The sequence below is a fragment of the Petromyzon marinus genome, unplaced genomic scaffold, assembly GCF_048934315.1.
Source record: "Petromyzon marinus isolate PM22_M1 ecotype Great Lakes invasive population unplaced genomic scaffold, UKy_Petmar_22M1.pri1.0 PM_G_Scaffold_101, whole genome shotgun sequence".
Taxonomy (NCBI): domain Eukaryota; kingdom Metazoa; phylum Chordata; class Hyperoartia; order Petromyzontiformes; family Petromyzontidae; genus Petromyzon; species Petromyzon marinus.
The window spans coordinates 354,405-426,493 of record NW_027422653.1 but is presented as its reverse complement, the minus strand read 5'-3'; the positions used below and the strand labels follow the sequence as shown (position 1 = coordinate 426,493).

The 72,089-nt window shown below is 52.0% G+C and overlaps 2 protein-coding genes across 3 annotated transcripts in view; both read left to right on the top strand.

The window, feature by feature from the left end:
• The window catches only part of LOC142908810 (cyclin-J-like), a 6,790-nt gene extending 1,989 nt beyond the window's left edge, over window positions 1-4,801 (top strand). Inside the window, exons 3-7 of one of the 2 annotated variants that reach the window (XM_076059426.1) lie at window positions 354-564; window positions 679-791; window positions 1,803-1,974; window positions 2,531-2,690; window positions 4,331-4,801. In XM_076059426.1, coding sequence (XP_075915541.1) covers window positions 354-564; window positions 679-791; window positions 1,803-1,974; window positions 2,531-2,690; window positions 4,331-4,571 — 897 coding nt within the window. In that variant the 3' untranslated portion in view covers window positions 4,572-4,801. Of the gene's footprint in view, window positions 1-353; window positions 565-678; window positions 792-1,802; window positions 2,030-2,530; window positions 2,691-4,330 lie in introns of both variants that reach the window. The other variant, XM_076059427.1, reaches the window with a different exon arrangement.
• Window positions 4,802-37,338: 32,537 nt separating this feature from the next.
• LOC142908809 (uncharacterized) lies at window positions 37,339-71,572 on the top strand. The gene is made up of 8 exons (XM_076059425.1): window positions 37,339-37,496; window positions 39,466-39,551; window positions 46,315-46,522; window positions 50,783-52,139; window positions 54,425-54,552; window positions 65,302-65,498; window positions 67,339-67,887; window positions 70,734-71,572. The coding sequence occupies exons 2-8, from the start codon at window positions 39,474-39,476 to the stop codon at window positions 70,806-70,808; spliced, it is 2,592 nt and encodes an 863-aa protein (XP_075915540.1). The 5' UTR covers window positions 37,339-37,496; window positions 39,466-39,473; the 3' UTR covers window positions 70,809-71,572.
• The last annotated feature ends 517 nt before the right edge of the window (window positions 71,573-72,089 follow it).

Here is a 72,089-nt window from a genome sequence, read left to right as displayed (position 1 = left end):
AACACGAGCGATATGGTACCTTGTGGAAGAATAAAAGTGGCTGTGCTTTGGAGGTACGGATCTCCACACCTTATGGTTTTTTTTCATCATAGGCTGAGGACTACCGAATGAGTTCTTCGCCATCTTTCACTCGCTTGAACAGGGAGACAATTTGGCCCGTGGCTTTTGTCACTCTTGGTTTGCGTGACGGCGAAAATTAACTGCTGTGGCCCACCGTAACCGGGCACGTCGCCTCCTTAGACCCCCAGAATAATCTATTATCGTTTAAAAACACCTCTTGACCTCTTGACCCAACTCTACAGCGTCCCAACTGCTCTCCCAACCCCGTGTCCTCTGTTTTTTCCCCCTCACAGGAGCTGTCGCTGCCTCGGTTTTGCGCACGCTCGCCCCAGCTGCACCTCCGTCGCCACTTCGTCGACCTCCTGGCAACTCTGAGCGAGCAGCTGCAGCTGGGTGTGGCCACGCACCACCTGGCCATCCCGATGTTAGACGTGTTCATGGACCGCCACAACATCACCGTCCGCTGCCTCTACACCTGCTCAATCTGCTACCTCATTATAGCAGGTCGGTCAATCGCTCACGTGACCCACCCACCCACCCGATCACTCGCTCATCTCTCGCTCGCACGCTTGGTCGCTTGTTCACCGTCGGCATGCGTGTCCCTGACACCCTGTGCAGCCAAGTTCGAGGAGATGGGTGAGCAGGTGCCGCGACTGGACTGGGTGAACCGGCTGGAGGTGATGACCAAGCAAGGGCTGAGTCTGTCCAAGGAGGAATTGCAGCAGACGGAGGTAGCTGCATGCCCATATTAATTTGGCATGCAATGTTTCACCCCAGAACCGTTCTGTGCATTGTCATGATTCAAGGTCGCGATTTGATTCAAGAAACCAATTGTTTTGTCTTGTTACTTTACAATCTTACTCTTTGGGTCTGTCGGTAAAGTCACGTAGATAGAAAAATAATTTTAAAAATCTCGACGTTTCGATGGCAACACAAGCAGTCGTCCTCATGTGATTGCTTTTGTTGCGATCGAAACGTCAAAGACCCAAAGAATATGAACACATCATCTCTGTTTCATGCCAACTAATTATTCTGTAGACAATTTGAATGTACAGCCCGAATTTGAATATAGAAGCGTGTCTTCTTACTAGATAACAGGAAGGCAAAAGCTGCAGAATAACATTACCACAGCAGACCTGACGAATGAACGTGGAGTGGTGCTCATTTATTTGTATGGCACTGGAACAAGTGCAGGAAATTCTCCCATCCTATGGTGGGGCTCAGTCTCTCCATAAAACAATCACCCCGTGACGATTTGCTTGCGATGCGATGGAAACGTCGTGATATTTTTTATTAATTTTTCAAATCTACGTGGCTTTACCGACAGACCCAAAAGAATATGATGGTCTTCTTTGGTTCTTTCGGTAAAGTCACGTAGAATGAGAATAAAATAATAACTTGATAAAATAAAATAACACAATAATGAGAATATTATTGTGTTATTTTATCAATTTATTATTTTATTCTCATTCTACGTGACTTTACCAAAAGAACCAAAGAAGATGAATCCTTGCAAGTCACGAAAGCTTCAAATCGAAATTTAATATGATGGTCATTGCATTTACCCGTGCAGACGAAGGGCCGAGTTGACTCCTTGACCAGACATTTGAACTGTTTTGCGAGCCATGCACCAAATAAACCCTCCAGGCAACACGCAGCAGCGTGGCGGACTGAATGCTTCACGGAGTGGTGGCAGCTGTGCCGTGCCAGCCCACTCTCCCGTCTGCCTCCCCCCTGCACAGTTCCTGCTGCTGCGTACAATCGACTGGAACCTGTGCACGCCCACAGCGGCGCACTTCGTGGACCACTTCCTGTGGCTGTCGCGGCGTGAGGACGCCCCGGCTGGAGGCTCGTCCTACCGGCACGCGTACACCATCAAGTACACGGCCCACTTCCTTCAGCTCGCCCTGCAAGGTGCTCGCAGAGCTGTAGAGGAGCGCTTCGTAGGCACCGGCCTTGCAGCGCTAAGGTGACCGGCGACAGAAGGGGCAGTGCCTGAAACGTCACCGAATATATATATTTTTGTCCAACGTCGGAATGTTTGTTCAAATGTTCAGGGTGCCGTTGGCCCAACGTTCCTCATTCACTGGGTGCTTGTGCGTTTAAGCGTCTGTGTGCCTGCCTGTCATTCCTGTGTGCAGGGTAGAGGTGGCGTAGCGGTTAGCGCTACGCTGCAGCTACGACCCTGGACACCCTGGTCCAACGCCCGCTCACGGCTATCACCGGTGACGATTATCTGAACCGGTCCTGGGCCTCCCCTAGGTCGACTCGGCCTCAAATGAGTAACTCAATGCGGTGTGTAAACATCGCCAGCACTGGGGAGACAAAGGCGGCCGGGCGTGGTGCTGACCGCCCACCCCCTCGTGTGTCGTGCCGACCTTCATAGGTGCTGCTACTCGCTAGCAGCACTTGCCCCAACAGTCTGTTAAGGCTAAACGGAGGGTTATTGTCTTTGTTTGTGTGTATGCAGACCACGTATTCCTGAGTTTCCGTCCATCCGTGGTGGCGGCTGCAAGCATAGCATTGGCCCGTATAGAAGTGAAGCTGCCCTCTGCGTGGACTCTGTACATGCAACACTTCACTGGCCTTGCCTGGGAGATGATCCTGCCATGCGCGGAGCAGCTGATTTGGTGATTTGCACGACAAACAACACAAAGCTCTCCTAAGTGACCGTTTAAGAGACCTATTAAGGCTGAGTTGTGGCTCACGAGGCAGCAACGTGCTCTTTTCTCTCCACAATTTATGTTTACAAACCATACCGGTTACCCGTTAAAGCCGAATTTATCCAAGGGAAATTGAATACAGGTTATGCATCGCTGCCCAAACCATCACTGCTGCCCAAACCGTCACTGCTTTAAGATTAACTGTTAGTCACAGGAAGGTGAAAGTGTCTCCCAGATCAACTGAGCAATGTCGGTGGGACCAAGGTAGTCATGTCGATTCAACATTCACACGGTGGAGGCCAGTATCTCCAGAGGACAAATACTGTTGTCAAGTTGGCATGACGAGAGACTACTAAAAAAACCAACGAGTATGCCATTGTGCAACAGATGGCAAATATTTTAAACAATATCCATGACGACTAAATGAAGCTGATATGTGGATTCCTGTGCGTGCGAATTTCACGTCCTAGTCCATCACGGATGCCCTGAGACTCGGTGAGGGGCCCCAGCATTACCCATGGTGCCTTGTGACTCATTGGTAGATGGGCCCTTATGGTTGAGGTTTCTCATCACCTTGCTGAATTAAATAAGCAGATGAACGCTAAACGAGTAGACATTCTTACGGTGCTGTTGCTGGCTTCTTAGCATTTTGGGCCTGTGCTTAGCGACCGTTATTTAAACTTAACAACATTAAGTTGCACACTCTTAATTTTTAGAGATTGGGAAGTATGCTTTTCAGATTTTGCCCCGGGGTTTTTTCCACTTATGCTATATTGAGGACAAACTACTACAAACGACAGTACTATGCAGTGGTGTTAATTACTGCAGTACATCCCATGTGTTTTTATTGATGTCAAATTATTATATTGCTGTCAAGGGCACGGTGTGATATTGGGTTCAAGGATTACAAGATGGCTTGAACCTAACATGATTAGACACACAGGCATGGACCTGTGTGTGTCAAGATGGGCTTGAACCTAATATGATTAGACACACAGGCATGGACCTGTGTGTGTCAAGATGGGCTTGAACCTAACATGATTAGACCCACAGGCATGGACCTGTGTGCGTCAAGATGGGCTTGAACCTAACATGATTAGACACACAGGCATGGACCTGTGTGTGTCAAGATGGGCTTGAACCTAACATGATTAGACACACAGGCATGGACCTGTGTGTGTCAAGATGGGCTTGAACCTAAAATGATTAGACCCACAGGCATGGACCTGTGTGTGTCAAGATGGGCTTGAACCTAACATGATTAGACACACAGGCATGGACCTGTGTGTGTCAAGATGGGCTTGAACCTAACATGATTAGACCCACAGGCATGGACCTGTGTGTGTCAAGATGGGCTTGAACCTAACATGATTAGACCCACAGGCATGGACCTGTGTGTGTCAAGATGGGCTTGAACCTAACATGATTAAACACACAGGCATGGACCTGTGTGTGTCAAGATGGGCTTGAACCTAACATGATTAGACACACAGGCATGGACCTGTGTGTGTCAAGATGGGCTTGAACCTAACATGATGAGACCCACAGGCATGGACCTGTGTGTCTGTTCTAACTCTACGTCCTCCCCCTGTGTTCGAACTCTTCAGTAAATACAACTTCAACAGGAAGCAGGTCATGGAGCTTCAGGAAAATCCTGCTGTCCACTCTGAGCAGCCCTCCCACTCAGCCTCAGCCATACCACGTGTGCCTCGTCACCAGTCAACTCAACAGCAGCAGCAGCAGCAGCCACAGCCACTACAGCAGCCACAGCAACAGCAGCAACAGCAGCAGCAACAGCAGCAGCCACAGCAGCAGCAACAGCAGCAACAGCAGCAGCAGCAACAGTAGCAACAACAGCAACAACAGCAACAGCAACACCAGCAACAGCAACAACAGCAACAGCAGCAGCAGCTACAGCAGCAGCAGCAGTCACAGCAGCAGCAACAGCAGCAACAAATGATGCAGCAGCATCAGCAGCAGCCACAGCAGCAGCAGGAGGAGCAGAAGCACTGAGTGCCCACGCCGTGCCCCCCACGCCGTGCCCCCCACGCCGTGCCCCCCACGCCGTGCCCCCCACGCCGTGCCCCCCCCCCCCCCACGCTGCCTCGTGCCGGCCAAGCATCTGGTGCCCAAGTCGGTGCAGACGCCACCTGTGGAGGTGGGTCAGGAGATGGAGTCGTCGTCGCCGCCGCTGCCGCCGCCGTTCAGCAAAGAGACCCTTGGCAACATTTGGGATGACCACGATTTGGCCGCGCAAGCCGCGTGTCAGCAGGAACCTGGCCATCGAGCCGCACAACAGATATATCGGCGGGCTGTGCGGCGCTTGATGTTGCGTTTTCGGCAGGGCACTGATTTCAGGAATGCAGAACGCGGAGCGAGTTGTCGGTCAAAGCTCAGCTCGTCAGAGCTTTGGTCGGCAAGCTGGGGGGGTGGGGGGTGTTCAAGGGGGCTGTAGATTACCGGCAACGAAAGCGTCGCAGAATCTTCGTGACGGTTGCAAATTTCAATTAATGAGGTGTCGTGCCGCACGCAATCCCGCGAATATCGCAAACCGACTTCCGCTGGTCAAGAGGCCAGCCGAACGCCGACAAATAGTGGGTCGGCCTGCAGTTAAAAGCCACGCTGTTGGGGCCCGGCTCCGCTCTGGCCATTTTATGTTTGGCCATGAATTCAAATGGCCAAAGAGACATAGTAAGAATTGTCTTCAAGCCTAAGTGAGCATTGGTTGATGCTTATTTTCACGGGAGTTTCTCAGCCAATGAAGGTATTTTTTAAGGACATGTCTGTGAAGCGATCGTTGCCGTTCCACAAAGCGGTACTTACTGCGTCAATCCCGGAGGAATAATTGGTCGCGAAAGCCTACGTGTTAAACTGGAATAATTGTAGAATCCACCTCTGTGTGCGAATTGAACTGGCGACTATCTGGTTATAGGTTGGACACTTTTATCACTGCGCTACACTGAACAACATTACCAAATACACTGAACATAATGTGCCATCTGTTTAGCCGTTAAAAGAATTGAGGAGAAAAAAATAACCATGCGTGGAATTTGTACCAATCTCATGTCTCTGTTGCGGGGCATAGTGTTAGCCCAAAGCCACCCAGACACTTCCATTAAACAGTGCGAACTCTCTGCTACTTGTTTTTATATATTGCGACCTTGTCACTTATGCATCTCTCAGAAAGAATGTGTATTAATGAAATTACGTGAAATTGTAGGGATGGCAAAGTCAGGTTCGCAGTTTTCTGCATCGACATGTGAAAGATGCTGCTACGGACAGGTGTAATGCTGTAATTTCATTGTGGATAATTATGTACACTTTAAATGGGCACATTTAATCCTGTGTGTGACTGGGTGACAGCATTTAGATTCAGAATTATCTCTTGCATGTGAGACAAGGGAATCATTCATTGTTTTAGACTATTAATCTAGAGAAAATTGTGTTACTGATAAAACTGTCTTCCTGCTCAAACGATCATGGCATGATATTCGTATTTGTGGTCCTGATCCAGTGTTGGTAATTCCTTTAATATCACCATCAAAGACTAGTTAAACCTGCAATTGACGAAAAAATCCGATCATAACAGCACAGGTTGTAAAATCATGTTTTACTTGCGAATAAACACCAACGGTTTCTTCTTAAGCAGTGCATTGTGGTTCTCTTACCTTTGGTCACTGTCAAAATAAATCTGAGCAAATCTGACCGACTGTCAGGTAGCACAATACAGAGATGGGTAACTCTAGGCCCATTTAGTCATTGATCAGACTCATCAGTGTGGTATCATCACCAATACAGAGATGGGTAACTCTAGGCCCATTTAGTCATTGATCAGACTCATCAGTGTGGTATCATCACCAATACAGAGATGGGTAACTCTAGGCCCATTTAGTCATTGATCAGACTCATCAGTGTGGTATCATCACCAATACAGAGATGGGTAACTCTAGGCCCATGTAGTCATTGATCAGACTCATCAGTGTGGTATTATCACCAATACAGAGATGGGTAACTCTAAGCCCATTTAGTGATTGATCAGACTCATCAGTGTGGTATCATCACCAATACAGAGATGGGTAACTAGGCCCATGTAGTCATTGATCAGACTCATCAGTGTGGTATCATCACCAATACAGAGATGGGTAACTCTAGGCCCATGTAGTCATTGATCAGACTCATCAGTGTGGTATCATCACCAATACAGAGATGGGTAACTCTAGGCCCATTTAGTCATTGATCAGACTCATCAGTGTGGTATCATCACCAATACAGAGATGGGTAACTCTAGGCCCATGTAGTCATTGATCAGACTCATCAGTGTGGTATTATCACCAATACAGAGATGGTTAACTCTAAGCCCATTTAGTGATTGATCAGACTCATCAGTGTGGTATCATCACCAATACAGAGATGGGTAACTAGGCCCATGTAGTCATTGATCAGACTCATCAGTGTGGTATCATCACCAATACAGAGATGGGTAACTCTAGGCCCATGTAGTCATTGATCAGACTCATCAGTATGGTATCATCACCAATACAGAGATGGGTAACTCTAAGCCCATTTAGTGATTGATCAGATTCATCAGTGTGGTATCATCACCAATACAGAGATGGGTAACTCTAGGCCCATGTAGTCATTGATCAGACTCATCAGTGTGGTATTATCACCAATACAGAGATGGGTAACTCTAAGCCCATTTAGTGATTGATCAGACTCATCAGTGTGGTATCATCACCAATACAGAGATGGGTAACTAGGCCCATTTAGTCATTGATCAGACTCATCAGTGTGGTATCATCACCAATACAGAGATGGGTAACTCTAGGTCCATGTAGTCATTGATCAGACTCATCAGTGTGGTATCATCACCAATACAGAGATGGGTAACTCTAGGTCCATTTAGTCATTGATCAGACTCATCAGTGTGGTATCATCACCAATACAGAGATGGGTAACTCTAGGCCCATTTAGTCATTGATCAGACTCATCAGTGTGGTATTATCACCAATACAGAGATGGGTAACTCTAAGCCCATTTAGTGATTGATCAGACTCATCAGTGTGGTATCATCACCAATACAGAGATGGGTAACTAGGCCCATGTAGTCATTGATCAGACTCATCAGTGTGGTATCATCACCAATACAGAGATGGGTAACTCTAGGCCCATGTAGTTATTGATCAGACTCATCAGTGTGGTATCATCACCAATACAGAGATGGGTAACTCTAGGCCCATTTAGTCATTGATCAGACTCATCAGTGTGGTATCATCACCAATACAGAGATGGGTAACTCTAGGCCCATGTAGTCATTGATCAGACTCATCAGTGTGGTATTATCACCAATACAGAGATGGTTAACTCTAAGCCCATTTAGTGATTGATCAGACTCATCAGTGTGGTATCATCACCAATACAGAGATGGGTAACTAGGCCCATGTAGTCATTGATCAGACTCATCAGTGTGGTATCATCACCAATACAGAGATGGGTAACTCTAGGCCCATTTAGTCATTGATCAGACTCATCAGTGTGGTATCATCACCAATGCTCACTGCAGTGAAGACTGCCTCTGGCAAGCCACACATGTAGAGTTACCACTTTCACACCGCGGGGTCAATTAGCTGGGCTAAATCAAAGCTGCTTGAGAAAAATACAATACAAACTCAGCGTCTGATGTCACGCTACTGCTAAGGCAAGATGAGCCTATCATAATAGTAACACTGTGTGTCTGTGTACACCTATGTTAATCACACTGTGTGTGTACACCTATGTTAATCACACTGTGTGTATACACTATGTTAATCACACTGTGTGTGTACACCTATGTTAATCACACTGTGTGTGTACACCTATGTTAATCACACTGTGTGTACACCATGTTAATCACACTGTGTGTGTACACCTATGTTAATCACACTGTGTGTGTACACCATGTTAATCACACTGTGTGTGTACACCATGTTAATCACACTGTTTGTGTACACCACGTAGAAGGGAAACAATAAAATAATAAAAATATAAAACAATAAAATTCTCACGACGTTTCGACTGCAACACAAGAAGCAATCATCATCAGGTGTGGACCAATCAGTTTGAAGGACAATGCCACGTACATATTATCATAGTGTTTGTGTTTTGTTTACATTTTGACTGCAGGTATTGTGGTTAATGTAGCGACATGAATCCTTGTAAAAAGGTTTCAGTTTTGTTGCCAGAAAAAAAGGGGAACCCCCCCACCCCTATTATTGTTATTATTATTGTTATTATTATTGTTGTAATTATGATGATGATGCAGTGATCACCTTTGTGTTGGGTGGTTTTGACTGTAGCCGCGGCGAGGATGACCCAGAGTCTGCGTGAGGGGTTTATGGTCCTCCTGCATAGACCCAGATGTTGATGAGGCCTGTCAACCCCCTTGCCAGCACCACCATCACCACCATCACCACCATCATCATCACCATCATCATCACCACCATCACCACCATCACCATCATCATCACCACCACCATCATCACCACCACCAACCATCACCCTCACCACCATCATCATCACCATCACCACCATCACCACCACCCTCACCACCATCATCATCACCATCACCACCACCCTCACCACCACCACCATCACCACCATCCTCACCACCCTCACCACCATCACCACCACCACCCTCACCACCACCATCATCACCACCATCACCACCACCACCATCACCACCACCATCACTACTACCACCCTCACCACCACCATCACCACCACCACCATCACCACCACTATCACCACCACCCTCACCACAACCATCACCCTCACCACCACCATCACCACCACCCTCACCACCATCACCACCATCACTACCACCACCCTCACCACCACCACCATCACCACCACCATCACCACCACCATCACCACCATCACCACCACCCTCACCACCATCACCACCACCCTCACCAGCACCACCATCACCATCACCCTCACCACCATCACCACCATCACCACCACCACCACCCTCACCACCACCACCCTCACCACCACCACCCTCACCACCACCATCACCACCACCCTCACCATCACCCTCACCACCATCACCACCATCACCACCACCACCACCCTCACCACCACCACCCTCACCACCATCACCACCACCCTCACCACCATCACCACCACCCTCACCACCACCACCACCCTCACCACCATCATCATCACCACCACCATCATCACCTACACCACCATCACCACCACCACCCTCACCACCCTCACCACCACCACCCTCACCACCATCACCACCACCAAGTCTTTGACAGGCTATGATGTACACATTCAGACTGTTACACAACGCTGTTGCACAAACTCCTTCCTGTGTGCCCAGCCCTGGCATCATTAGCAGGCGCTAAATATCAACGTGCGTTATTAAAGTTACACAGCTGTATTTGTGTTGAGTGGACTATTTGATGTTTCTCTCAACAAGCTGGGAAATTCTGTTAATGAAGGAAGCTTCCAATGAAGATGACACTATGAACACGGTGAAAATTCGCACGGTTTCATTCTAAATCCCAGCCTTGAGGAACAACGCACACACACAAGACACACAATCTTTAAGAATTGTACTCAATACGTGTTGTGGCACAGCCTTGTTGAGTGGGGGGCACTGACGTCACACCCCACCCGCTCGCGGGGAGGGGGAGATCAGCCCCCCCCCCACACGTAGTGGGGAGGGGGAGATCAGCCCCCCCCTCCTCGTAGTGGGGAGGGGGGAGATCAGCCCCCCCCCCCCACACGTAGTGGGGAGGGGGAGATCAGCCCCCCCTCAAGTAATGGGGAGGGGAGAGGGGGAGATCAGCCCCCCCCACGTAGTGGGGAGGGGGGCATTAGCCCCCCACAGATGCCTCTTTGCCAGAGGCTGCATACAAATGTGAATCTCTTAATGCTCATCAAAACTCTGGTTAGCTGAAAGATAACGCTTTATCATGTTACTTGTACAAAATTGTAAAAAATAATTACACTACAATTAACTACCAACTCTGCCTTGCACTAACGACATTGCCACTCTACAAGAGTGAAATGTGTAACAGCCATAATAAATACAATCACCCAGCTCTGTCGTTAGTGCTGCTAACGCGGCACGGATTGGTTGAAGTGCGTCACGTGACCGGAACGAAGCAGCCAACCAGAGGTACGTTTTCACCAAAATTGTACGTTGCACGGATTGGTTAAAGTGTGCCACGTGACCGGGACAGCCAACCCAGAGGGTGCGCCCCTCACCAAACGTGTACGTTGCACGGATTGGTTAAAGCGCGTCACGTGACCGGGACAGCCAACCAGAGGTGCGCCCCTCACAAATGTAGGTTGCACGGATTGGTTAAAAGTGTGTCACGTGACCGGGACAGCCAACCAGAGGTGCGCCCCTTCCCCAACACGCGCAGTCGTTGAGCGCGCGAGCCGAGTTCGACTCCCGCTCACGGCCACCAGCAGCAGCAGCACTCCTGGGCCCTTCCCTAGGTCGACTCAGCCTCAAGCGGGTAAGTTGGTGCTGTGACGTCAAATTTGTCACGTGGTCCTTGCACGTGGAAGCGTAACTCATTGCAGTGTAGCGGTTTGCGTTGTCTGTGTGTGTGTCTGTGTGTGTGTCTGTGAGTGTGTGTCTGTGTGTGTGTCTGTGTGCCGGGAAAGGTCCTGGCAAGGATTATTCAGCATCGCCTTGCCAGGCACGCTGAGGAGAGGCTTGCGGAGCCCCAATGCGGTTTCAGGATAGGGCGGTCCTGCACAGATGCCATATTTTCTGTCCGTCTGCTACAGCAGAGGTGTAGAGAATTCCAACAAGACCTACATCTCTGCTTTATTGACCTGGTCAAGGCCTATGATACCATCAGTAGGCCTGGGCTCTGGGTTGTGCTTCGTGCTTTTGGAGTACCTGACCCTCTGCTCACGATCATTAAGGACCTTCATGATGGTGAGCGGGCCCGGGTAAAACTACGTGGCCGGGAGTCAGAGCCATTCTTTGTACACCTTGGGGTGCGACAGGGGTGTCCTCTGGCTCCCACATTATTTAACATCTATTTTGACCACGTAGTTCGTGAAGCCTTCAATAGCTGTACCGGGGGAATCTCCATATGGTACAGATATAATGGAAGGCTGATCGATGCCCGGGTGCGGTCAAGGGATGGCTCCCTATTGCTCAACCACGTTATGTATGCTGATGATTTGGTAATAGCTGCTCAGTCAGAGGAGGAGTTGGAGACGCTGCTGCTGGGATTGGAGCGTGCCACTAAGAGGTGGGGCCTTACCATCAGCCCCACCAAAACTAAGCACCTGCCTGGGTATTTTGTACCATCGGACACTATCACCCCCACAACTCCCAATCGGTGATGGGGCAGTTGTGGAGAGAGTGGAGAGTTTCCCATACCTGGGCAGTGTGCTTATGACTGGCTCCAGTTTAACAGCAGAGGTCTCACTCCGAATCAGTCGCGCGGCAATATCTTTTCATCGGTTGCGTAACACTGTGTGGAAGCTACCTGGTCTGTCGCTCCGCACTAAGCTTCAGGTCTTCTCGGCCACGGTCATTCCCTCCCTTCTCTACGCTTGCGAAACGTGGACCCCCCTAATGGAACACCTTCGCCGGTTAGAAACATTTAGGCTGGCCTGCCTGCGATCCATCCTGGGTTTAACCAGACTGGATTGTGTGAGGAGCTCACAAATCCTTGAAAGATCTGGGCAAGGTCCCATCGGTGAGCTTCTCCGGCGGGCAAGGCTGCGATGGCTGGGTCATGTAGCCCGCATGCCCAGCCACTGCATGCCGAAACAGCTTCTGTTCGGCCGGATTGAGGGGGCTAAGCGGGCGCGGCACGGGCTAGAGAAGAGATGGAGTGATGTGGTACAGGAGGACGTGGAGCTGAGTGGACTTGCCGATGACCGGTACCAGCGGTGTCAAGATCGGCCTCTGTGGAGGAGGCTCGTGAAGGACGCTACTGGGCAGTTGGAGGCAGTCGCCCTCCAACAACAACGGAGGGCGGAGGAGCGACGCTCACAACAACGAGCGGAGCGCCGGGTGGCTAAAGCACAGCGGGTTGACACAGTAGGGGGCACAGGTGGTGCATCAGCCAGTCATCTCAGTCAGTCGACCCGTGGCACCTGGGTCTGCCCCGTGACCTCCTGCCAGCGGGCGTTCGACACTTCACGTGGCCTCAGGGTGTACATTGCCTGGCACAAGCGTCGTGGTGACATCACCGCCACTTAGTGGTGAATGGCGGTTATTGTTACATGTGTTTGTCTGCGTGTGTATCTGTGTGTGTGTCTGTGTGTGTGTGTATGTATCTGCGTGTGTATCTGTGTGTGTACGTGTGTTTTGACGATGATGGCGATGTTTGTGACGGTACGGGAAGCGTGTGTGGGCCGAAGCGGCATCCAGAGGAGCGCCATGGAGAGGGGAGGGGGAGCGAGGAGAGGACGCGGCAGGGAGGAGGAAGCGAGGCGAGGGGGAGAGAGGGGGGTCGAGAGGGAGCCGAGGAGAGAGCCGGCTGCTGCGGGCGTGCGGGCCCGACAGGGGCTCATCGCAGACAGGGACCAGTGGCGGAGAGAGATGCCCGTGAGGAGGCTGGTGAACCGGTCGGTGCCCCGCGGGGAGGACGTGAAGATGGCGATGCCCAACGCGGAGAGAGCCAGGCTGCTGACGGCGTGGGTGAGACGAGCCATTGGCGAAGAGAGGACGCTCAACAGGGAGGAGGCGGGGAGAGAGAGGCTGGAGGCGGAGAGGGCTGCGTGGGACAGACAGGCAGACGCGAGGAGGCGAGTGGATCAGAGGGTCGGCGACTCGCGGCCAAGGACCGAGGCGCAGCAAGCTCGGTTTGATATTGCCGCGAGGGCGAACGAGAGGACGGTCGACAGACTGGTGGAGAGGGCGGTGGAGGCGACGAGGCGAGAGGTGGGGAGAGCGAGAGAGGGAGGCCGCCGGGACGTGGAGGGGGGGCGGCCGCAGACGGGGGCGGCGGCGGAGCAGAGACGGACGCTGCGGCAGATCGCCGCGGCCGTGGGCGCCGTGGGGCTGCCGGGAAGGGTCGTGCCGATTAGGAACCGACAGGGAGAGAGCGGGAGGGAGGGCGGGAGAGGAGGTGGAGAGAGGGAGGGCGGGAGAGGAGGTGGAGAGAGGGAGGGTGGGAGAGGAGGTGGAGAGAGGGAGGGCGGGAGAGGAGGTGGAGAGAGGGAGGGTGGGAGAGGAGGTGGAGAGAGGGAGGGCGGGAGAGGAGGTGGAGAGGGAGAGAGGCAGAGGGGTCTGTTGAGATTGTTGGGGAGATTCGTTCCGATTAGGAGCCCTGAGGGAGGCCAGGAGAGGGAGGGAGGGAGAGAGTGAGAGGGACACGGGGTGCTGTAAGGAGAGGGTGAGCGGGGGGGAGGGAGGGAGAGGTGTGGGGTAGAAATGAAGGAGATAGTGAGAGGGCTGGATGTGCGAGAGGAAAGGAGCGCGGTAGCTGTGGCACACTGCAGGTTCACTTCCCTGCAGAGTGGTGCTCACTTTAGTTGTGATGATGATGGGCTGAGTCAACCAGGGATTGAATCTGGCCCCCTTTTCCACTGAGCCACTTTGCCGGTGTTCATTGTTAACTGCTCGTTCACCGTTGGTTCTTCACGGGCGATCATATTTTAATATTTTGACTTGAAGAGGATTTGTCATTCCTTTGCCGAACACGACGATTGTGCGTATATCCGCCGTGTGATGATGCGTAGCGAGAATCGTAATTTGAGAGTTAATTTTACAAACTGCAACTCGATGCCGGGATGTTTAATTGTATTTACTTAATGTTCATTGTAAAAAAAAAAAATGTTTTATCATTTCCACCGCCCTCTGCGGGACATCGACCGCTCAAACCGAAAGCGAGATAGACACAGACAGGGAGACAGAGAGAGACATGGAGAGACAGAGAGAGAGAGAGTTGGAGACGGAGAGACATGGGGAAAGAGATGGGGAGAAATAGAGAGAGAGACACAGTGACAGCGGAGACACAGAGAGACAGAGAGATACATGGCCACACAGAGAGACGGATAGGGAGAGGCATGGGGAAAGAGACGGGGAGAAATACAGAGACACAGAGACAGCGGAGACACAGAGAGACAGAGAGATACATGGCCACACAGAGAGATGGATAGGGAGAGGCATGGGGAAAGAGACGGGGAGATATACACAGAGAGACACAAAGAGACAGAGAGAGAGACGATGTTGATGATGTTGAAGATGGTGTTAATGATTTTGATGTTGATGATGTTTTGAATGTTGTTAGTGATGTTGATGATGGTGTTGATGCAAGGTAAATCAACACCCGTTCATAATAAAAATTCATCCATCCACCACTACCACTGCTGCTTGTTGCCTGCTCCTGGTGGTGCGATTCCAACCTTCTGCAGTCCGAACCAGAAATTGCCATTGGCCTGCGAGAGTGCCGAGGCGAGTGGGGGGAGTTGAACACCCGGTCAGCCTATCCCTTGGACAATAAGTTAATGCGCACTTGTATTTCTCCCTCCGGAGGTCGTCCCAAAAAACTTGTGTAGATACAGGGCCACTGAATTGCCCCTTGGAATGTTTTTCAACTCATTAGAGCGAGCCCCCGGATGTGGTGTGTTTGTGTATGATGTCACAAAGCAGTCCTTATAAGGGCCTCAATGCACGTTGGTGTATGACGTCACAAAGCAGTCCTTACAAGGGCCTCAATGCACGTTGGTGTATGACGTCACAAAGCAGTCCTTACAAGGGCCTCAATACACGTTGGTGTATGACGTCACAAAGCAGTCCTTACAAGGGCCTCAATGCACGTTGGTGTATGACGTCACAAAGCAGTCCTTATAAGGGCCTCAATGCACGTTGGTTTATGAGGTCACAAAGCAGTCCTTAAAAGGGCCTCAATGCACGTTGGTGTATGACGTCACAAAGCAGTCCTTACAAGGGCCTCAATGCACGTTGGTGTATGACGTCACAAAGCAGTCCTTACAAGGGCCTCAATGCACGTTGGTGTATGACATCACAAAGCAGTCACGAGGCCGTCCCCCGGCGCGACAAACGAGGTTTCCTCCTCCTCCACCCCCCCCCCCCCCCACCGAAATCTTTGGCCTTTTCGCGGTGAGAGCGTGGAGCGGTTTGCAATTTTTGCAAAATTTGGGCACAAAGCGGCGGTAATACGACAAATCTGCAAACGTCACCCACCGACGTGGGGGTTGGCCATGTTGCGCACGCACGCAGTTTTGTTGGGGTCCGTGGCTATCCCCGGACTCGCTGACGACGCGCCCCAAGTAGCGAACCGATGTCTGCAGGAGGTGACACTTGACTGTGGTTTAAACGTAAGATTGGCCGCCCGAACTTTGAACAAACACCGATCGCGGCCGCTGCAGCTGCTCCTGGAACGTGCGTCCGAAGACGATCACGTCGTCCAAATAAACGAGGCGCGAGTCCCATTGGAGGCCTGCTAGGACCAGCTGCGTGAGTCGCTGGAACGTGACAGGAGCCGAGTGGAGTCCCATCGGGAGACAATTAAACTGGAACAGAGCCCGAGGTGTTCTTAGCTCTTTCGGTAAAGTCACCACGTTGAAGGAAAACAATGAAATAATAAAATATATATAAACAATACAAATTCTCACGACGTTTCGACCATAACACAAACTGATGATGACCGTGTGCGTTATGGTCGAAACGCCGTGAGAATTTTTATTTTTATATATATTTTATTATTTTATTGTTTCCCTTCAACGTGACTTTACCGAAAGAGCTAAGAATATGAATCACTGCAGTCACGAAAGCTTTAAATCAAAATTTAGAGCCCGAGGTGTTCAGAACACAGGATTTGGTTTAGAGCTCTCATCAAGAGGCAACTGCCAACACCATGACGACAAGTCAAGTGTGGTAGAAAACCCACACGGCCGACAGGGCATCCAATGAATTGTCCAACCGTGGGAGCGGGTGTGCATCTGCCACGGAGACCTTGTTCAATTGGCGTAAATCCGCGCGAAGCCGCAGACTCCCATCGTGTTTCTTAACGGGACCAACGTGAGCTCCCCTCGTCGACCGCAGTGGCGAACGTGGTCCTCCTCCTGACGACTGAGCCCGTGTGAATTCTGGCGTACGGAAGCGGCGTTGCCCGTGTCAATGCGGTGCTGCCATCAGGGACGTGCGGCCAAAGTGTCATATTTACCCTGACTGAAAATGTTTTGAAAATTCGCCCCGCCGCTCGCCGGATAAAATCGGAATTCTTGCAACGCAGCGCGTCCATCCATGATTCGCCCGGCTCGCTCCTCCGCTTCACCGTGGCCACGAGACATCTGTGGTCGCCTCGCCGGCCTTCCCGCGACACGCGGCCGCTGCGTGGGCCAGAACGGTGCCCGCCTGGACGACCGCAGCACCCAGGCCGACGTTGAACACTCTGAACGACTACATATGCATAGTCACACCGTTAGTGTCAGTAGCATAACTCTCAACCACTTATCAGTGCCCTACCTTATTACAGACCAACTCAGACCTTACTGATCACCCCGTGGCCCTTATAAATCTCAACGTTCATCCTATACATTATACTACACTATACACTACACAGCTGTCAACCCCTTATCGGCGCTCTGCCTTATTACAGACCAATTCAGACCTTGTCGATCACCCCGTGCCCCTTATAAATCTCAACGTTCATCCTATACATTATACTACACTATACACTACACAGCTGTCAACCCTTTATCAGTGTCCTACCTTATTACAGACCAATTCAGACCTTACTGATCACCCCGTGCCCCTTATAAATCTCAACGTTAATCCTACCAAGTCCCATCACAAGGAAGAAACACAAACAAATCGACACGGATTTGTATTGTTGTTTGCCCGTATTGAAACGGCTGTACGCCCGTACGGGCCTGAGAACTCACTTTGCCTGCGCAAAGACCACGACGGGGTAAAAGCGTGATGGGCTTCTACAGCTCCGCAATAGTCGAGTGTGAATAGTCGCCTAATAGTCGCTATTGGCTATCAGAGGTTCTCCCCAACAACCAGTCAAACAACGTTTGGGCGGTCATCTTGGGTAGGGGGGTGTGTGGTGGCTTCTCCCTTACCAAGATGGCAACCCCCCTCCCACCACGAGTCACGTGGTGTTGATATTTTGTGGGTGTTTTTTTTAATTGGTCAGCTCCATTGCACGTGACATTGAACTTTATTTCATAGCCCGATTAAGGCCCATGGTAAATAGCATAGACTAGATAAGGCGCTGCTGCGTTTCAGACTATACCAAGCATAGCCCGGAAGAGGGGGAGGGGTATGAAAAGCATCAAAACTCAAGACGCGCTGAATAAATGTAGCGAATTTGTTTGATGTTTAATTATTTCATCCATAGCGAAAAGAAGCAAGAGGGGCTCGCTGGCGTTAGTGAACGGTGGGGTTTGCTGTGTACCCCCCTAAATTAAAACAATTTAAGTTTGCCGGTGGCATTCACCCCTCCCTCGCCCGCTGCCCGTGTTGGTTTCGCCCACGACCCTCTCCCTCCACCAAAGTGTCGCGTTTTGGCGGGAGAAGGCGGCTGTGTGTTCTGAGGAGACTAACAACCAGCACCACCATCACCACAACATCTATAATCATAAGTATAACTACTACTATAATAACAACAACATCTACAATCATAACTATAACACTAATAATAACATCAACAACTTACAACAGCAATAATATAAACAATTACAATAGTAATAAAACATGAACTGCTATAATAACTAATACTGTAATATCAACAACTACTACGACTATAATAAAACAAAAACGTGAACGAGAGCGAGCGACACAACGGGGGCGGTGAGTGAGAGAGTGGAGCCGACCTCTCGCCCTCACAGCCTGAGGCCCACAAAGACGCGCGGGCTCTGTCAGCCTCACGCAGCCCGTCAGGGAGACTACACGGGGAGACATTTGTGTTGTGTCTGTGTCTCTGTGTGTGTCTCTGTCTGTGTCTCTGTGTGTGTGTGTATCTGTGTGTGTCTCTGTGTGTTGTCTGTGTGTGTGTCTCTGTGTGTGTGTGCTGGACTACATAGTGACGGACCAGCGGATGCGAGCCCATGTCCTTGACACCAGGACCTACCGTGGAGCTGATCTGCCCTCTGACCATCGACTAGTCATCTGTAAGATGCGCCTGCCATTCTTCCACTCCGGTGGTGGGTGTACACCCAGGACCCCATTCTGACCTAAAGTGGCCTGGTCTCAGTTATCTGATGAAAGTTGCAAGCGAGAATTTCATCATCGCTTGCGGCTGGGATTGGCATCGTCCCCGATTCCTCCTGATGTCGAGGGTAAATAGGCGAGGTTTAGGACTGTGACTCATGCAGCTGCAATGGCTGCTTTGGGTACGCGGTCCAGACCTCCCCAGAGACCCTGGCTGACAGAGGAGGTGTTCAGGATGGTTGAGAAAAAGCGACAGGCCCACTGCTATCGGCTACAGAATCCCACGTCAGAGAATGAGGAGGCTTACCGCAGCCTTCGCTCGGAGGTTCGGAGAGCCGTGAGGCGCTGCAAGGATGGGTGGTGGTCGCGGGTTGCTGAGGAGATGGAGTCTGCCTCAGTGGCCCGTGATCACAAATCTCTATTTAACTCCATCAAAAAAGTAACCTGCAGCGCCACACCTATTACCATCATTAGGGGAAAAAACGGTGATCCAATCTCCGACCCCCAGGAACATGTTTGCAGATTTGCTGAGCATTTCTGTGAGGTCCTGGGGGAGGGAAAATCCCTCAGCCAGGAAAACATCGTGGCACAAAGTGAGGATGAGGCTGCGGTGCCTCAAATATTGGAAGAAGTCACCCCGTGTGAGTGGCTGGCTGAGGTGCCATCTGTTAAGGAAGTACTGAAGGCGATCCGGAGTCTGAGACCAGGAAAGGCAGCGGGCAGAGATGATCTCCCAAGCGAAATGCTGAGGGAGGGTGGCGTTTGTGCACAGACTGCCCTATATGACATCATAACAACAGTCTGGACCACTGGACGGGTTCCGCAGGATTGGAAGGATGCCCTGGTGGTCCCCCTTTTTAAGAAGGGGGACCGCACAGACTGTAACAACTATAGGGGCATCTCACTCCTCAGTGTGCCAGGAAAGGTCCTGGCAAGGATTATTCAGCATCGCCTTGCCAGGCACGCTGAGGAGAGGCTTGCGGAGCCCCAATGCGGTTTCAGGAAAGGGTGGTCCTGCACAGATGCCATATTTTCTGTCCGTCTGCTACAGCAGAGGTCTAGGGAATTCCAACAAGACCTACATCTCTGCTTTATTGACCTGGTGAAGGCCTATGATACCATCAGTAGGCCTGGGCTCTGGGTCGTTCTTCGTGCTTTTGGAGTACCTGACCCTCTGCTCACGATCATTAAGGACCTTCATGATGGTGAGTGGGCCCGGGTAAAACTACGTGGCCGGGAGTCAGAGCCATTCCCTGTACACCTTGGGGTTCGACAGGGATGTCCTCTGGCTCCCACATTATTTCACATTATTTAACATCTACTTTGACCACGTAGTTCGTGAAACCTTCAATAGCTGTACCGGGGGAATCTCCATATGGTACAGATATAATGGGAGGCTAATCGATGCCCGGGTGCGGTCAAGGGATGGCTCCCTATTGCTCAACCACGTTATGTATGCTGATGATTTGGTAATAGCTGCTCAGTCTGAGGTGGAGTTGGAGACGCTGCTGCTGAGACTGGAGCATGCCACTAAGAGGTGGGGCCTTACCATCAGCCCCACCAAAACTAAGCACCTGCCTGGGTATTTTGTACCATCGGACACTCCACCCCCACAACTCCCAATCGGTGATGGGGCAGTTGTGGAGAGAGTGGAGAGTTTCCCATACCTGGGCAGTGTGCTTATGACTGGCTCCAGTTTAACAGCAGAGGTCTCACTCCGAATCAGTCGAGCGGCAATATCTTTTCATCGGTTGCGTAACGCTGTGTGGAAGCTACCTGGTCTGTTGCTCCGCACTAAGCTTCAGGTCTTCTCGGCCACGGTCATTCCCTCCCTTCTCTACGCTTGCGAAACGTGGACCCCCCTAATGGAACATCTTCGCCGGTTAGAAACATTTAGCCTGGCCTGCCTACGATCCATCCTGGGTTTAACCAGACTGGATTGTGTGAGGAGCTCACAAATCCTTGAAAGATCTGGGCAGGGTCCCATCGGTGAGCTCCTCCGGCAGGCAAGGCTGCGATGGCTGGGTCATGTAGCCCGCATGCCCAGCCACCGCATGCCGAAACAGCTTTTGTTTGGCCGGATTGAGGGGGCTAAGCGGGCGCGGCACGGGCTAGAGAAGAGATGGAGTGATGTGGTACAGGAGGACGTGGAGCTGAGTGGACTTGCCGATGACTGGTACCAGCGGTGTCAAGATCGGCCTCTGTGGAGGAGGCTCGTGAAGGATGCTACTGGGCAGTTGGAGGCAGTCGCCCTCCAACAACAACGGAGGGCGGAGGAGCGACGCTCAGAACAACGAGCGGAGCGCCAGGTGGCTAAAGCACAGCAGGTTGGCACAGTAGGGGGCACAGGTCGTGCATCAGCCAGTCATCTCAGTCAGTCGACCCGTGGCACCTGGGTCTGCCCAGTGACCTCCTGCCAGCGGGCGTTCGACACTTCACGTGGCCTCACGGTGCACATAGCCTGGCACAAGCATCGTGGTGACGTCACCGCCACTTAGTGGCGAATGGCGGTTGTTGTTGTTGTCTCTGTGTGTACGTGTGTCTCTGTGTGTGTCTGTGTGTGTGTCTCTGTGTGTCTGTGTGTCTCTGTGTGTGTGTGTCTGTGTGCGTGTGTCTCTGTGTGTGTGTCTCTGTGTGTCTGTGTGTTGTGTGTGTGTATCTCTGTGTGTCTGTGTGTGTGTGTGTCTGTGTGCGTGTGTCTCTGTGTGTGTGTCTCTGTGTGTCTGTGTGTCTCTGTGTGTCTCTGTGCGTGTGTCTCTGTGTGTGTGTGTGTCTCTGTGTGTGTGTGTCTGTGTGTGTGTATCTCTGTGTGTGTGTGTGTCTCTGTGTGTGTGTGTGTCTCTGTGTGTGTGTCTCTGTGTGTGCACCAGCAGCAGGTGGCACGTGTCCACAGCGGGTGGCACGTGTCCACAGCAGGTGTCACGTGTCCACAGCAGGTGGTGTCACGTGTCCACAGCAGGTGGCGCGTGTCCACAGCAGGTTGTGTCACGTTTCCACAGCGCGTGTCTCACCCAGCCTCCCTGGCGCACGACCCAGGCCCTCCTGCTGCTCCGTGTGGTCACCAGGAAAGCGGCGGCCGCCTTGCCCGTGGGCCACGGAGTCGGCGGAGGTCGGAGTCGCCTCATGGAATCGCGATGGTCGATTCAGCGACGGTCGAAAATCGCCGGGCGCGGGACGTAGAATCTCTTCGGCGATTGGTCGATTTCTCATCAAGCAGGATTCGACGGGGAGGAATCGCGCCGACTTTAGATGTCGAGGAATCGATGCGGCGATTGGCTTGCGACGGCAAGCGTCAGCTCAGCGAGTTTCCCGGCAAAACCAAAACCACGAAACCACGCGGTCCAGGTACAGAGAGTCCAGTCCGGGGTACAGAGAGTCCAGTCCGGGGCACAGCGAGTCCAGTCCGTGTACAGTGAGTCCAGTCCGGGCACAGTGAGTCCAGTCCGGGTACAGTGAGTCCAGTCCGGGTACAGTGAGTCCAGTCCGGGTACAGTGAGTCCATCACAAACACAGTGAGTCCATCACAGGCACAGTGAGTCCATCACAGACACAGCGAGTCCATCACATACACAGTGAGTCCAGTCCGGGGCACAGCGAGTCCATCACAGACACAGTGAGTCCATCACAGACACAGTGAGTCCATCACAGACACAGTGAGTCCATCACAGTGAGTCCATCACAGACACAGAGAGTCCATCACAGACACAGCGAGTCCATCACAGACACAGTGAGTCCATCACACAGTGAGTCCATCACAGACACAGTGAGTCCAGTCCGGGCACAGTGCGTCCAGTCCAGGGTACAGTGAGTCCATCACAGACACAGTGAGTACAGTCCGGGCACAGTGAGTACAGTCCGTGCACAGTGAGTCCAGTCTGGGTACAGTGAGTCCATCACAGACACAGTGAGTGCATCACAGACACAGCGAGTCCATCACAGACACAGTGAGTCCATCACACAGTGAGTCCATCACAGACACAGTGAGTACAGTCCGGGCACAGTGAGTACAGTCCGTGCACAGTGAGTCCAGTCTGGGTACAGTGAGTCCATCACAGACACAGTGAGTACAGTCCGGGCATAATGAGTCCAGTCCGTGCACAGTGAGTCCATCACAGACACAGTGAGTCCATCACAGACACAGTGAGTCCAGTCCGGGCACAGTGAGTCCAGTCCGGGCACAGTGAGTCCATCACAGACACAGTGAGTCCAGTCCGGGCACAGTCAGTCCAGTCCGGGCACAGTGAGTCCAGTCTGGGTACAGTGAGTCCATCACAGACACAGTGAGTCCATCACAGACACAGTGAGTACAGTCCGGGCATAATGAGTCCAGTCCGTGGACAGTGAGTCCATCACAGACACAGTGAGTCCAGTCCGGGCACAGTGAGTACAGTCCGTGCACAGTGATTATCCGTCGGTATTTAAAATCCGGCGCATCCACACGCCCCACGAAGCCGTCGGATTATCATTATCGATGATCGACCGCACGTCTACGTTGAACTTCTTTTGCACCGTACGTAGCCAACCGCGATAATCGGAGGTGCGGGGGTGGGAGGAAGGACAAACAAGCTAGACACAGCAGAAGCACTTCTAAAGAAATGATACTCTTTGGTTCTATTCGTTAAAGTCACGTAGGTAAAAAATAAAACAACAAAAATCACGACGTTTCGGCCACAACACAAGCGGCCTTCATCAGGTGAAGGGACCAGGCTGTCTCGAAGACTGCGCTGGAGTGAAAGTCTTCGAGACAGTCTGGTCCCTTCACCTGATGAAGGCCACTTGTGTTGTGGCCGAAACGTCGTGATTTTTGTTGTTTTATATTTTACCTACGTGACTTTACCGAATAGAACCAAACAGTATGGATCCTTGCAGTCACGAAAGCTTCAAATCTAGAACTAGAAAAACGAGTTTGTCAATCGAGACGAATTAACAAGTGGCATAGCTCCGGTGGCTTCCTGACGTCGGAAGGGAAGAGCGTTCCAGACGGCCGCAGAAGCGCAGTCCGGAGCGCGTCGCTTGCCGTCGTCATCTGGAAGTCGTGACTCGAATACCGCAAAAGCATTGCCGCCAGTTTTAATACGAAACGCGCCGAGGTTGTTATTTTGATTTAAAGCTTTCGTGACTGCATTAATTCATATTCTTGGCTCTTTCGGTAAAGTCACGTTGAAGGGAATGAAATGGTCGTGGTTTTTTTGTTTGCCTTTTAAGGGACGGCGTGACCCACCGTCAACTTTGAGCCGAACGAGCCGACTGACGAGAGGTCCCATTTGCCTTTCCCAAATCACGTCCCGTGACCATGAATGTCCCTCGCACCGCGAGACGCCGCCTGAACCACTGGGCGGGAGAAGACCTGTTCCCCGCCGGGCACGCCTGCACCTCGGACGGCCTCCTCGGCGGCGGCGGGCCGCTGACTTTGCCGGCGGCGGGGGAACAGGCTCGCCAGGGCCGAGCGCGGCGCCCGAAGGACGTTGACGCACCGTGTCCGGAGAACAGGCGGCGGCGGAGGCGGCGGCGGCGGCGGCGCGTGGAGCCCGGCCGGAACGAGGCGCCGGCGTCGTCGTTGGCCGCGAGTACCCCGAGGGAGCCGCCGCCGCCGCCGGTGCCGCGCGAGACGACTCCACGGGGTCCCCTCGCGAGTCGCAGAGGCGCGCGGGCGGCGTGGGCGTCGAGGAGCTGGCGACGGGGGCGAGGCGCTCGCGGGGCGAGGAGGACGCGGCCGCCTTGAGGCGGGACGGCGGAGGGAGGAGGAAGGACGACGACGACGCGGCGCGGGTTCGCGGGCCGAAGCCCGCGCCGAGCGCGTCGGAAGCGGCCGGGGGCGAGCCAAGGGCTCGCTGCGAGTGCCTGCAGAACGACCTGAGGGTGGGTTTGGCCGCTCGGCAGGAGGCGGACGGGCGGGCGACGCGCTGCCGGAAGCTCGAGCGTGAGGTGCAGCAGCTTGAGAAGTCGCTTGGAGCCCTGCAGGAGGTGAGAGGAAGCATTGTAACGTAATCTATCGCGGGGGTCACCAAACTACGGCCCGCGGGCCGGATCCGGCCCGCGACGTAAGTCCATCAGGCCCGCCGACGGTGCTTGAATTTGGTTGATAAAACGTATGGAACACGAGACGTTGTGATACAATTTAAATTTAAATATTATGTTTAGAATACTAGGAGATCTTCACGCGTGCAGAGACCTCCTGACTGCTATGTGCCTTAAATTTATTATATTAAATTGTAAATTATTGTATCTAGATGTTCTTGTTTATTGTAACGTTTGCTTATTTCGCGCCATCCCAAGTACTTCCCCGGCTCGTGGTAGCTCCGCCTACGCTCTGACGTTACCGTGGTTTCCATGGCAACGTCATGGCAACACGTTACCATGGTTTCCATGGCAACACAAACACGCATCTTTCCCGCCCCCAAGTATTGAACAGAATGATTTTGCGGCCTGCGCTCGTCATTCTATCAGTTATCCGGCCCGCTGTGAAAAAAGTTTGGTGACCCCTGATCTATTGCGTTGCTCTCTCCTCGCCCGATGTGTTTTGACGGAACTGAATGGTCTAAGTATGACATGTGACTGAATATGCCCATAATGCGCCCGATTTTGTCATATCTAAGAAGCTAAGCGGGTTGAGTGTGGATTGTGCCAAGGACTCACGGCGGGGCTGCTCGCTGCATCCCACGTCCATGCTCCTCGCCTTCAGAAAGTCTCGTTGACCATTCTGGCGAAGTATGGTCAAATAACCCCGCACGAACTCCGTGGCGTGGACAGGGCCTCATCCATCCAGTAGATTGATGAAGGGCTTTGCGTGCATTTCCTTTCCGTAAAAAAACAAAAATTAAAATTCTGCCTGTTACCAAATCACACTAAATGTACCTGATCTCATCGGATCTCAGAGGCTAAGCAGGGTCGAACGCGGTTAGTACTTGAATTCTAAAACCTTCAGCGGTTCGGAATATGGTGGTGTTTAGTGTGACACTTTTGTACTTGTGGGGTTTCTCTGCGTGCTGTCATTTTTGTTTCCCCACACGGAGCCCAAACACTTGTTGGTGTCGGCAAAGAAGAATTGCAAAGCGGCACGCTCCAGAAAAAGTCTCCAGACTCAGTGTGGGGGGCTTTGTTGAGCGCTATTTCACGCACGTAATTAACATCGTGGTATCCGGGGACTCCTCTACTTACAAACATTCTACTTACGAACTTTCAGCGATAAGAACAAACCCCTGTCCGTATGTCCAGTCGGCCTGTTCGGACCGAGATTCGTAAGTTCAACCTCCCAAGTTGGCATCTACATCTACAGGAGATTACACAACTTGTAAACCCATTCCCCGTGTTGAGTGTACACGCCGTACAACACGTTGGGAATCGACAGGAGTAATGTTGGACTTTTGAACAAATCGACTTACGAACAGACCTCGGGAATCTAACTCGTGTGTAAGTAGAAGAGGCCCTGTAGACTGAAGTAAGGTTAAATATGGGAAAATAATTTTATATATAAGTATGTTGAACGTCTTTTGCGCCGTACGTAGGCAACCGTGCGAATCAGAATATAAAACATACTTAGTGAAGGTTAGTATCTCATAGCATCAACATAGATAGGTTGGTTTGCAAACGTTAATGCTTGGGGAATTTTCGCGTTAATCTGCTCACAACTGTAACGCAAGGTTGCTTGCTTGTGAATGTTGTGAGTGTAACCCAGGTTGTTTGCTTGTGAAGGTTGTGAGTGTAACGCGGGTTGTGTTTGCTTGTGAAGGTTGTGAGTGTAACGCAGGTTGTGTTTGCTTGTGAAGGTTGTGAGTGTAGTGCAGGTTGTGTTTGCTTGTGAAGGTTGTGAGTGTAACTCAGATTGTGTTTGCTTGTGAAGGTTGTGAGTGTAGTGCAGGTTGTGTTTGCTTGTGAAGGTTGTGAGTGTAACGCAGGTTGTTTGCTAGTGAAGGTTGTGAGTGTAACGCAGGTTGTGTTTGCTTGTGAAGGTTGTGAGTGTAACGCAGGTTGTGTTTGCTTGTGAAGGTTGTGAGTGTAACGCGGGTTGTGTTTGCTTGTGAAGGTTGTGAGTGTAACGCAGGTTGTGTTTGCTTGTGAAGGTTGTGAGTGTGACGCAGGTTGTGTTTGCTTGTGAAGGTTGCGAGTGTAACGCGGGTTGTGTTTGCTTGTGAAGGTTGTGAGTGTAACGCAGGTTGTGTTTGCTTGTGAAGGTTGTGAGTGTAGTGCAGGTTGTGTTTGCTTGTGAAGGTTGTGAGTGTAACGCAGGTTGTGTTTGCTTGTGAAGGTTGCGAGTGTAACGCAGGTTGTGTTTGCTTGTGAAGGTTGTGAGTGTAACCCAGGTTGTTAGCTTGTGAAGGTTGTGAGTGTAACGCAGGTTGTGTTTGCTTGTGAAGGTTGTGAGTGTAACCCAGGTTGTTTGCTTGTGAAGGTTGAGATTGTAACGCAGGTTGTGTTTGCTTGTGAAGGTTGTGAGTGCAACCCAGCGCCAGGCGTCACGGTGCCGCAGGGACCTTCACTCGGCGTGGCTGCGGCAGCGGCAGCAGCTGAGGGCGCTGGAACAGGAAGTGAAGTCTCAGGAGTCTTTGCTGAAGGAGGAGGCCCTGCACGGGAAGATGGGGCTGCGCTACAAATGCGCGCTGGCTGAACTGCAGGCCGGACTCTGGTGGACGCGCGACGAGCTGCAGAGGGAGCGGCAGGCGTCCATGGAGTTGCTTCGACGGCACTTTGTCAACCTGCGGGCTTCCCGGGGTCGATGACTGCGTGGAGATTGTCCGTTGGTAACGTTGTAAGTAAGCGCACGTTAACGTGAAGACATGTCCCTCGGTCACAGGTAAGTCAGCGGTTCCGGTCGCGTCACGTGGACAGGTTGGTAAAACGCAATGTTTAATTTTAACAGGGCTTATCGTTGTAATAATCTCAAACGAGTGTTGGCGGAGCTCACAAATTGTCGTGAAACGCCCCGTTGCGGTGGCACGGCATTGTGGTGTCGTGCGATGTTGGTGCGGTGTTGTGTAATGGTGTCGGGCGGTGTGCTTCGTGGTGTGGGTACGGTCTGATAGGGTTTCGGTGTGACGGTGTACCGCATAGAGTTGGGTATTTAGATGACCCCGGAATGTGCCCGATCTCGCAAGTGAAGCAGGCCTCGGCCTGGATCTTGGGCAGACGTCCACCACACATGGGCGTGCTATAGGCTGTTGGGCTGACCTTGTGGGTGGCAGTGTAGCAATAACCATTGTTGCACTCTACTCAAACACCTAGCAGTGTATTTCTTACCCGTGTAGTCAATTTTTCAAAGGTAATTTTTTAAATATTTCAACCACTTTATTTCAGAAAAAGACATTAACAGGAGACCCAAGCGTGCCACTTTTCCCATGATTCCCCATTACGACTCGTTCCACACTCTGCCTCCCCTTAACCTCCATTAGCCCATTCTATTTCAAGCAGCAGCAACAGCAGAAATGATGCAATTCAAGAAACGACGCATTCAGAGATGAGAACGAGCGCATGTTTGGTTTTGTAGCGAGCGAGATGATGAAACTCGAGCTACAGTTAAATTGTCGATTTAAAGCTTTCGTGACTGCAAGGATAATAAATTGATAAAATAACACAATAATATTCTCACGACGTTTCGGCCACAACACAAGCGGCCTTCATCAGGTGAAGGGACGAGACTGTCTGGAGGACAGTGCTGGAGCGAACACGTGTTCGCTCCAGCGCTGTCCTCGTGTTCACTGCAGCGCTGTCCTCCAGACAGTCTCGTCCCTTCACCTGATGAAGGCCGCTTGTGTTGTGGCCGAAACGTCGTGAGAATTTTTACTGTGTTATTTTATTTTATCAATTTATTATTTTATTCTCATTCTACGTGGTGGTGACTTTACCGAAAGGACCAAAGAAGATCGAGCAGCTACGGTTGTTACTTTCAGGTGGCGGCGTCAAACCCCCCCCCCCCCGACGGGTGACATTCACTTCTTGTTGAGACGGTGGGAACTCGCCACCTCTTGCTCATTGTGTCCCACCCCTTCCCGTCCCGCTGTTGGCGATGGAGACATCGGCATGCTTGCACAACGAGGAGAAAGGAAGATTGTCCAACACTATGAGACCTCCTTTGCCAGTAACAAGATATAATAATAGGTTTTACCCATTTAACTGGCACAAAAAACTGACACCTTTATTCAAGGCATCATGTCTGCAATAACCACAACACAAGCAGTCAAAATGCAAACAAAAAAGACAACTCTGATAATAATATTCACTGTCCTTGAATTTGATTGGTCCACACCCGAGACGGCTTTCTTTAGAGCCTAGTCTCCACTGGTGTTGTACAGCTTTTGGCGTCTTCTGGTCCAACATCAGTGGAGACTAGGCTCTAAGAAAAGCCGTCTCGGGTGTGGACCAATCAAATTCAAGGACAGTGCCAATATTATTATCAGAGTTGTCTTTTTGTTTGCATTTTGACTGCTTGTGTTGTGGTTATTGCAGACATGATGCCTTGTATAAAGGTGTCAGTTTTTTGTGCCAGTTAAAAGGGTAAAACCTATTACTATTGTCCAACACGCGCACCGGGGCCAGTTACGGCTTGCAGCTACGTCCTGAGGGTGTTAGTCATGGACCTGCTGTGTCAGGTGGGATGTGTGAATAGAATATTGTTAGACCACTACTACTACTTGTGGGTTCTTTCAGTCACCTTAAAGGGAAATAATACAATAATAAAAATACAACTTTATAAAATATTATATTTTATTACTTTATAAAACGTAATAAAATATTATTTTATTTTGTTTTATTTTTATTTTATAAAACGATAAAAATATTATTTTATTTTGTTTTAACTTTATTATTTCCCTTCTACGTAAAAAATAAAAATAAAACATAATAAAATATTATTTTATCTTGTTTTATTTTTATTAATTTATAAAACAATAAAAATATTTTATTTTGTTTTAATTTTATTATTTCCCTTCTACATAAGTAATACAAATAAAAAATATTATTATTTTATTATTTCCCTTCTACATAAGTAATACATATAAAACATAATAAAAGATGATTTAGTTTTTATTATTTTATTAATTCCCTTCTATGTAAATAATACAAATAAAACATAATCAAATATTATTTTTATTTTATTATTTCCCTTCTACGTGGTGACTTTACCGAAATAATCCAAGAAGTTGAATCCCTGCAGTCACGAAAACGATTTAATCGATAAATTGTGAGACTTGTGTAGACCTTGGCAGTCGAGCTTGGGTGAAGTCCAGTAAAGTGAACATGGATGGGATTTGACAGGGTAGGCTGAGTAAAAGTTGTCAATAGGTAACTTGAGACTGCACGTGTGGCATAGACTCTGACCCTAGGATTCAACGCACAACACGCTCGTATTTTTGTTCAGAAAAACAAAATATGCATTAAATTTTGATTTAAAGCTTTCGTGACTGCAGGGATTCATATTCTTGGTTCTTTCGGTAAAGTCACCATGTAGAAGGGAAACAATAAAATAATAAAAATATAAAACAATAAAATTCTCACGACGTTTCGACTGCAACACAAGAAGCAATCATCATCAGGTGTGAAAACCACAGCAAGAACAATTTGAAATTTTCTTGCTGTGGTTTTCAAATTTATTCCTGTGGTTTTCACACCTGATGATGATTGCTTCTTGTGTTGCAGTCGAAACGTCGTGATACATTTGATTGTTTTAGATTTTTATTATTTTATTGTTTCCCTTCTACGTGGTGACTTTACCGAAAGAACCAAGAATAAAAATACGCATTGTAAATAATTTCTGTCAATGTTGAGTCAAAGTCTAGGCCCCAGCCAAAGTGTAATGACAAGCTGCCACAGGGTATAACGTCACGAGGTATGATGATGCAGTGCGGTGGGGTTCACGACGTTTCCCCCATCGCTGCTGTTTGCTCATTGTGGGAGGTCGTTATGGTACCGATGACATCCGACAGTGCCACAATTTCTGCACTCACAGACAAGGACATCAAAAGACACAGAACCAGAGCCACGCGTACAAACAAAGAACACAACAACAACAAGAACCGCCATTCGCCACTAAGTGGCAGTGACGTCACCACGGCGCTTGTGCCAGGCTATGTGCACGTTGAGGCCACGTGAAGTGAAACCACAAAGGACATCCATAGACGCACACGGTCACACATTTGCACACTGCACGTTTGATGTCACACCAAAAAAAATTGTTATTTCTAACATTGTTTGTACTGAAAAACTGTATAATACATACACATTGAATGTATTGTCAAAAAGTGTCACTCATTGGAGAGTTAACCTGTATTATGGACATTTCTTTGCTGATGAAAAACTTCTCCTTTGAAAAGGCGTTCATTACAAATTGACAGTTTTTTTGCAGCTGTTAAGACTTTGTGCATATGTGGGATAAATAAATCTACGTCCTTTGTGTGTCAAACCATCCCCCCAACTGGTGTCCTACCCCCCCCCCCCCTTGGCTAGAAATTATTTTCACGCCTTAAGATGTCGAGACATGCACGGTCAGGGTAGAGGGCGACGCGGTGCGTGTCTCAGCATCTGTCAGCGTCTCTCAGGATCGATGCACGGTCAGGGTATAGGGCGACGCGGTGCGTGTCTCAGCATCTCTCAGGATCGATGCACGGACAGGGTAGAGGACGACGCGGTGTGTGTCTCAGCATCTGCCAACGTCTCTCAGGATCGCTCCGCACCGCCCTGGAGTCAAGAAACACCAAACTCAGGAACGGGTGGCACTGCCCATTGTTTAACAAAAAATCTTTAATTTTACGAATGAAGTGAAAAGGATTGTACGTTAACAATCGCCAGGGGCAGCCGGGGCTGCCGTTCGGGGCCCTGGATTTTGAGTGGTCCACAAAACATCTCCTGCTTTATACCGGTTAACAATTCTGTTGCGCGAGCAGGTCAGCGGTGGCCAATGCGTGGATCGTGATTCATGGGTGGATCGCTAAATATTTTTTGTTTGTGGATCTCGGGATAAGTCGGCACGTTACGCTGTCATAAGCAGACGGAAATTGTCGTGATTGCTGATGGCCCAAAAAAAGTCCCCAAGAATCCACGTTTTAAAACAGCATAACTTCTATCAATATATGGTGCGAGTGCTTGGTATGCCCATGCATGTGGAGTATATTACCATACAGGGTTAAATCCATCGGGGTAATTGTCAGCCGTGGCTGTCCCGCTTGCTGCCCACCTCCAAGCCGATGGATCGTGCCTTTGCTCGCTAGACTTGACCCCAATCATCGACCCGTAACTGCCTCCCGAACGAGCCAGAATCCAGAACCGGCCGTGGCTGCTGCTGACAGACCGTCGCCTTCAGCGCCCTCATAGCGGCTAGCTTCTGGCGTCGACAGAAAACCGGCACGGCGACGACCGGCTTCTCCGCTGCTGCCTTTCACGCTCCTTGGCATCGCGGCCTGCTGCTGAAGTTCATTCCACTGTGAAGATAATCGACGCGATGTTTTCTACGTGCGGAGGGAAAAACCGGAGGAGCCGGAGAAAAAATCCACGCAACCAGGCGGAGAGTGAGGCCTGCAAAACTCCAAATACGCAGGCCTCGGGATCGCACCGCGAGCTGCGTAACGGGCGAGGTGTGGTTAACACCCCGGCCACTGCGGCGTGCACGCGGCCTGACGCACGTGCCGCTGGACAGTTCCCGCGCGCGTGGAGCCTCCGCGGCGAGCGCGGCCACGAGCGAGCGCGGCCACGAGCGAGCGTGGGGCTGTGGGGGGACCAGGCGGCGTCCAGCGCAGCCTGACCGCCGCACCGCAGGGTGGGCACGGGGGGACGTCGGGTCCACCCTCCCACAGCCGCACGCTCCCGTCGGAGGAGCCGCTCGGGAAGACTCCCGGCTCGAAGGGAGGCCGCGGCACGCGGTAGACTGGGCCCTGTGCCGCACGGACGACGCGCAGCGATTTAGCCGACCGCACCTCTGGTTAGCGCGGTTGGCTGCATACGGTGCAAAAGAAGTTCAACGTACTTACGTACAAGTTTGTCTCCATTAACGCACGTTTTTAAGCCGCGTCTAACGTGACAGACGGTTATTTTAGGTTGACAGGTTTATACTCTTTGTGGTTGCCCGACTCGCTGAGAGAAGGCATCCAAATGCACACATAAGTTCAGCCTCATGGAATCAAGCAACGTTTCTTTAAAGAGATTTGAAGCTTTCGTGACTGCAGGGATCCATACTCTTTGGTTATATTCGGTAAAGTCACGTAGGTAAAAAATAAAACAACAAAAATCACGACGTTTTGGCCACAACCTTTAAGCTGTGTGCGAGGAAACAAGGTGCCTTGACAAAGGAATTAGCATAAAAATTAGCATTTGATTGGCCGACTTAGCATAGAGGTGTTGTACGTGAGGGTGCACATGCCGGTTGGCGCGGGGGGGGGGAGGGTGAGTTTACCTATTGATGGTGTGAAAAGGGAATTTTTAAGAGCTGCGAAAGTTTGGGGTACCATTACTTGAAAAATATACTGTACCATTGAAAATTAGTTTATTGTTTGGTTCGATTTAGAGCAACTTTCCAATGGTTGCTTAATTTGAAACCATTTTGTCGGTTGAAATTGTGTCTGTTTGTAGATCTGAATTGCCTCGTGAACAAATCTGTGATAAAAACCCGTGGGTTTGCAAAGAACCTTGGTATCTAGAATTGACAGGTTTACTTTATTACACACCGGGGGGAAACCCCTGTTGAGACCACAGCTGGTGATAATGCAGGCCAGTTCAGACACGAACGCACAGTCGCAAATCACAAATTCCCACGAAAGTCCGCGAGCTCTGCCCGAGTAAATTTCGGCTCATCATTTCACGGGCCGCATGGCCCACTTCGCCAACGCCGGCGGGCTCCAGCCACTCTGAGCGGGGCCCGACCCTCGGAAAGCCTCGTGGCTTCACGGCGAAGATGCGCGTTTGCTAACGGCGTCTGTCGCTTTATGTCGCCTCACGGATCCGCGTTTTCAACGTTCAAAGAAGTGAATGCGAAAAATCTCGAAAGCGACGTATAAAAACGAAAACTTGCGGGGGGGGGGGGGGGGGTAACACCGGCTAACCCCAAACATGCATTGAACCTTCAATTCTGATCACTTCTCCGCCGTGATGGCGAGGAGGGGGGCGGAAGGGAGGGGTCAAGCCAGTGGCCCGGGGGAGAAAACCGAGCTAGGCATGGCCTTCTCAGGAACGGATCTGCACGGCTTGGGTCTGATTGCTTCATGCCCGGAGAAATGCAGCTCGTCATTTTATTACTACTACTACTGCACTTGTGTTCACCGAGTGTCGTGTGACTTGCATAGGAAGATCCTGCCAAGTTGTAATAATAATAGGGGTTTTTCCCCTTTTTTCTGGCAACAAAACTGAAACCTTTTTACAAGGATTCATGTCACTGCATTAACCATAATACCTGCAGTCAAAATGCAAACAAAACTGTTGTATATGTGCCTTTTCCAAAATTGATATTAACAATAATATTTGCGTTATATATATTTTTAACAAACAAAAAAATAATCAATAAAACCCGTAAGCCAGGCACACGAAAAACCAGATGTCGATCATAAACAGACCATTAAAAAATAAAGAAATAATAAAACTCTCCAGGCGAGGATGTTAGCAGCTATCTGCGAAGATCTCCAGATGAACAAGAGTTTGATGTGCCCTAAGGGAGGTCACGCAGAGGGAAGCCCTCCGCAAGCCAGAAACGAGGACGCCCACGGGTTAAACCATATATATTTTTTTCCTTTGTGATTAAGACAACGGTTCAAATTTAAAATGCAATAACAAGAATAAGCTAAAGTTAGCGGTCCTCGCGCTCACTCCAATCAAGACCAGGCCACCAGATACATCAGTGAATTATTATCCAATAATGAATTCGCTATCAAATGATTTTCACCTTTAATACTTTTACTGTTAAAACAAAGCTTGGAGACAAAATACCGAGTCACATCAAAGGTTATCGAGAAGGAATGAGGCGAACGGGCAAACTTACGAAAGAGTTTAAACAATATCCCAAGCAACCCTGACCACCTTTGTCTCTCTCACAGCGCGGAGAAGCAGGAATTACACCTTATCACAAGGGGCCATCTGGAAAAGCCAGCCGGGTTTGATGAGGAGACACACTCCACCCCACACACGGCAACCAGGCAAACAAAGTTTTAAAGAAAATTGCAATATAATATTAATAATAACAACGTGTTAACCTTAAACGATATTCCATTATAGAACCTTACAGAACCAAGGGATATGGATTCCAACAATCTGGAAACGGACCTCTTAAACTCAGGATGAAAATTATTTTTCTTTCTAATAACTCCATATCAATGCGAACCTCGGTAACCCGAGAGGGGTGTCGGGAGGACGTAGTTACAAACACGAGTCTTGGCGAACATGGGACCAAATGGTATTTGAGAAATATAAAATCGAAAGTATAAAGAGATAGGTACTCCCTACCACCGTTGTCTCTCCCGAAGAGCGCGAGAGAGGAATTTCACGCCAGGGCAAACAGATCGTTATCGCAGGAGCCATCTGTACACACACACACACACGAACTCACACACACAGACCCCGCCCCTCCCCCTTTTCCACTGCGCAGAGAGAATTGTCTTTGAATATAACGGTCAGCCGCATTTTCAAAAGAGTGAAGTTAAGTCAAGAGTCAAGACAGATCAGCGAGTCAAGACGTCCACAGGACGAGCAGTCGCATGGAGCGGCTGGCTCCGAGCCTCGCTGAGTAGCGAGGATCGCTGAGTCGCGATGTATCAACAAAAGTGAGTCATACAGCAGTGGAGGAAACCTGCTGTCAGCGAACCAGCACGGGCGCGTTCGCGCATCTTCAAGGAGAAAGAGCGCGGCCAGCAACGCCAAGCAAGAGCGTGCAGCAGCTCAGCCAGCAGTGGAGAGAAACTGCTATCAGCGAACCAGCACGGGCGTGTTCGCGCATCTTCAAGGAGAGGGAGCGCGCGCCACCAGCGTGCCATCAGCACCAGCATCAGCACCAGCGCGTGCCAACAGCGCGCCACCAGCGTGCCACCAGCACCAGCGCGTGCCAACAGCGTGCCACCAGCGTGCTACAGCACGCAACTTCGCGTCACCAGGGCTGAGAGGGCAGCGGCCCCGCACTCAACACCCATCGGCGCGACGACGGCGAGCATCGTGCTGACTCATCCAGCCAGCGGTGGACAGAAACTGGCAGTCGTTCGTATGCCCCTCCCCCACACTCCCTTCTCACTCCCCCACCGCTACACAACGAATAAACATTTTTTTTGACAAGGAAATCAACCTAGGTGTTTGCTCAACGCAAGAAATCAACAACCCTCCCATTAAACATACAAGACTCATGATAACTGCGTCAACTATTAGCTGATAACGAAAAACATCGCCACCCATTGAGTTACGTTGATGAGGCAATCAGAATTATTTCAGTCGAACGCTTTAATTGCATAATCGTTGATGAATCAATGAACGAACATCGCCGTGGTACTGTGCTGACGATTTCAAGCATAATAATTTCGCATATCAGAATGTGTTAAGGATTGGATACGAATCAAAGACCGAGTGCCGTGCTGTGTAATCATTCAAGAATACGAGTTTGCATATTATAAGGTTAAGGTTTTGATAGAATAGTTCGCTTGTTTTTAATCTCTCTCTCAACAACTGATCGATTGCGTTACGCGTCGGGAATTAACCACAGGTGCCGCTATCGAGGTGAAACAACGCAATCGTGATGGTATCATGTTAACGCTGTGTTGAAATTCCAACATCCCGAGATTGATTTTTCATATTATCCAAAAATTAAAGTTAGCTAGAAAATAAAATTGATCAAAGCAGAAGGTTTGTGTGTGATTCTTCCTGAAATTCTGCATAATATTGTTCTGTGTATGAGATCTGAATCCTGGGGACCTATCATAAGCACACTATCACCACACATAATCCATAACACACATAATTCATAATGTTCAATCGAGAGTAATCGTATCCTTATCGATAATACGGAATTAAAGAGCAGAGTCGAATCGACTCTCTCTCATTCACGCTCACAATGCCTGCGTCACTGCATACGATTAATTGCGTTATTCCAATTCATAACACAATCCTCGTCACCGAGGCTCGACCTTATAATCCATAATGACCTGCATTATCATAACCACGCCCACTCGCATAAATTAATACGATTATCTCTCGAATCAGCATAATTTATGTGCATAATTACACAACAAAATTTCGGATAAATTATGCTGATTTCAAATTTCATTTAATTCTCATTATTTTCATCAATTTTCATAACACCTATATATACAACAGGGGGATAACGTGACTCCCCCCTCCCCCCATCCCCAACGGCCAGAGCGCTCCTAACGGCCGCAAAGAGGATTCGATTGGATGAGTGGGATGATGTCACATGACCCAGGGGGTTGGGGGGCGGGGTTAAGGGGCTTGCTACATATATAAGTGTGGTGCAGGAGGGAGAATTTGTGGCAGAGTCCTTCTGGAGCGGCGGCAGCGGAGAGAGAGAGGAGCTAGCCATCCTCAGGGTCCGCGCTCGGGACGCCTGCAGGGTGGAGCTGAGAGCGATCGACGACACAGTCCCCCAAGGCGAGAGAGAGAAACATCTCCCTCGGTCCCGTCGGGCAGCGGCGGCAGCGGCCGCAGAGGTGAGCGGCGGACACGGACAAAGGAGGTCAGTTCGGTCGGCTCGGGCTCAGGCGGTGGACGCACTCTGAGACGGGTAGGTGAGAGAGGAGGAAGGGCTGCTGCTGGCTGGAGGGGGACATACACGGGAAATAAATCTTAGCGCAGACTACTGACTTTGTGACGCATGTGTGTGCGTGTGTGTGTGTGCGTGTGTGTGAAGAGCGGTGGGACAGCGATCGGCGTACCACGCTGTGCGTGTGTGTGCATGTGTGAAGAGCGGTTACGGCCTTCATAGGTGCTGCTCGCTAACAGCACTTGCCCCTACAGTCTGTTAAGGTTATATGGGGGATCTTTGTGAAGAGCGGTGGGACAGCGATCGGCGTACCACGCTGTGCGTGTGTGTGGGTGGCTTTAATCAGCATAGGCACCCGTAAATAAATAATTAAACAGAGGGACGTTTGACTTTCACCGTGAGCGAGCGCGCAGAGATTAATTAATTAATTGCTTACCGAGCGCGTGCAGAGATTAATTAATTAATTGCTTACCGAGCGCGCGCAGAGATTAATTAATTAATTGCTTACCCAGCGCGTGCATATTAAACTACCCTACTACGGCTGCCCGCACCCACGCGCGTGGGTGGTCGCGCGCGTGGGTGGGGGGGTCACGTGGGTGGGGGAGGGCCGTCCAGCGCCCGTTGGCTGTTGACACAACGGCTTAGTATAAATAAATAATTAACTCTGAGCAGCCGCCAGCGGCGAGTGGGGGGGGTGGAGGGGTGCTGATGTCACCCCACCCGCTCGCGGGGGAGGGGGGAGGGGAAGATCAGCCCCCCCCCCCACCTAGTGGGGAGTGGGGAGGGGGAGATCAGTCCCCCCCCACCTAATGGGGAGTGTGGAGGGGGGCACTAGCCCCCCACAGATGGAACCAGGGGGGTCGGTGTGTAAATGAGAGGCTGTGTGTGTGTAGTGTGAGGCTGTGTGTGTGGTGTGAGGCGTGTGTTGCCCTGGCTTGCCCTGGCTTGCCCCGGCAACGTTACGTGGTGTGCCTTGTCACTGCTGCTGCTGCTGCTGCCACCACAACACGCTTAGAGCTTTAAGGCTTTTCTGTTTATTATTAATCTGTCATTTTCCATGATTAGTCTGTGGTTTTCATTATTAATCTGTCATTATTGATTATGAGTCTGTCATTAATATGTCATTTTTCATTATTAACCTAATTTGTGTGTATTATTAATCTGTCATTTTTCATTATTAACCTAATTTTTGTTTATTATTAATCTGTCATTTTACGACGGCAAAAACGTGGTAGTCACGGCGACATTTGTCATCAGTGTTGTGAGTAGCCCGCACTGAGAGCACGACTACACACACACAGACATACACAGACACGCAGGTTGTGTGTCTGTGTGTGTGTGGGGTGAGGTTGCACAAGAGACACACACACAGACACACACAGACACACAGAGACACACACACAGGTTGTGTGTGTGTGTTTGGGGTGAGGTTGCACAAGAGACACACACAGACACACAGAGACACACACAGACACACAGGTTGTGTGTGTGGGGTGAGGTTGCCCAAGAGACACAGACACACAGAGGTGGTTGTGTGTGTGGGGTGAGGTTGCACCAGAGACACACACACACAGACACACACACACAGACACACAGAGAGACAGACACATAGAGGTTGTTGTGTGTGTGTGTGGGGTGAGGTTGCACCAGAGACACACACACAGACACACACACAGACACACACACAGACACACACAGACACACAGACACAGACACACACAGGTTATTGTGTGTGTATGTGTGGGGTAAGGTTGCACCAAAGACACACACAGACACACACACACATAGAGACACAGGTTGTTGTGTGTGTGTGTCTGTGTGTATCTGTGTGTGTGTCTCTGTGTGTGTGTGTCTGTGTGTGTATGTATGTGTGTCTCTGTGTGTCTGTATGTGTCTGTCTCTGTGTGTGTGTTAAGGTTGCACCATGTCGAGCCCATTGAAGCTGATCGTGAGCGCCGATTCCAACCGTGGGGGGCAGCGCTACATGGAGGACATCACAGAGGTGGGCGGAGTCTCTGTGTGTGTGTGTCTGTGTGTGTGTCTGTGTGTGTGTGTCTGTGTGTCTCTGTGTGTGTCTGTGTGTGTCTCTGTGTGTGTGTCTGTGTGTGTGCCTCAGTGGCCCGTGATCACAAATCTCTATTTAACTCCATCAAAAAAGTAACCTGCAGCGCCACACCTATTACCATCATTAGGGGAAAAAACGGTGATCCAATTTCCGACCCCCAGGAACAGGTTCGCAGATTTGCTGAGCATTTCTGTGAGGTCCTGGGGGAGGGAAAATCCCTCAGCCAGGAAAACATCGTGGCACAAAGTGAGGATGACCCTGCTGAGGCTGCGGTGCCTCAAATATTGGATGAAGTCACCCCCTGTGAGTGGCTGGCTGAGGTGCCATCTGCTGAGGAAGTATTGAAGGCGATCCGGAGTCTGAGACCAGGAAAGGCAGCGGGCAGAGATGATCTCCCAAGCGAAATGCTGAGGGAGGGTGGCGTTTGTGCACAGACTGCCCTATATGACATCATAACAACAGTCTGGACCACTGGACGGGTTCCGCAGGATTGGAAGGATGCCCTGGTGGTCCCCCTTTTTAAGAAGGGGGACCGCACAGACTGTAACAACTACAGGGGCATCTCACTCCTCAGTGTGCCGGGAAAGGTCCTGGCAAGGATTATTCAGCATCGCCTTGCCAGGCACGCTGAGGAGAGGCTTGCGGAGCCCCAATGTGGTTTCAGGAAAGGGCGGTCCTGCACAGATGCCATATTTTCTGTCCGTCTGCTACAGCAGAGGTGTAGGGAATTCCAACAAGACCTACATCTCTGCTTTATTGACCTGGTCAAGGCCTATGATACCATCAGTAGGCCTGGGCTCTGGGTCGTTCTTCGTGCTTTTGGAGTACCTGACCCTCTGCTCACGATCATTAAGGACCTTCATGATGGTGAGCGGGCCCGGGTAAAACTACGTGGCCGGGAGTCAGAGCCATTCCCTGTACACCTTGGGGTGCGACAGGGATGTCCTCTGGCTCCCACATTATTTAACATCTATTTTGACCACATAGTTCGTGAAGCCTTCAATAGCTGTACCGGGGGAATCTCCATATGGTACAGATATAATGGGAGGCTAATCGATGCCCGGGTGCGGTCAAGGGATGGCTCCCTATTGCTCAACCACGTTATGTATGCTGATGACTTGGTAATAGCTGCTCAGTCAGAGGAGGAGTTGGAGACGCTGCTGCTGAGACTACGAGCGTGCCACTAAGAGGTGGGGCCTTACCATCAGCCCCACCAAAACTAAGCACCTGCCTGGGTATTTTGTACCATCGGACACTCCACCCCCACAACTCCCAATCGGTGATGGGGCAGTTGTGGAGAGAGTGGAGAGTTTCCCATACCTGGGCAGTGTGCTTATGACTGGCTCCAGTTTAACAGCAGAGGTCTCACTCCGAATCAGTCGAGCGGCAATATCTTTTCATCGGTTGCGTAACGCTGTGTGGAAGCTACCTGGTCTGTCGCTCCGCACTAAGCTTCAGGTCTTCTCGTCCACGGTCATTCCCTCCCTTCTCTACGCTTGCGAAACGTGGACCCCCCTAATGGAACATCTTCGCCGGTTAGAAACATTTAGGCTGGCCTGCCTACGATCCATCCTGGGTTTAACCAGACTGGATTGTGTGAGGAGCTCACAAATCCTTGAAAGATCTGGGCAGGGTCCCATCGGTGAGCTCCTCCGGCAGGCAAGGCTGCGATGGCTGGGTCATGTAGCCCGCATGCCCAGCCACCGCATGCCGAAACAGCTTTTGTTTGGCCGGATTGAGGGGGCTAAGCGGGCGCGGCACGGGCTAGAGAAGAGATGGAGTGATGTGGTACAGGAGGACGTGGAGCTGAGTGGACTTGCCGATGACTGGTACCAGCGGTGTCAAGATCGGCCTCTGTGGAGGAGGCTCGTGAAGGATGCTACTGGGCAGTTGGAGGCAGTCGCCCTCCAACAACAACGGAGGGCGGAGGAGCGACGCTCACAACAGCGAGCGGAGCGCCGGGTGGCTAAAGCACAGCAGGTTGGCACAGTAGGGGGCACAGGTGGTGCATCAGCCAGTCATCTCAGTCAGTCGACCCGTGGCACCTGGGTCTGCCCCGTGACCTCCTGCCAGCGGGCGTTCGACACTTCACGTGGCCTCAGGGTGCACATAGCCTGGCACAAGCGTCGTGGTGACGTCACCGCCACTTAGTGGCGAATGGCGGTTGTTGTTGTTGTTGTTGTGTCTCTGTGTGCCGGACAGGCAACTCTGTCGTGGACAGTGCTGTGGGGGGAGATCCAATTTTGATTGGCTCCTCCCCTCATGGCATATGTGTCCACCACAGGGGCTAAACGGGGGCTCTGGATGGGTGCGAGGGGCTGGTAACCCCTCCACCTTCAATTAATTACCACGAATTAAACTGAAATATGTAACTAATAAGCTTGTGCCGGAGGCCCCGGGGGGCCAGGCATCTATGACGTCTCCTGGCCAAACCCCAATTGGCAGAGCCAGGAGATTGAATACCTACCCTCGGGGCTACTCCAGAAACAACTAAAAGCCACTACGGGTGGCCACGTGGAATGTTCGAACGCTCACTGCAGAGGAGAGGCTGCCACTCCTCTGTCGGGAGCTGGACCGGTACCGCCTGGATCTATATGGCATTCAGGAGGTTCGGTGGACCGGCTCTGGCTCCTGCCACCATGAGGGGTGGACAGTCCTCTACTCGGGGCAGCAGACTGCCAAACAACAGGGTGTGGGTCTTCTTTTGAACAAAAGAATGAAGGGGGCGTGGGAGTGTAGCGGCGAGGTCTGGGAAGCTGTAAGCCCCAGGCTACTTTGGGCTCGCCTTCCCATCAACCGGAGGCGAGGAATGGTGGTCGTGGTTACTTATGCCCGCACCGAAGATGAACATCCGTGGAGTGATGCAGGCAAAGCCGATGAGTCAGATGCCTTCTATGACCTCCTGTCACAGGTGCTGGCTAAAGTGGCCCCTCGGGATAGAGTCATCATGTTGGGTGACTTCAATGCCCGAGTTGGTCATGATACTGGCACCTGGTCTGGAGTGATTGGAGGGCATGGGCCAGATCAGCTCAATAACAACGGTAGGAGGCTGCTAGATTTTTGTAAAGCCCATGGGCTTGTAATTACCAACACGCAGTTCCGGCATCGGCGCATCCACACAACATCATGGATGCATGCCGGGTCCAAGCAAGAACATCTACTGGACTACATAGTGACAGACCAGCGAATGTGAGCCCATGTCCTTGACACCAGGACCTACCGTGGAGCTGATCTGCCCTCTGACCATCGACTAGTCATCTGTAAGATGCGCCTGCCATTCTTCCACTCCGGTGGTGGGTGTACACCCAGGACCCCATTCCAACATAAAGTGGCCTGATCTCAGTTATCTGATGAAAGTTGCAAGCGAGAATTTCATCATCGCTTGCGGCTGGGATTGGCATCGTCCCCGACTCCTGATGTCGAGGGTAAATGGGCGAGGTTTAGGACTGTGACTCATGCAGCTTCAATGGCTGCTTTGGGTACGCGGTCCAGACCTCCCCAGAGACCCTGGCTGACAGAGGAGGTGTTCAGGATGGTTGAGAAAAAGCGACAGGCCCACCGTCATCGGCTACAGAATCCCACGTCAGAGAATGAGGCTTACCGCAGCCTTCGCTCGGAGGTTCGGAGAGCCGTGAGGCGCTGCAAGGATGGGTGGTGGTCGCGGGTTGCTGAGGAGATGGAGTCTGCCTCAGTGGCCCGTGATCACAAATCTCTATTTAACTCCATCAAAAAAGTAACCTGCAGCGCCACACCTATTACCATCATTAGGGGAAAAAACGGTGATCCAATCTCCGACCCCCAGGAACAGGTTTGCAGATTTGCTGAGCATTTCTGTGAGGTCCTGGGGGAGGGAAAATCCCTCAGCCGGGAAAACATCGTGGCACAAAGTGAGGATGACCCTGCTGAGGCTGCGGTGCCTCAAATATTGGAAGAAGTCACCCCCTGTGAGTGGCTGGCTGAGGTGCCATCTGCTGAGGAAGTATTGAAGGCGATCCGGAGTCTGAGACCAGGAAAGGCAGCGGGCAGAGATGATCTCCCAAGCGAAATGCTGAGGGAGGGTGGCGTTTGTGCACAGACTGCCCTATATGACATCATAACAACAGTCTGGACCACTGGACGGGTTCCGCAGGATTGGAAGGATGCCCTGGTGGTCCCCCTTTTTAAGAAGGGGGACCGCACAGACTGTAACAACTACAGGGGCATCTCACTCCTCAGTGTGCCTGGAAAGGTCCTGGCAAGGATTATTCAGCATCGCCTTGCCAGGCACGCTGAGGAGAGGCTTGCGGAGCCCCAATCCGGTTTCAGGAAAGGGCGGTCCTGCACAGATGCCATATTTTCTGTCCGTCTGCTACAGCAGAGGTGTAGGGAATTCCAACAAGACCTACATCTCTGCTTTATTGACCTGGTCAAGGCCTATGATACCATCAGTAGGCCTGGGCTCTGGGTCGTTCTTCGTGCTTTTGGAGTACCTGACCCTCTGCTCACGATCATTAAGGACCTTCATGATGGTGAGCGGGCCCGGGTAAAACTACGTGGCCGGGAGTCAGAGCCATTCCCTGTACACCTTGGGGTGTGACAGGGATGTCCTCTGGCTCCCACATTATTTAACATCTATTTTGACCACGTAGTTCGTGAAGCCTTCAATAGCTGTACCGGGGGAATCTCCATATGGTACAGATATAATGGGAGGCTAATCGATGCCCGGGTGCGGTCAAGGGATGTCTCCCTATTGCTCAACCACGTTATGTATGCTGATGATTTGGTAATAGCTGCTCAGTCAGAGGAGGAGTTGGAGACGCTGCTGCTGCTGAGACTGGAGCGTGCCACTAAGAGGTGGGGCCTTACCATCAGCCCCACCAAAACTAAGCACCTGCCTGGGTATTGCGTACCATCGGACACTCCACCCCCAGAACTCCCAATCGGTGATGGGGCAGTTGTGGAGAGAGTGGAGAGTTTCCCATACCTGGGCAGTGTGCTTATGACTGGCTGCAGTTTAACAGCAGAGGTCTCACTCCGAATCAGTCGAGCGGCAATATCTTTTCATCGGTTGCGTAACGCTGTGTGGAAGCTACCTGGTCTGTCGCTCCGCACTAAGCTTCAGGTCTTCTCGTCCACGGTCATTCCCTCCCTTCTCTACGCTTGCGAAACGTGGACCCCCCTAATGGAACATCTTCGCCGGTTAGAAACATTTAGGCTGGCCTGCCTACGATCCATCCTGGGTTTAACCAGACTGGATTGTGTGAGGAGCTCACAAATCCTTGAAAGATCTGTTCAGGATCCCATCGGTGAGCTCCTCCGGCAGGCAAGGCTGCGATGGCTGGGTCATGTAGCCCGCATGCCCAGCCACCGCATGCCGAAACAGCTTTTGTTTGGCCGGATTGAGGGGTCTAAGCGGGCGCGGCACGGGCTAGAGAAGAGATGGAGTAATGTGGTACAGGAGGACGTGGAGCTGAGTGGACTTGCCGATGACTGGTACCAGCGGTGTCAAGATCGGCCTCTGTGGAGGAGGCTCGTGAAGGATGCTACTGGGCAGTTGGAGGCAGTCGCCCTCCAACAACAACGGAGGGCGGAGGAGCGACGCTCAGAACAACGAGCGGAGCTCCGGGTGGCTAAAGCACAGCAGGTTGGCACAGTAGGGGGCACAGGTGGTGCATCAGCCAGTCATCTCAGTCAGTCGACCCGTGGCACCTGGGTCTGCCCCGTGACCTCCTGCCAGCGGGCGTTCGACACTTCACGTGGCCTCACGGTGCACATAGCCTGGCACAAGCATCGTGGTGACGTCACCGCCACTTAGTGGTGAATGGCGGTTGTTGTTGTTGTCTCTGTGTGTGTGTGTCTCTGTGTGTGTGTCTGTGAGTGTCTCTGTGTGTCTCTGTGTTTGTCTCTGTGTGTGTGTCTGTGTGTGTGTCTCTGTGTGTGTGTGTGTCTCTGTGTGTGTCTCTGTGTGTGTGTCTGTGTGTGTGTCTGTGTGTGTGTCTCTGTGTGTGTCTGTGTGTGTGTGTCTCTGTGTGTGTGTCTGTGTGTGTGTGTGTCTGTGTGTGTGTGTATCTGTGTGTGTGTCTCTGTGTGTGTGTCTGTGTGTGTCTCTGTGTGTCTCTGTGTGTGTCTGTGTGTGTGTCTGTGTGTCTCTGTGTGTGTCTGTGTGTATGTGTGTGTGTCTGTGTGTGTCTCTGTGTGTCTCTGTGTGTGTCTGTGTGTGTCTGTGTGTCTCTGTGTGTGTGTCTCTGTGTGTCTCTGTGTGTGTCTGTGTGTGTGTGTCTCTGTGTCTCTGTGTGTGTCTCTGTGTGTGTCTCTGTGTGTGTGGGGAGCGATAGTGTAGCGGTTAGCGCGCTGCACTATGAACCTGGCGACCCGGGTTCGATTCCCGCTCACGGCCAACGCCCAGTGACGATTATCTCAACCGGTCCTGGGCCTCCCCCTAGGTCGATTCGGCCTCAAACGAGTACCTGGTGCGGTGCGTGAACATCGCCACTGGGGAGACAAAGGCGGCCGGGCGTGGTGCCGGCCACCAACCCCCTCGTGTGCCCTCGCGGCCATCGCGGGCACCGTTCGCTAACGGCACTTGCCTCCACGGTCCGCTAAGGCTGCACAGGGGATCTTTGTCCTCTTTGTCCGCCGGGTCGCCGGTCGAGGCCTAGGACCGACCCACAATGCACCGCTCGCGTCACGTGACGTTCCCCTCGCCGCCCCGTGCCCACAGGTCTCCACCGAGGGCGACGGGGATGCCATCTTCCTGGCCGTGTTCGACGGCCACGGCGGCCCCCAGGCCGCTCGATTCGCCCGCCGCTGCCTCTGGCCCTCGATCCGCGCCCAGCCCGGGCTGTGGGGCGCCGCCGACCCCGCGGGAGTTTGCCACGCCATCCGTGACGGCTTCCTGGCGTGCCAGCGCGCCATGTGGGAGGAGCTGGGTGGGTCTCACGCGCGCTGCGCTATACACTACACTATACACTACTTTACTCTATACTACACTATACACTACTATACACTACTATATACACTACACTATACACTACTATACTATACACTACACTACTATACACTACTATATACACTACACTATACACTACACTATACACTACACTATACACTACTATACACTACACTATACACTACTATACACTACACTATACACTACACTATACACTACACTACTATACACTACTATACACTACACTATACACTACACTATACACTACACTACTATACACTACACTATATACTACACTATACACTACTATACATTACTATACACTACACTATACACTACACTACTATACACTACTATACACTACACTATACACTACTATACACTACTATACACTACACTACTATACACCACACTATACACTACTATACACTACTATACGCTACACTACTATACACTACACTACTATACACTACACTACTATACACTACACTATACGCTACACTATACACTACACTATACACTACTATACACTACTATACACTACACTATACACTACACTATACACTACTATACACTACACTACACTATATACTACACACTACTATACACTACACTATACACTACACTATACACTACACTACGATACACTACACTACTATACACTACTATACACTACACTATACACTACACTATACACTACACTACTATACACTACACTATATACTACACTATACACTACACTACTATACATTACTATACACTACACTATACACTACACTACTATACACTACTATACACTACACTATACACTACTATACACTACACTACTATACACTACACTATACACTACTATACGCTACTATACGCTACACTACTATACACTACTATACACTACACTACTATACACTACACTTCTATACACTACACTATACACTACACTATACACTACTATACACTACTATACACTACACTATACACTACTATACACTACACTACACACTACACTACACACTACATTACACTATACACTACACTAAATTAACGTTTTGTTCCACCATTTGAACCTCGTTTGCCTGTAGCACAATATGATAAAAAAAAAAATTAACCCTTTCATCTGGCAACAAAACTGACACCAATGTTTTTCGGGTACAAGGAGTCATTGTTTGTGCATTGAGCACAATAGCTGCGGTCGGAATGCAAACAAAAAACAGGCAGCTCTGATAATGTATTGGCGGTGGAATTGATAAGTCCACACCCGAGACAGCTTCCCTTAGAGCCTCGTCTCACACGCGGTGTTAGACCAGGTGATGATGATGACGTCTCACACTTGCGGTGTTAGACCAGATGATGATGACGTCTCACACTTGCGGTGTTAGACCAGGTGATGATGACGTCTCACACTTGTGGTGTTAGACTAGATGATGATGACGTCTCACACTTGCGGTGTTAGACCAGGTGATGATGACGTCTCAGACTTGCGGTGTTAGAGCAGGTGATGATGACGTCTCACACTTGCGGTGTTAGACCAGACGATGATGACGTCACACACGCGGCGTTAGACCAGGTGATGATGACGTCTCACACTTGTGGTGTTAGACCAGGTGATGATGATGACGTCTCACACTTGCGGTGTGTTAGACCAGATGATGATGACGTCTCACACTTGCGGTGTTAGACCAGGCGATGATGATGACGTCTCACACTTGCGGTGTTAGACCAGATGATGATGATGACGTCTCACACTTCTGATGTTAGACCAGATGATGATGACGTCTCACACTTGCAGCGTTAGACCAGGTGATGATGATGACGTCTCACACTTGCGGTGTTAGACCAGGTGATGATGACGTCTCACACTTGCGGTGTTAGACCAGGTAATGATGACGTCTCACACACGCAGTGTTAGACCAGATGATGATGATGTCTCACACTTGCGGTGTTATACCAGGTGATGATGACGTCTCACACACGCAGTGTTAGACCAGGTGATGATGACGTCTCACACAGGCGGTGTTAGACCAGGTAATGATGACGTCTCACGCTTGCGGTATTAGACCAGATGATGATGATGACGTCTCACACTTGCGGTGTTAGACCAGGTGATGATGACGTCTCACACTTGCGGTGTTAGACCAGGTGATGATGACGTCACACACACGGTGTTAGACCATATGATGATGACGTCTCACACTTGCGGTGTTAGACCAGGTGATGATGACGTCTCACACTTGCGGTGTTAGACCAGATGATGATGACGTCTCACACTTGCGGTGTTAGACCAGATGATGATGACGTCTCACACTTGCGGTGTTAGACCAGGTGATGATGACGCCAAAAGGCGCAACATTTTGTCGCGTGATTGGGGCCAAATGTAGCTGATAGAGGCAAAATAAACATTGAAATTGGTTTAATTTGTTGATCAGGGAAGGCTCTAAGAAAAACCGTCTCGGGTGTGGACCAATAAAATTCAAGGACAGTGCCAATATTATTATCAGAGTTGTCTCTTTTGTTTGCATTTTGACTGCTTGTGTTGTGGTTATTGCAAACATGATGCCTTGAATAAAGGTGTCAGTTTTTCTGCCAGTTAAAAGGGTAAAACCTATTACTATATCTTGTTACTGGCAAATGAGGTCTCATAATGAATTTGATCTTCTCCGATGGATGCTGCTTGATAGCGGAGAGTGAAGAAACGTGAGTGTGGCTGATGCTGTCTGACGTTACTTAGGAAATAACGAAGAGCAAAGAGAAGTGGTAGAGTTACCAATAAATTGATCAGAGTCTAATTTTATTTTGTCTCAATGTAATGGCAGGGAATATTGACAGAAATAATGTCATCAAACACTTCGCTGCATTTCACTGTAGCACTGCATTAATGGCAGTGAATGTTGCACAATACATTTATTTCACCCATGGCTAATGTGTAAGAGATTCTCGCAACATTTTTCATATTTGATATATTTTTGTTCAATAACATTGAAAATTGTAAAACGTTTCAAAATACAAAAAAAACTTTTACAATTTAATTTTTGTTATAACAAATTTAATAACATAAAATTCCGAGCAACAATTGTCCATCTTACCTTCCAGAGGTTTTTTTGGCACACCACCCACCCACTCAATCACTGACCCACCCACCCACTCACACAGGCACTCACCCACTCAGTCACTCACACAGTCACTCACCCACTCAGTCACTAACCCACCCACACAGTCACTCACCCACCCACTCACACAGTCACTCACCCACTCAGTCACTCACCCACCCACACAGTCACTCACCCACTCAGTCACTAATCCACCCACACAGTCACTCACCCACCCACTCAATCACTCACCCACCCACCCACTCACACAGTCACTCACCCACTCAGTCACTCACCCACCCACACAGTCACTCACCCACTCAGTCACTCACCCACACAGTCACTCACCCACTCAGTCACTCACCCACCCACCCACACAGTCACTCACCCACCCACCCAATTACACAGTCACTCACCCACTCAGTCACTCACCCACCCACTCACTCACACAGTCACTCACCCACTCAGTCACTCACCCACCCACCCACTCAATCACTCACCCACCCACCCACACAGTCACTAACCCACTCAGTCACTCACCCACCCACTCAGTCACTCACCCATCCACCCACCCACTCACACAGTCACTCACCCACTAATTCACCCACCCACTCAATCACTCACCCACCCACTCACTCACACAGTCACTCACCCACTCAATCACTCACCCACCCACACAGTCACTCACCCACCCACCCAATTACACAGTCACTCACCCACTCAGTCACTCACCCACCCACTCACTCACACAGTCACTCACTTACTCATCCACCCACCCACTCAATCACTCACCCACCCACCCACCCACACAGTCACTAACCCACTCAGTCACTCACCCACCCACTCAATCACTCACCCACCCACTCACACAGTCACTCACCCACCCACCCACTCAATCACTCACCCACCCACCCACTCAGTCACTAACCCACTCAGTCACTCACTCACCTACTCAGTCACTCACCCACCCACCCACTCACACAGTCACTCACCCACTAAATCACTCACCCACCCACACAGTCACTCACCCACTCAGTCACTCACCCACCCACTCAATTACTCACCCACCCACTCACACAGTCACTCAATCACCCACCTACCCACCCACTCAGTCACTCACCCACACCTCTGTCTAACCCCCCCCCCCCCCCCCACAGTTAACTGGCCGCGCACACCGCAGGGCCATCCCAGCACGGCAGGCACCACGGCTTGCTGCTGCCTCATCAGGGGCGGTGACGAGCTCTACGTCGCCCACGTGGGAGACTCGCGAGCCGTCATCGCCCAGCGGCACCCCCGGGGAGGGGGCACCCCCGCAGACGGACCTCCCCCCCCTTCAACGCACCCCGTCTATTCATTGGCCCCCCCTTCCTCACTGCGACCCATTTATTCAGCGGGCCCCCCTTCTTCCTTGCGCCCCATTTATTCAGCGGACCCCCCTTCGGACATGGGCCCCCCTTCTGTGAAGGCCCACCTAGCCTGGGACGGAACCCCACCTACGCATGGCCAAGTCGTGGCGGACTTCATAGCGGCCATCGGCCAAGCCGTGGCAACACCGCAACCACCGCCACTGTCACAACCACCACAACTACAACCACAACCACCACTGTCACAACCACCACAACCACCACCACCACTGTCACAACCACCACCACCACTGTCACAACCACCACCACCACTGTCACAACCACCACCACTGTCACAACTACCACCACCACGGCCACCACTGTCACAACCACCACCACCACTGTCACAACCATCACCACCACGGCCACCACCACTGTCACAACCACCACCACCACCACTGTCACAACCACCACCACTGTCACAACCACCACCACCACGGCCACCACCACTGTCACAACCACCACTGTCACAACCACCACCACCACCACTGTCACAACCACCACCACTGTCACAACCACCACCACGGCCACCACTGTCACAACCACCACCACCACCACTGTCACAATCACCACCACGGCCACCACCACTGTCACAACCACCACCACGGCCACCACCTCTGTCACAACCACCACCACCACTGTCACAACCACCACCACCACCACTGTCACAACCACCATCACCACCGCCACCACCACCACTGTCACAACCACCACCACCACCACTACAACCACCGCCACGGCCACCACTGTCACAACCACCACCACCACCATGGCCACCACTGTCACAACCACCACCGCCCCGGCAGGAGGTGGACAAGGAGGAGGTGGTGGACGAGGTGGAGGAGGAGGTGGACGAGGTGGTGGACGAGATGGAAGAGGAGGAGGTGGACAAGGAGGTGGTGGTGGACAAGGAGGTGGACAAGGTGGTGGAGGTGGACGAGGTGGTGGAGGAGGTGGACGAGGTGGTGGATGAGGAGGTGGACGAGGTGGAGGAGGAGGTGGTGGACGAGGTGGTGGACGAGGTGGTGCCGCTACTTGCCGTGGCGTTGACGCGCGACCACAAGCCGGAGGATCCAGTGGAGATGGAACGCATCGAGAGGCTGGGCGGGCGGTAAGACATTCGTGTGTATGTGTGTGTGTGCCTATGATACCATCAGTTTAATTCGTGGTTTCGTGGTAATTAATTGAAGGTGGAGGGGTTACCAGCCCCTCGCACCCGTCCAGAGCCCCCGTTTAGCCCCTGTGGTGGACACATATGCCATGAGGGGAGGAGCCAATCAAAATTGGATCTCCCCCCACAGCGCTGTCCATGACAGAGTTGCCCGTCCGGCACCGCGAGGAGGTAGGGGGTTGTTTTGCCATCAGCCAGTCATCTCAGTCAGTCGACCCGTGGCACCTGGGTCTGCCCCGTGACCTCCTGCCAGCGGGCGTTCGACACTTCACGTGGCCTCAGGGTGCACATAGCCTGGCACAAGCGTCGTGGTGACGTCACCGCCACTTAGTGGCGAATGGCGGTTGTTGATGATACCATCAGTAGGCCTGGGCTCTGGGTCGTTCTTTGTGCTTTTGGAGTACCTGACCCTCTGCTCACGATCATTAAGGACCTTCATGATGGTGAGCGGGCCCGGGTAAAACTACGTGGCTGGGAGTCAGAGCCATTCCCTGTACACCTTGGGGTGCGACAGGGATGTCCTCTGGCTCCCACATTATTTAACATCTATTTTGACCGCGTAGTTCGTGAAGCCTTCAATAGCTGTACCGGGGGAATCTCCATATGGTACAGATATAATGGGAGGCTAATCGATGCCCGGGTGCGGTCAAGGGATGGCTCCCTATTGCTCAACCACGTTATGTATGCTGATGATTTGGTAATAGCTGCTCAGTCAGAGGAGGAGTTGGAGACGCTGCTGCTGAGACTGGAGCGTGCCACTAAGAGGTGGGGCCTTACCATCAGCCCCACCAAAACTAAGCACCTGCCTGGGTATTTTGTACCATCGGACACTCCACCTCCACAACTCCCAATCGGTGATGGGGCAGTTGTGGAGAGAGTGGAGAGTTTCCCATACCTGGGCAGTGTGCTTATAACTGGCTCCAGTTTAACAGCAGAGGTCTCACTCCGAATCAGTCGAGCGGCAATATCTTTTCATCGGTTGCGTAACGCTGTGTGGAAGCTACCTGGTCTGTCGCACCGCACTAAGCTTCAGGTCTTCTCGGCCACGGTCATTCCCTCCCTTCTCTACGCTTGCGAAACGTGGACCCCCCTAATGGAACATCTTCGCCGGTTAGAAACATTTAGGCTGGCCTGCCTACGATCCATCCTGGGTTTAACCAGACTGGATTGTGTGAGGAGCTCACAAATCCTTGAAAGATCTGGGCAGGGTCCCATCGGTGAGCTCCTCCGGCAGGCAAGGCTGCGATGGCTGGGTCATGTAGCCCGCATACCCAGCCACCGCATGCCGAAACAGCTTTTGTTTGGCCGGATTGAGGGGGCTAAGCGGGCGCGGCACGGGCTAGAGAAGAGATGGAGTGATGTGGTACAGGAGGACGTGGAGCTGAGTGGACTTGCCGATGACTGGTACCAGCGGTGTCAAGATCGGCCTCTGTGGAGGAGGCTCGTGAAGGATGCTACTGGGCAGTTGGAGGCAGTCGCCCTCCAACAACAACGGAGGGCGGAGGAGCGACGCTCACAACAGCGAGCGGAGCGCCGGGTGGCTAAAGCACAGCAGGTTGGCACAGTAGGGGGCACAGGTGGTGCATCAGCCAGTCATCTCAGTCAGTCGACCCGTGGCACCTGGGTCTGCCCCGTGACCTCCTGCCAGCGGGCGTTCGACACTTCACGTGGCCTCAGGGTGCACATAGCCTGGCACAAGCGTCGTGGTGACGTCACTGCCACTTAGTGGCGAATAGCGGTTGTTGTTGTTGTTGTTGTGTATGGGTGTATGGGGAGGAGTAGTTTAGTGGTTAGCGCGCTGTGCTACGAACCTGATGACCCGGGTTCGATTCCCGCTCACAGCCAACACCAGTCACAATTATCTGAACCGGTCCAGGGCCTCCCCTAGGTCAACTAAGCCTCAAATGAATACCTGGTACGGTGTGTAAACATCGCCACTAGGGAAACAAAGGCGGCCGGGCGTGGTGCTGGGCACCCACCCCCTCGTGTACCGTTCCGGCCTCCGTAGGTGCTGCTCGCTAACAGCACTTGCCCCTACAGTCTGTTACAGGCTACACGGGGGATCTTTGTCTTTGTGTGTGCTCGCTAACAGCACTTGCCCCTACAGTCTGTTACAGGCTACACGGGGGATCTTTGTCTTTGTGTGTGCTCGCTAACAGCACTTGCCCGTACAGTCTGTTAAGGCTACACGGGGGGATCTTTGTCTTTGTGTGTCTGCCCACCAGGGTGATGAGGAAGCCAGGGGGGCCTTGCCGTGTGGCCTGGAGGAGGCCCCTTGTGGCTCGCTGCGGCCCTGGGCAGCAAAGCTCAGCCACGGAGGACATCCCCTTCCTGGCCGTGTCACGCTCCCTCGGTACACACACACACACCTACACACACACCTACACACACACCTATACACACCTACACACATACACCTACACAAAGATCAAAGACAAAGATCCCCCATATAGCCTTAACAGACTGTAGGGGCAAGTGCTGTTAGCGAGCACCTATGAAGGCCGGAACGGTACACGAGGGGGTGGGTGGCCAGCACCACGCCCGACCGCCTTTGTCTCCCTAGTGGCAATGTTTACACACCGCACCAGGTACTCATTTGAGGCTGAGTCGACCTAGGGGAGGCCCGGGACCGGTTCAGATAATCGTCACTGGTGTTGGCCGTGAGCGGGAATCGAACCCGGGTCGCCAGGTTCATAGTGCAGCGCGCTAACCGCTACACTATCACTCCCCACCTACACACACACCTACACACACACACACACACCTACACACACACACACCTACACACACCTACACACACACACACCTACACACACACACCTACACACACACACACACCTACACACACACACAGCTACACACACACCTACACACACACCTACACAACAACAACAACAACCGCCATTCGCCACTAAGTGGCGGTGACGTCACCACGACGCTTGTGCCAGGCTATGTGCACCCTGACGCCACGTGAAGTGTCGAACGCCCGCTGGCAGGAGGTCACGGGGCAGACCCAGGTGCCACGGGTCGACTGACTGAGATGACTGGCTGATGCACCACCTGTGCCCCCTACTGTGCCAACCTGCTGTGCTTTAGCCACCCGGCGCTCCGCTCGTTGTTCTGAGCGTCGCTCCTCCGCCCTCCATTGTTGTTGGAGGGCGACTACCTCCAACTGCCCAGTAGCATCCTTCACGAGCCTCCTCCACAGAGGCCGATCTTGACACCGCTGGTACCAGTCATCGGCAAGTCCACTCAGCTCCACCTCCTCCTGTACCACATCACTCCATCTCTTCTCTAGCCCGTGCCGCGCTCGTTTAGCCCCCTCAATCCGGCCGAACAAAAGCTGTTTCGGCATGCGGTGGCTGGGCATGCGGGCTACATGACCCAGCCATCGCAGCCTTGCCCGCCGGAGGAGCTCACCGATGGTGCCTTGCCCAGATCTTTCAAGGATTTGTGAGCTCCTCACACAATCCAGCCTGGTTAAACCCAGGATGGATCGTAGGCAGGCCAGCCTAAATGTTTCACACCAGCGAAGATGTTCCATTAGGGGGGTCCACGTTTCGCAAGCGTAGAGAAGGGAGGGAATGACCGTGGCTGAGAAGACTTGACGCTTAGTGCGGAGCGACAGACTAGGTAGCTTCCACACAGCGTTACGCAACCGATGAAAAGATATTGCCGCTCGACTGATTCGGAGTGAGACCTCTGCTGTTAAACTGGAGCCGGTCATAAGCACACTGCCCAGGTATGGGAAACTCTCCACTCTCTCCACAACTGCCCCATCACCGATTGGGAGTTGTGGGGGTGGAGTGTCCGCTGGTACAAAATACCCAGGCAGGTGCTTAGTTTTGGTGGGGCTGATGGTAAAGCCCCACCTCTTAGTGGCACGCTCCAGTCTCAGCAGCAGCGTCTCCAACTCCTCCTCTGAATGAGCAGCTATTACCAAATCATCAGCATACATGACGTGGTTGAGCAATAAGGAGCCATCCCTTGACCGCACCCGGGCATCGATCAGCCTACCATTATATATGTACCATATGGAGATTCCCCCGGTACAGCTATTGAAGGCTTCACGAACTACATGGTCAAAATAGATGTTAAATCATGTGGGAGCCAGAGGACATCCCTGTCGCACCCCAAGGTGTACAGGGAATGGCTCTGACTCCCGGCCACGTAGTTTTACCCGGGCCCGCTCACCATCATGAAGGTCCTTAATGATCATGAGCAGAGGGTCAGGTACTCCAAAAGCATGAAGAACAACCCAGAGCCCAGGTCTACTGATGGTATCATAGGCCTTGACCAGGTCAAGAAAGCAGATATGTAGGTCTTTTTGGAATTCCCTACACCTCTGCTGTAGCAGACGGACAGAAAATATGGTATCTTTGCAGGACCGCCCTTTCCTGAAACCGCATTGGGGCTCCGCAAGCCTCTCCTCAGCGTGCCTGGCAAGGCGATGTTGAATAATCCTTGCCAGGACCTTTCCCGGCACACTGAGGAGTGAGATGCCCCTGTAGTTGTTACAGTCTGTGCGGTCCCACTTCTTAAAAAGGGGGACCACCAGGGCATCCTTCCAATCCTGCGGAACCCGTCCAGTGGTCCAGACTGTTGTTATGATGTCATATAGGGCAGTCTGTGCACAAACGCCGCCCTCCCTCAGCATTTCGCTTGGGAGATCATCTCTGCCCGCTGCCTTTCCTGGTCTCAGACTCCGGATCGCCTTCAGTACTTCCTCAACAGATGGCACCTTAGCCAGCCACTCACAGGGGGTGACTTCTTCCAATATTTGAGGCACCGCAGCCTCAGCAGGGTCATCCTCACTTTGTGCCGCGATGTTTTCCCGATTGAGGGATTTTCCCTCCCCCAGGACCTCACAGAAATGCTCAGCAAATCTGCAAACCTGTTCCTGGGGGTCGAAGATTGGGTCACCGTTTTTTCCCCTAATGATGGTAATAGGTGTGGCGCTGCAGATTACTTTTTTGATGGAGTTAAATAGAGATTTGTGATCACGGGCCACTGAGGCAGACTCCATCTCCTCAGCAACCCGCGACCACCACCCATCCTTGCAGCACCTCATGGCTCTCCGAAGTGGGCCTGTCGTTTTTTCTCAACCATCCTGAACACCTCCTCTGTCAGCCAGGGTCTCTGGGGAGGTCTGGACCGTGTACCCAAAGCAGCCATTGCAGCTGCATGAGTCACAGTCCTAAACCTCGCCCATTTACCCTCGACATCAGGAGGAGTCAGGGACGATGCCAATCCCAGCCGCAAGCAATGATGAAATTCTCGCTTGCAACTTTCATCAGATAACTGAGACCAGGCCACTTTAGGTTGGAATGGGTCCTGGGTGTACACCCACCACCGGAGTTGAAGAATAGCAGGCACATCTTGCAGATGACTAGTCGGATGGTCAGAAGGCAGATCAGCTCCACGGTAGGTCCTGGTGTCAAGGACATGGGCTCGCATCCGCTGGTCCGTCACTATCTAGTCCAGCAGATGTTCTTGCTTGGACCCGGCATGCATCCATGATGTTGTGTGGATGCGCCGATGCCGGAACAGCGTGTTGGTAATTACTAGCCCATGGGCTGCACAAAAATCTAGCAGCCTTCTACCGTTGTTATTGAGCTGATCTGGCCCATGCCCTCCAATCACTCCAGACCAGGTGCCAGTATCATGACCAACTCGGGCATTGAAGTCACCCAACATGATGACTCTATCCCGAGGGGCCACTTTAGCCAGCACCTGTAACAGGAGGTCATAGAAGTCATCTGACTCATCGGCTTTGCCTGCATCCCTCCACGGATGTTCATCTTCGGTGGGGGCATAAGTAACCACGACCACCATTCCTCGCCTCCAGTTGATGGGAAGGCGAGCCCAAAGTAGCCTGGGACTTACAGCTTCCCACACCTCACCGCCATGTTCCCACGCCCCTTTATTCTTTTGTTCAAAAGAAGAGCCACACCCTGTTGTTTGGCAGTCTGCTGCCCCGAGTAGAGGACTGTCCACCCCTCATAGTGGCAGGAGCCAGAGCCGGTCCACCGGACCTCCTGAATGCCACATAGATCCAGGCGGTACCGGTCCAGCTCCCGACAGAGGAGTGGCAGCCTCTCCTCCGCAGTGAGTGTTCGAACATTCCACGTGGCCACCCGTAGTGGTTTTTCGTTGTTTCTGGAGGAGCCCCGAGGGTAGATATTCAATCTCCTGGCTCCGCCAATTGGGGTTTGGCCAGGAGACGTCATAGACGCCTGGCCTCCCGGGGCCTCCGGCACAAGCTTATTAGTTATATATTCTTAATTCGTGGTTTAGTGGTAATTAATTGAAGGTGGAGGGGTTACCAGCCCCTCGCATCCATCCAGAGCCCCCGTTTAGCCCCTGTGTGTGTATGTAGAGGAGCCAATCAAAATTGGACCTCCCCCCACAGCACTGTCCACGACAGAGTTGCCCGTCCGGCACACACACCTACACACACACCTACACACACCTACACACACACCTATACACACACCTACACACACCTACACACACCTACACACACACCTACACACACACCTACACACACCTACACACACACCTACACACACACACCTACACACACACACTTACACACACACACACCTACACACACACCTACACACACCTACACACACACCTACACACACACACACCTATACACACCCGTGGCACCTCCTGGCGACCTCCTGCCAGCGGGCATTCGACACTTCATCTGGCGTTAAAAGTGCACGTAGCCTGGCACAGGCGCCCTGGTTATGTCATCGCCACCTAATGGCGAATGGCAGTTGTTGTGAAACGTGTGTTCATGTATATGTGTGTGTACGCATAGGTGTATTTACGTGTGTGTTTACGAGTGTGTGTACGTGTGTGTACGTGTGTGTGTGTACGTGTGTGTGTGTACGTGTGTGTGTACGTGTGTGTTGTGGGGAGCGATAGTGTAGCGGTTAGCGCGCTGCGCTATGAACCTGGCGACCCGGGTTCGATTCCCGCTCACGGACAACACCAGTGACGATTATCTGAACCGGTCCCGGGCCTCCCCTAGGTCGACTCAGCCTCAAATGAGTACCTGGTGCGGTGTGTAAACATTGCCACTAGGGAGACAAAGGCGGTCGGGCGTGGTGCTGGCCACCCACCCCCTCGTGTACCGTTCCGGCCTTCATAGGTGCTCGCTAACAGCACTTGCCCCAACAGTCTGTTAAGGCTATATGGGGGATCTTTGTTTGTTCTTTGTTTGTACGTGTGTGTACGTGTGTGTGTACGTGTGTGTGTACGTGTGTGCGTGTGTGTGTACGTGTGTGCGTGTGTACATGTGTGTGTAGCAACGAAAAGCCACTACGGGTGGCCACGTGGAATGTTCGAACGCTCACTGCAGAGGAGAGGCTGCCACTCCTCTGTCGGGAGCTGGACCGGTACCGCATGGATCTATGCGGCATTCAGGAGGTCCGGTGGACCGGCTCTGGCTCCTGCCACCATGAGGGGTGGACAGTCCTCTACTCGGGGCAGCAGACTGCCAAACAACAGGGTGTGGGTCTTCTTTTGAACAAAAGAATGAAGGGGGCGTGGGAGCGTGGCGGTGAGGTGTGGGAAGCTGTAAGCCCCAGGCTACTTTGGGCTCGCCTTCCCATCAACCGGAGGCGAGGAATGGTGGTCGTGGTTACTTATGCCCCCACCGAAGATGAACATCCGTGGAGGGATGCAGGCAAAGCCGATGAGTCAGATGCCTTCTATGACCTCCTGTCACAGGTGCTGGCTAAAGTGGTCCCTCGGGATAGAGTCATCATGTTGGGTGACTTCAATGCCCGAGTTGGTCATGATACTGGCACCTGGTCTGGAGTGATTGGAGGGCATGGGCCAGATCAGCTCAATAACAACGGTAGGAGGCTGCTAGATTTTTGTGCAGCCCATGGGCTTGTAATTACCAACACGCTGTTCCGGCATCGGCGCATCCACACAACATCATGGATGCATGCCGGGTCCAAGCAAGAACATCTGCTGGACTACATAGTGACGGACCAGCGAATGCGAGCCCATGTCCTTGACACCAGGACCTACCGTGGAGCTGATCTGCCCTCTGACCATCGACTAGTCATCTGTAAGATGCGCCTGCCATTCTTCCACTCCGGTGGTGGGTGTACACCCAGGACCCCATTCCAACCTAAAGTGGCCTGGTCTCAGTTATCTGATGAAAGTTGCAAGCGAGAATTTCATCATCGCTTGCGGCTGGGATTGGCATCGTCCCCGACTCCTCCTGATGTCGAGGGTAAATGGGCGAGGTTTAGGACTGTGACTCATGCAGCTGCAATGGCTGCTTTGGGTACGCGGTCCAGACCTCCCCAGACACCCTGGATGACAGAGGAGTTGTTCAGGATGGTTGAGAAAAAGCGACAGGCCCACTGTCATCGGCTACAGAATCCCACGTCAGAGAATGAGGAGGCTTACCGCAGCCTTCGCTCGGAGGTTCGGAGAGCCGTGAGGCGCTGCAAGGATGGGTGGTGGTCGCGGGTTGCTGAGGAGATGGAGTCTGCCTCAGTGGCCCGTGATCACAAATCGCTATTTAACTCCATCAAAAAAGTAACCTGCAGCGCCACACCTATTACCATCATTAGGGGAAAAAACGGTGATCCAATTTCCGACCCCCAGGAACAGGTTCGCAGATTTGCTGAGCATTTCTGTGAGGTCCTGGGGGAGGGAAAATCCCACAGCCAGGAAAACATCGTGGCACAAAGTGAGGATGACCCTGCTGAGGCTGCGGTGCCTCAAATATTGGATGAAGTCACCCCCTGTGAGTGGCTGGCTGAGGTGCCATCTGCTGAGGAAGTATTGAAGGCGATACGGAGTCTGAGACCAGGAAAGGCAGCGGGCAGAGATGATCTCCCAAGCGAAATGCTGAGGGAGGGTGGCGTTTGTGCACAGACTGCCCTATATGACATCATAACAACAGTCTGGACCACTGGACGGGTTCCGCAGGATTGGAAGGATGCCCTGGTGGTCCCCCTTTTTAAGAAGGGGGACCGCACAGACTGTAACAACTACAGGGGCATCTCACTCCTCAGTGTGCCGGGAAAGGTCCTGGCAAGGATTATTCAGCATCGCCTTGCCAGGCACGCTGAGGAGAGGCTTGCGGAGCCCCAATGCGGTTTCAGGAAAGGGCGGTCCTGCACAGATGCCATATTTTCTGTCCGTCTGCTACAGCAGAGGTGTAGGGAATTCCAACAAGACCTACATCTCTGCTTTATTGACCTGGTCAAGGCCTATGATACCATCAGTAGGCCTGGGCTCTGGGTCGTTCTTCGTGCTTTTGGAGTACCTGACCCTCTGCTCACGATCATTAAGGACCTTCATGATGGTGAGCGGGCCCGGGTAAAACTACGTGGCCGGGAGTCAGAGCCATTCCCTGTACACCTTGGGGTGCGACAGGGATGTCCTCTGGCTCCCACATTATTTAACATCTATTTTGACCACGTAGTTCGTGAAGCCTTCAATAGCTGTACCGGGGGAATCTCCATATGGTACAGATATAATGGGAGGCTAATCGATGCCCGGGTGCGGTCAAGGGATGGCTCCCTATTGCTCAACCACGTTATGTATGCTGATGACTTGGTAATAGCTGCTCAGTCAGAGGAGGAGTTGGAGACGCTGCTGCTGAGACTGGAGCGTGCCACTAAGAGGTGGGGCCTTACCATCAGCCCCACCAAAACTAAGCACCTGCCTGGGTATTTTGTACCATCGGACACTCCACCCCCACAACTCCCAATCGGTGATGGGGCAGTTGTGGAGAGAGTGGAGAGTTTCCCATACCTGGGCAGTGTGCTTATGACTGGCTCCAGTTTAACAGCAGAGGTCTCACTCCGAATCAGTCGAGCGGCAATATCTTTTCATCGGTTGCGTAACGCTGTGTGGAAGCTACCTGGTCTGTCGCTCCGCACTAAGCTTCAGGTCTTCTCGGCCACGGTCATTCCCTCCCTTCTCTACGCTTGCGAAACGTGGACCCCCCTAATGGAACATCTTCGCCGGTTAGAAACATTTAGGCTGACCTGCCTACGATCCATCCTGGGTTTAACCAGACTGGATTGTGTGAGGAGCTCACAAATCCTTGAAAGATCTGGGCAGGGTCCCATCGGTGAGCTCCTCCGGCAGGCAAGGCTGCGATGGCTGGGTCATGTAGCCCGCATGCCCAGCCACCGCATGCCGAAACAGCTTTTGTTTGGCCGGATTGAGGGGGCTAAGCGGGCGCGGCACGGGCTAGAGAAGAGATGGAGTGATGTGGTACAGGAGGACGTGGAGCTGAGTGGACTTGCCGATGACTGGTACCAGCGGTGTCAAGATCGGCCTCTGTGGAGGAGGCTCGTGAAGGATGCTACTGGGCAGTTGGAGGCAGTCGCCCTCCAACAACAACGGAGGGCGGAGGAGCGACGCTCACAACAGCGAGCGGAGCGCCGGGTGGCTAAAGCACAGCAGGTTGGCACAGTAGGGGGCACAGGTGGTGCATCAGCCAGTCATCTCAGTCAGTCGACCCGTGGCACCTGGGTCTGCCCCGTGACCTCCTGCCAGCGGGCGTTCGACACTTCACGTGGCCTCAGGGTGCACATAGCCTGGCACAAGCGTCGTGGTGACGTCACCGCCACTTAGTGGCGAATGGCGGTTGTTGTTGTTGTACGTGTGTCCGTGTGTGTACGTGTCCATGTGTGTGTGTACGTGTGTGTGTGTGTACGTGTGTGTACGTGTGTGTGTGTACATGTGTAAGTGTGTGTGTTCGTGTGTGTACGTGTGTGTGTGTACGTTTGTGTGTACGTGTATGTGTGTGCGTACGTGTGTACGTGTGTGTGTGTACGTGTGTGTGTGTACGTGTGTGTGTGTACGTGTGTGTGTGTGTACGTGTGTGTGTACGTGTGTGTGTGTACGTGTGTGTGTACGTGTGTGTGTGTACGTGTGTGTGTGTACGTGTGTGTGTGTACGTGTGTACGTGTGTGAGTGTGTACGTGTGTGTGTGTACGTGTGTGTGTGTACGTGTGCACGTGTGCGTGTGTGTACGTGTGTGTGTATTGAAGGCGATCCGGAGTCTGAGACCAGGAAAGGCAGCGGGCAGAGATGATCTCCCAAGCGAAATGCTGAGGGAGGGTGGCGTTTGTGCACAGACTGCCCTATATGACATCATAACAACAGTCTGGACCACTGGACGGGTTCCGCAGGATTGGAAGGATGCCCTGGTGGTCCCCCTTTTTAAGAAGGGAGACCGCACAGACTGTAACAACTACAGGGGCATCTCACTCCTCAGTGTGCCGGGAAAGGTCCTGGCAAGGATTATTCAGCATCGCCTTGCCAGGCACGCTGAGGAGAGGCTTGCGGAGCCCCAATGCGGTTTCAGGAAAGGGCGGTCCTGCACAGATGCCATATTTTCTGTCCGTCTGCTACAGCAGAGGTGTAGGGAATTCCAACAAGACCTACATCTCTGCTTTATTGACCTGGTCAAGGCCTATGATACCGTCAGTAGGCCTGGGCTCTGGGTCGTTCTTCGTGCTTTTGGAGTACCTGACCCTCTGCTCACGATCATTAAGGACCTTCATGATGGTGAGCGGGCCCGGGTAAAACTACGTGGCCGGGAGTCAGAGCCATTCCCTGTACACCTTGGGGTGCGACAGGGATGTCCTCTGGCTCCCACATTATTTAACATCTATTTTGACCACGTAGTTCGTGAAGCCTTCAATAGCTGTACCGGGGGAATCTCCATATGGTACAAATATAATGGGAGGCTAATCGATGCCCGGGTGCGGTCAAGGGATGGCTCCCTATTGCTCAACCACGTTATGTATGCTGATGATTTGGTAATAGCTGCTCAGTCAGAGGAGGAGTTGGAGACGCTGCTGCTGAGACTGGAGCGTGCCACTAAGAGGTGGGGCCTTACCATCAGCCCCACCAAAACTAAGCACCTGCCTGGGTATTTTGTACCATCGGACACTCCACCCCCACAAATCCCAATCGGTGATGGGGCAGTTGAGAGAGTGGAGAGTTTCCCATACCTGGGCAGTGTGCTTATGACTGGCTCCAGTTTAACAGCAGAGGTCTCACTCCGAATCAGTCGAGCGGCAATATCTTTTCATCGGTTGCGTAACGCTGTGTGGAAGCTACCTGGTCTGTCGCTCCGCACTAAGCTTCAGGTCTTCTCGGCCACGGTCATTCCCTCCCTTCTCTACGCTTGCGAAACGTGGACCCCCCTAATGGAACATCTTCGCCGGTTAGAAACATTTAGGCTGGCCTGCCTACGATCCATCCTGGGTTTAACCAGACTGGATTGTGTGAGGAGCTCACAAATCCTTGAAAGATCTGGGCAGGGTCCCATCGGTGAGCTCCTCCGGCAGGCAAGGCTGCGATGGCTGGGTCATGTAGCCCGCATGCCCAGCCACCGCATGCCGAAACAGCTTTTGTTTGGCCGGATTGAGGGGGCTAAGCGGGCGCGGCACGGGCTAGAGAAGAGATGGAGTGATGTGGTACAGGAGGACGTGGAGCTGAGTGGACTTGCCGATGACTGGTACCAGCGGTGTCAAGATCGGCCTCTGTGGAGGAGGCTCGTGAAGGATGCCACTGGGCAGTTGGAGGCAGTCGCCCTCCAACAACAACGGAGGGCGGAGGAGCGACGCTCACAACAGCGAGCGGAGCGCCGGGTGGCTAAAGCACAGCAGGTTGGCACAGTAGGGGGCACAGGTGGTGCATCAGCCAGTCATCTCAGTCAGTCGACCCGTGGCACCTGGGTCTGCCCCGTGACCTCCTGCCAGCGGGCGTTCGACACTTCACGTGGCCTCAGGGTGCACATAGCCTGGCACAAGCGTCGTGGTGACGTCACCGCCACTTAGTGGCGAATGGCGGTTGTTGTTGTTGTTGTTGTGTGTACGTGTGTGTGAGTGTGTACGTGTGTGAGTATGTACGTGTGTGAGTGTGTGTGTGTACGTGTGTACGTGTGTGTGTACGTGTGTGTGTGTGTTCGTGTGTGTGTGTACGTGTGTGTGTGTGGTACGTGTGTGTGTGTACGTATGTGTGTGTACGTGTGTGTGTACGTGTGTGTGTGTGTGTACGTGTGTGTGTGTGTGTTGGCGATATCCCACAGGGGACCTCTGGAGCTACGACTTTGCGAGCGCCCAGTTTGTGGTCTCCCCCGAGCCGGACGTCAGCACCTACAGGCTGGACCCAGGGCACCACCGCTACCTGGTGCTGGCCACCGACGGAGTCTGGGATGTCCTCACGCCCACAGAGGCCGTGGCGCTCTGTCATCGTGCGGACGCACAGCAGCAGCAGCGAGCACGGGCACGTCTACATACACACACACACACATCTACATACACACAAACGTCTACATACACACACACACGTCTACATACATACACACACACGTCTACATACACTCACACACGTCTACATACACGCACACACGTCTACATACACACACACACGTCTACATACACACACACACACACGTCTACATACACACACACACATATACACACACGTATACACACACACACGTCTACATACACGCACACACGTCTACATATACACACACGTCTACATACACACACACATCTACATACACACACACACACGTCTACATACACACACACACGTCTACATACACACACACACGTCTACATACACACAAACGTCTACATACACACACACACACGTCTACATACACACACACACATCTACATACACACACACACGTCTACATACACACACACACGTCTACATACACACACACACGTCTACATACACACACACGTCTACATACACACACGTCTACATGCACACACACACACGTCTACATACACACACACGTCTACATACACACACACACACGTCTACACACACACACACGCCTACATACACACACACACGTCTACATACACACACACACACGTCTACATACACACACACTATACACTTACACACGTCTACATACACACACACACGTTTACACACACACACACGTCTACATACACACACACACTATATATACACACACACACACACGTCTACATACACACACACGTCTACATACACACGTCTACACACACACACGTCTACATACACACACACGCGTCTACATACGCACACACGTCTACATACACACACGTCTACATACACACACACGTCTACATACACACACACGTCTACATACACACGTCTACACACACACACGTCTACATACACACACACGTCTACACACACACACTATACATACACACACACACGTCTACATACACGCACACACGTCTACATACACACACACATCTACATACACACACACACGTCTACATACACTCACACACGTCTAAATACACGCACACACGTCTACATACACACACACACGTCTACATACACACACACACACGTCTACATACACACACATATACACACACGTCTACATACACACACACACGTCTACATACACACACAAGTCTACATACACACACACGTCTACATGCACACACACACGTCTACATACACACACACGTCTACATACACACACACACACGTCTACACACACACACGCCTACATACACACACACACGTCTACATACACACACACACGTCTACATACACACACACTATACACTTACACACGTCTACATACACACACACACGTCTACATACACACACACGTCTACACACACACACTATACATACACACACACACACGTCTACATACACGCACACACGTCTACATACACACACACATCTACATACACACACACACGTCTACATACACACACACACGTCTACATACACACACACACGTCTACATCCACACACACACATCTACACACACACACGTCTACATACACACACACACACGTCTACATACACACACACGTCTACATACACACGTCTACACACACACACGTCTGCATACACACACACACGTCTACACACACACACTATACATACACACACACACGTCTACATACACGCACATACGTCTACATACACACACACATCTACATACACACACACGTCTACATACACACACACACGTCTACATACACACACACACGTCTACATCCACACACACACGTCTACATCCACACACACACATCTACACACACACACACGTCTACATGCACTTACACGTCTCATCCTGCAGGCCAGCGGTGGTGGTGGTGCCGGTGGTGGTGGTGGTGATGTCGGTGGTGGTGCCGGTGGTTGTGCTGGTGGTGGTGCCGGTGGTTGTGCCGGTGGTTGTGCTGCTGGTGGTGCCGGTGGTTGTGCTGCTGGTGGTGCCGGTTGTTGTGCCGGTGGTGCCAGCAGCAGCAGCAGCGGTGTAGACCTGACGCTGGCGCAGGCGCTGGTGGCGGAGGCGCTGTCCCGCTGGCACCGGCTCGGCACCAAGGCCGACAACGTGAGCGCCGTGGTGGCGCGGCTGTGCCCGTCGGTGGCGTCGCCGGCGCCCCGGCTCGGTGCCGACGGCGCCGCCGGCGCCGTGCTCGTTGCCGGCGGAGGAGGAATGGTCGCTGGTGGTGGTGGTGGTGGCGCCGTCCGTGCGTCAGCCCTAGCCAGGAGTGGAACCGAGGTTCTACGAGGGCCGGGCACCGAGGAGCTACCCAGCAACAACAGCAGCAGCAGCAACAACAACAGCAACAGCAGCAGCGGCAACAGCAGCAGTGGGAAGTTCACTCCACTGCTGGCTGACCTGGTGAGGGCACCGTCACGATGCGTGGTGTGTGTGTGTACATGTGTATGTGTGTATGTGTGTGCGTGTGTACGTGTGTTTGTGTGTATGTGTATTTGTGTGCGTGTGTATGTGTGTTTGTGTGTATGTGTGCGTGTTTGTGTGTGTGTACGTGTGTACGTGTGCGTGTGTGTGCGTGTGTTTGTGCGTGTGTGTACGTGTGTTTGTGTGTATGTGTGTACGTGTGTGTGTGTTTGTGTGTATGTGTGCGTGTTTGTGTGTGTACGTGTGTGTGTATATGTGTTTATGTGTGTTTGTGTGTATGTGTGCGTGTTTGTGTGTGTACGTGTGTGTGTGTGTATATGTGTTTGTGTGTGTATGTGTTTGTGTGTATGTGTGTTTGTGTGTATGTGTGTGTGTTTGTGTGTACGTGTGTGTGTGTGTGGATGTGTACGTGTGTGTGTACGTGTGTTTGTGTGTAAGTGTGCGTGTGTTTGTCTGTCCAGCGAAACGATCCCCTACCTCATTGGTGTCGGACGGTAATGCTGTGACTCTGTGTGTGGTGAGTCTATGGGTCTTTGTGTGTGGTGAGTCTATGGGTCTCTGTGTGAGTGAGTCTATGGGTCTCTGTGTGTGGTGAGTCTATGGGTCTCTGTGTGTGGTGAGTCTATGGGTCTCTGTGTGTTGTGAGTCTATGGGTCTCTGTGTGTGGTGAGTCTCTGGGTCTCTGTGTGTGGTGAGTCTATGGGTCTCTGTGTGTGATGAGTCTATGGGTCTCTGTGTGTGGTGAGTCTATGGGTCTCTGTGTGTGGTGAGTCTATGGGTCTCTGTGTGAGTGAGTCTATGGGTCTCTGTGTGTGGTGAGTCTATGGGTCTCTGTGTGTGGTGAGTCTATGGGTCTCTGTGTGTGGTGAGTCTATGGGTCTCTGTGTGTGGTGAGTCTATGGGTCTCTGTGTGTGGTGAGTCTATGGGTCTCTGTGTGTGGTGAGTCTATGGGTCTCTGTGTGTGGTGAGTCTATGGTTCTCTGTGTGGTGAGTCTATGGGTCTCTGTGTGTGGTGAGTCTATGGGTCTCTGTGTGTGGTGAGTCTGTGGGTCTCTGTGTGGTGAGTCTATGGGTCTCTGTGTGTGGTGAGTCTATGGGTCTCTGTGTGTGATGAGTCTATGGGTCTCTGTGTGTGGTGAGTATATGGGTCTCTATGTGTGGTGAGTCTATGGGTCTCTGTGTGTGGTGAGTCTATGGGTCTCTGTGTGATGAGTCTATGGGTCTCTGTGTGTGGTGAGTCTATGGGTCTCTGTGTGTGGTGAGTCTGTGGGTCTCTGTGTGTGGTGAGTCTATGGGTCTCTGTGTGTGGTGAGTCTATGGGTCTCTGTGTGTGGTGAGTCTATGGGTCTCTGTGTGTGGTGAGTCTATGAGTCTCTGTGTGTGGTGAGTCTATGGGTCTCTGTGTGTGGTGAGTCTATGGGTCTCTGTGTGTGGTGAGTCTATGAGTCTCTGTGTGTGGTGAGTCTATGGGTCTCTGTGTGTGGTGAGTCTATGGGTCTCTGTGTGTGGTGAGTCTATGAGTCTCTGTGTGTGGTGAGTCTATGGGTCTCTGTGTGTGGTGAGTCTATGGGTCTCTGTGTGTGGTGAGTCTATGGGTCTCTGTGTGTGATGAGTCTGTGGGTCTCTGTGTGTGGTGAGTCTATGGGTCTCTGTGTGTGGTGAGTCTATGGGTCTCTGTGTGTGGTGAGTCTATGGGTCTCTGTGTGTGGTGAGTCTATGAGTCTCTGTGTGTGGTGAGTCTATGGGTCTCTGTGTGTGATGAGTCTGTGGGTCTCTGTGTGTGGTGAGTCTATGGGTCTCTGTGTGTGGTGAGTCTATGGGTCTCTGTGTGTGGTGAGTCTATGGGTCTCTGTGTGGTGAGTCTATGGGTCTCTGTGTGTGGTGAGTCTATGGGTCTCTGTGTGTGGTGAGTCTATGGGTCTCTGTGTGGTGAGTCTGTGGGTCTCTGTGTGTGGTGAGTCTATGGGTCTCTGTGTGTGGTGAGTCTGTGGGTCTCTGTGTGGTGAGTCTATGGGTCTCTGTGTGTGGTGAGTCTATGAGTCTCTGTGTGTGGTGAGTCTATGGGTCTCTGTGTGTGGTGAGTCTATGAGTCTCTGTGTGTGGTGAGTCTATGGGTCTCTGTGTGTGGTGAGTCTATGGGTCTCTGTGTGTGGTGAGTCTATGGGTCTCTGTGTAGTGAGTCTGTGGGTCTCTGTGTGTGGTGAGTCTATGGGTCTCTGTGTGTGGTGAGTCTATGGGTCTCTGTGTGTGGTGAGTCTATGGGTCTCTGTGTGTGGTGAGTCTGTGGGTCTCTGTGTATGGTGAGTCTATGGGTCTTTGTGTGTGGTGAGTCTATGGGTCTCTGTGTGTTGTGAGTCTATGGGTCTCTGTGTGTGGTGAGTCTATGGGTCTCTGTGTGGTGAGTCTATGGGTCTCTATGTGTGGTGAGTCTATGGGTCTCTGTGTGTGGTGAGTCTATGGGTCTCTGTGTGTGGTGAGTCTGTGGGTCTCTGTGTGTGGTGAGTTTATGGGTCTCTGTGTGTGGTGAGTCTATGGGTCTCTGTATGTGGTGAGTCTATGGGTCTCTGTGTGTGGTGAGTATATGGGTCTCTATGTGTGGTGAGTCTATGGGTCTCTGTGTGTGGTGAGTTTATGGGTCTCTGTGTGATGAGTCTATGGGTCTCTGTGTGTGGTGAGTCTATGGGTCTCTGTGTGTGGTGAGTCTATGGGTCTCTGTGTGTGGTGAGTCTATGGGTCTCGGTGTGTGGTGAGTCTATGGGTCTCTATGTGTGGTGAGTCTTTGGGTCTCTGTGTGTGGGTAACTCCCCACCCCCTCCCTTTCCAGGGCTGCAGCCAGGAGGAGATTCCCAGCAAGCGCAGCCGCAGGAGCGGTCCTCACGAGGGCACCGCCTCAGACTAGCACCTCAGACTAGCGCCTCAGACTAGCGCCTCAGACTAGCGCCTCAGACTGGTGCCTCAGACTAGCACCTCAGACTGGCGCCTCAGACTAGCGCCTCGGACTAGCGCCTCAGACTAGTGCCTCAGACTAGTGCCTCAGACTAGCGCCTCAGACTGGTGCCTCAGACTAGCACCTCAGACTAGCGCCTCAGACTAGCGCCTCAGACTTGCGCCTCAGACTAGCACCTCAGACTAGCGCCTCAGACTAGCGGGGACCCTGGTAGAGGGACCCCGGTAGATGGACCCTGGTACCCTGGTAGAGGGACCCTGGTAGAGGGACCCTAGTAGTGGGACCCTGGTAGAGGGACCCTGGTAGAGGGACCCTGGTAGTGGGACCCCGGTAGAGGGACCCCGGTAGAGGGACCCCGGTAGAGGGACCCTGGTAGGGGGACCCTGGTAGAGGCCTGGTAGTGGGACCCTGGTAGTGGGACCCTGGTAGTGGGACCCTGGTAGTAGGACCCTGGTAGAGGGACTCCGGTAGAGGGACCCTGGTAGTGGGACCCCGGTAGAGGGACCCCGGTAGAGGGACCCTGGTAGAGGGACCATGGTAGAGGGACCCTGGTAGAGGGACCCTGGTAGAGGGACCCTGGTAGTGGGACCCTGGTAGAGGGACCCCGGTAGAGGGACCCCGGTAGAGGGACCCTGGTAGAGGGACCCTGGTAGAGGGTCCCTGGTAGAGGGACCCTGGTAGAGGGACCTTGGTAGTGGGACCCTGGTAGAGGGACCCTGGTAGAGGGACCCTGGTAGAGGGACCCCGGTAGAGGGACCCTGGTAGAGGGACCCTGGTAGAGGGACCCTGGTAGAGGGACCCTGGTAGAGGGACCCTGGTAGTGGGACCCTGGTAGAGGGACCCTGGTAGAGGGACCCCGGTAGAGGGACCCTGGTAGAGGGACCCTGGTAGTGGGACCCTGGTAGGGGGACCCTGGTAGAGGGACCCTGGTAGAGGGACCCTGGTAGAGGGACCCTGGTAGTGGGACCCCAGTAGAAGGACCCCGGTAGAGGGACCCCGGTAGAGGGACCCTGGTAGAGGGATCCTGGTAGAGGCCTGGTAGTGGGACCCTGGTAGTGGGACCCTGGTAGAGGGACCCTGGTAGAGGGACCCTGGTAGAGGGACCCTGGTAGAGGGACCCTGGTAGAGGGACCCTGGTAGAGGGACCCTGGTAGAGGGACCCTGGTAGAGGGACCCTGGTAGTGGGACCCTGGTAGAGGGACCCTGGTAGAGGGACCCTGGTAGAGGGACCTC

Bases quoted from the DNA above. Each gene is read 5' to 3' on its own strand.
- LOC142908809 (XM_076059425.1), top strand. From the start codon at position 39,474: ATGTCGAGCCCATTGAAGCTGATCGTGAGCGCCGATTCCAACCGTGGG. The intron at 52,140-54,424 runs GTAAGACATTCG...TCTGCCCACCAG, and splicing joins ATCGAGAGGCTGGGCGGGCG to GGTGATGAGGAAGCCAGGGG. The intron at 67,888-70,733 runs GTGAGGGCACCG...CTCCCTTTCCAG, and splicing joins CTCCACTGCTGGCTGACCTG to GGCTGCAGCCAGGAGGAGAT.